We start from the raw sequence: 60,948 nt of genomic DNA on the forward strand, positions 1-60,948 counted from the left end.
TATGCATTTGGATTGTCCACTCAAGGGGCGCCTGGGTGGCGCAGTCGGTTAAGCGTCCGACTTCAGCCAGGTCACGATCTCGCGGTCCGTGAGTTCGAGCCCTGCGTCAGGCTCTGGGCTGATCGCTCAGAGCCTGGAGCCTGTTTCCGATTCTGTGTCTCCCTCTCTCTCTGCCCCTCCCCTCTGCCCCTCCCCCATTCATGCTCTGTCTCTCTCTGTCCCAAAAAAAAAAGTTGGATTGTCCACTCAATTCCTACCTATGCAAGGTCACTTCCCCATCCTTCCAAATCAACCGCCGCTTTCTCAGCTCTTACTATGGGCCAGCTTCCAGCTCAGACTGCTACTGTGAGCTCTGTTACCTGTGCTGTGAGCTCTGTTACCTGTGCTGTGTGCTCTGAGACACCACCACGGCAGGGACTGGGCCCTCAGGGGAACAATCACTGTAGTGAAAGGATCCACCCTCGAGGGAGTGAGTAGAAATTCCAGTGCCCTCAGCGACACTGGCATTCCCACGGTGTGGAAATCAAGTCCCGGGTTTAACAGTTGCTTTGCTGGGCTGTGGAAGGTTGTCGCTCGTCTACCTTTTTGTCTAGTTTGTCCTGTTTCATCCTTGTCCCTTTTCAACTTGTCCATTGCTCCTTTATGTAATTACAGAAGGATGCAAATCACACGTGCTGCTTGCAGCAGTATTTGTAGTGAAGCTCAACATTCCTGTAGTGACCCAGCAAGCCCACTCCCAAGTACATACCTGTCCTGCCGTCATTCAGCTGAAAGCAAGTGGTCTCCCCCACCCCCTGCATTTGGTTTAAATCACAAGACTGATAATGCTATATGTGCACCAGGAAGCTATGAAAATGTTTACTCACATTATGAGGCTTTCTGGGGAGAGCAGACAAGGCTCCCAGGCAGGTCCAAAAATGGCTTGAGAGAGCAGGAGGGGTGGAGCTGGGCAAAGGTTCCCGAGTGGCAGCCGGGGCTAGTGTGGTTTGACCTTCCCACTGGAGCCAAGAGAGGGAGCTTCTGCACTTTCTTATGAGCTGGTTTAGATGTGAGGGAGTGATGGGTCTTGAAAGCGATCAGCAAACTTCAGCAACAGTCAAACTCCTAGCTACAATACCCCAGAGGAATTTGTGTACAGGTCCACCCACAAAACACCTTTACAAGAGTGTCCTTAATAGCCCTGTTCATGATATCCCCAAACTGGAAACAACCCAAACGTCCATCATGAACAGAACGGACCAATAAATTGTGACATATTCATGCAATTCAACAAAAAAGAACATTGTTAACTGCAACAACAGGAGAAGCCAGGCGTAAAAGAGCGCATCCTGTATAATTCTACTTACATAAGTGATTAAAATGTGCAATACTGAAAAGTGATGTCAGAAGTTAAGAGAGTGGTGACCCTTATGAAGAGAGTGGTTATGAGGTGCATGAGGAGAGCTTTTGGTGAGGTTCTATTTCTTGACATAGCCCAAGGGACAAAATTGAGTTCTGGGTTTCATTTGATGGAAATAGTGGCAATAAATTGGAACAAAAGATCTGGGTGAAGATTCAGAGATATGTTCTCTTTGTAAACATTCAGTGATCTGTATACATGTATGTTGTTGTGGTTTTTTTGGATTAAGTAATTTATTTAGCTCACAATAATATTAAGAATCAGATAATCCGACTTCAGTGTCTATGCTCTTAATTGGTACACTACTCTGGTAACATGAATATAAAAAACATGTTACATGTAATTTACCATTTTTTAAATTTTTTTATCAATTTTTTAAATTTACATCCAAGTTTGTTAACATATAGTGCAACAATGATTTCAGGAGTAGGTTCCTTAGTGCCCCTTACCCATTTAGCCCATCCCCCTCCCACAACCCCTCCAGCAACCCTCAGTTTGTTCTCCATATTTATGAGTCTCTTCTGTTTTGTCTCCCTCCCTGTTTTTATATTATTTTTGTTTCTTTCCCTTATGTTCATCTGTTTTGTCTCTTAAAGTCCTCATATGAGTGAAGTCATATGATTTTTGTCTTTCTCTGGCTGACTAATTTTGCTTAGCATAATACCCTCCAGTTCCATCCACCTCGTTGCAAATGGCAAGATTTTATTCTTTTTGATTGCCAAGTAATACTCCATTTTATATATATACCACATCTTCTTTATCCATTCATCCATCGATGGACCTTTGGACTCTTTCCATACTTTGGCTATGTTGATAGTGCTGCTATAAACATGGGGGTGCATGTGTCCCTTTGAAACAGCACACCTGTATCCCTTGGATAAATACCTAGTAGTGCAATTGCTGGGTCATAGGGTAGTTCTATTTTTAGTTTTTTGAGGAACCTCCATACTGTTTTCCAGAGTGGCTGCCCCAGTTTGCGTTCTCACCAGCAGTGCAAGAGATCCTCTCTCTCCGCATCCTCGCCAACATCTGTTGTTGCCTGAGTTGTTAATGTTAGCCATTCTGACCAGTGTGAGGTGGTATCTCATTGTGGTTTTGATTTGTATTTCCCTGATGATGAGTGACGTTGAGCATTTTTTCATGTGTCGGTTGGCCATCTGGATGTCTTCTTTGGAGAAGTGTCTTTTCATGTCTTCTGCCCTTTTCTTCACTGGATTATTTGTTTTTTGGGTGTTGAGTTTGATAAGTTCTGTATAGATTTTGGATACTAACCCTTTCTCTGATATGTCATTGGCAAATATCTCCTCCCATTCTGTCGGTTGCCTTTTCGTTTTACTGATTGTTTCCTTCGCTGTGCAGAAGCTTTTATTTTGATGAGGTCCTAATAGTTCATTTTTGCTTTTGTTTCCCTTGCCTCTGGAGACATGTTGAGTAAGAAGTTGCTGCAGCCAGGATCAAAGAGGTTTTTACACGTATGTTTGAACACTTTCCCACATGCTTTTTATACTTCACTTAAAAAAGAAAAGCCACTAATTAAGAAAGAATATTTCCATTTTATCTCTCTCTCTCACTCTGAAATAACGAGTATAATAATACTTGTGATAATCATTCTCTTGCTTTTATATACTACTACACATGTATCCATAAAAAAATAGATTATTTAGTATGTTTAGTTTGTAGTTTCTATACATGAAACCATGCTATATTTGTTTTGGGGTATTTCCTTATTACTGAAATATTATCATGTGACTATCTTGTTTTGTGTGGTATCTAGATTTTTCTTTGTTGCATGCAATTGCTTTTGTAAATTTTTATAGCTATCAGGAAAATGTGTTAAAATTCTTTTGCTAGTTATAATAGTTTATTTTTGTTTGTTTAGTTGATCTTTTACACAAGCACACAATCTGTTAAAAAAAGGGGGGGGGAGAGACTTTGTTTCTTCCTTTCTAGTCATTACACCTTTTTAATTTACATGCTTTTTCTCTTTGTACTAAGGTGCACATAACTTTTTTCTTTTAATTTCTGGATGTGCTGAATCATAAAAACTTTTTTTTTTTAATTTTTTTTCAACGTTTATTTATTTTTGGGACAGAGAGAGACAGAGCATGAACGGGGGAGGGGCAGAGAGAGAGGGAGACACAGAATCGGAAACAGGCTCCAGGCTCGGAGCCCTCAGCCCAGAGCCTGACGCGGGGCTCGAACTCCCGGACCGCGAGATCGTGACCTGGCTGAAGTCGGACGCTTAACTGACTGCGCCACCCAGGCGCCCCCATAAAAACTTTTTTTAATGTTAGATTGACTTTCAATTTTTGGTATAAGCCCACGCTTGTCACAATTTTTAAGCACTGTTTGATCTAGTTTGCTTTTTTTTTTTTTTCTTTAAGGGATATTTGCCTTTACATTCATGAATGAGATTTGCCGATGATTTTCCTTTCTCACCTGTCTCAGCCTGGCTTTGACATCAGGATAAGGTCGGTCGTATAAAATGAGATGGAAAGCTTCCCTCTGTGACTATGTAAGTGTTTGTGTCCAGTTGAAATTATTCCCCTTAAAATATTTTGTAGAACCTGCAGATGAAAATATCTGGGTTTGGGGTTTTCTCTGTGGGGAAAAATGGACTATTTATTCAGTTTGTTGAATGATTTGGGGCTATTCCACTGTGTGGCTCCAAACAGGACGGACGTTTCTCGGTCGTGCACGGTGTCTGGGACCTTCTGGGGCCTCGTACAAAGGTCGGGGGAGGCTCTGGCGTCTCCATCCTGCACGGCTTCCAGGAGAGCAGGGCGAGGAGGCCCTGGATCCCGCCCTACCTGAGGCTGTCCCAGCGGGGTTGGGGCTGAGCTGAGCCGTGGCAGGAGGGGCTCTCTGTCCCACTCCTGGTGATTTTCCTTTACTCCCAGGGCGTCTCCGTTCTGACCTCTCAAGGTGACCTGGGAGCCTGTGGCCCTGACCACAGAGGGACTTTCAGTCCTTTTCTCCCGTCTTTACAGTTGGAAGCAGCTGGCTGAGCTGCACGAGGGAGGTGCGGGGTCCGGGTGAAGGCAGAGGCGAGGAGGGAGTCACAGCTTGTCAGCAGGTGGATTATGCAGCGTTTGTGAATGTCAACCGCGCTGCCTCCGAACCGGGGTTAACCGAGAGGGCGCCATCACTTTAGAGAGCAACGCACGGGCAAGCCAGAGTCTAGATTCGCAACACTTGTTGTAGCTTTTGCGACAAGGAGGCTGTGGGACCACGTGGCCTAATGGATAAGGCGTCTGACTTCGGATCAGAAGATTGAGGGTTCGAATCCCTTCGTGGTTGCTGTTCCCTTTTTCACTCTCACATCTCTGTCCGACCCTCCAGTGCGTCTCAGGTGCACAGACCCTCCAGTGCGTCTCAGGTGCACAGTTGTGCGGGGAAGCGCGTGAGCGGCCCCCACCCCCCACACCGTGCCGGGCAGGTGCACGGGGGCGTGGAAGCGCAGCGGGGCTCGGAGGCTGAGGAGCTCTGCTCTCTCGACCCTGTAGCACGGGTCCCTGTAGGTCACTTAGGTCCGTGACGACCGTCCTCCCCCTTTCCCTTCCCGGTGGCTGGCGGCCGCGCTCAGTGACTTAAGAGCAGACGCACAGAAAACCTGTTATCTTGCGCGATTTGTCTCTTAAGTCAGTTTAAATGTTGCCTCTTTCGAAAGGAGGACCCCTCACACCTTAGATCCCAGGTGGTGACTCCCGCTGAGTCAGACTGACGCCCCCCTCCCCCCATGGCCACTGGACCACCTGCAGATCTGCGCACCTGGGCTCGGCAGGTGCACCTGTCCCGGTGCCCTGGACCCAGTGCGGTGACCCCCGACCTGCAGGGGAGGGGAGCCCAGCGAACCGGGACCAACAGGGAGCAGCTACCGCGGAAGTGAAAAGAATCTGGGCAAATACACCTGAGTATTTAGATGAAGTGGACGAAATGTTAGAACAGCATGACGTGTCAAGGGAGGTTCGAGAAGGAATATCAAATGTGAATATTCTTAAACGATGAAATATTTTGAATTAGTTGTCAAAAGTCCTACCTAGAAAATCCCGTGTCCCGAGGCTTACCAAGGACTTCTTTAAACTATTCAAAGAAGAAATCAATCTGACCAGACATAGCTCTGCTGAGGCAGAGCAGGGCCTGGGCCTGGGTCCCCTCGACCCTCCCCACACGGTCCCCGTGGGGGAAGAGAACTGCCCGCCTCCAGCACACCCTGCAGGAACGCGGACGCGGGTGTGGCCACAGGCTGGGCGACCCCGGACCAAAGCCGTCTGCACCCGGAGGGGCCCCAGCGCTGACCTCCCTCCTCTCCCCTCATTGTAACAGTAAATGTCACACCCGGGGTGGAGATCACAGCCAGGGCCCCCTCCTCCACGCTCTCACTCTTCACCCCTCTCCCGCCCACCTGTCCTGGGGTGTCCACTTGAGCCCACCATCCGTCCCACCGCCCCCGGGATGCAGGGCAGCAGCCCCAACTCAGCCGAGCCCGACGCTCCTGGTGGGCCCCGCGGGTCAGCTCCTGCTGCGGGGCGAGCCCAGGGCCCGGGGAGGGGACACTTCCACAGTGTAGGGAAGGAGACCCACAATTACGTTTGCAGAAAGCCATAATGAGATTGTCTTCCAGGTAATGTACATTTTATTTTATTTAGTTAATGTACATCTTAAATGGCTTTATAAGGTATAGTTTGCTTAGAATCAACTGCATATATTTAAACATATGTATGAGTTTGACATAGGTATAGCTCAAGAAGCCATCACTACGATAAAGGTAGTGAACACAGGCCACACCCCCAAAAGTGTCCATCAGTGCCCTTTTGTAACCCCTGTCCCCTCCCACACCCACTGCTTCCTGTCAGTATGTTTGTAGTTTTATGAAACATTATAACTTGTAGTTTATACAAGTTATACATTATAACTTGTAGTTATCCGGAATTTATGTAAATGAAATCCTACAATATGGGCTGTCTTTACTCTTTCACTCACATCATTATTTTGAGACTCATCCATGATGCTTGTATCAATAATTCACTTCTTTTTATTGCTGGATAGTATTCTGTTCTATGGACATACCACATCTGCCTGTTGGTGAATATCTCCAGTTACGAATAAAGCTGCTATGAACAGTTGTATGTAAGCCTTGGTGTGGATATAGTCTTTCAGTTTTCCTGAATAAATACCTAGCAGTGGAGTGGCTGGGCCATATGGTAGGTCCATATTTAACGTTTTAAAAGGAAACTGCCCGACCAAGGCTGGTATTACCTTCATACCTAACCTGATGGGGACATTATGAGAAAGGAAGACCATCAGTCAGTCTCCCTCTTGAACATAGATACAAATTATAATGAAAGTTAAGGAACTGAACACAGTCATGTTTAAAATTGTAAGTGATTTTGGTCTTAAGTTTATACCAAGATTACAAGGTTAGTTTATCATTAAAAATTAAGTCATTCCTGGGAATGCAAACTGGTGCAGCCACTCTGGAAAACAGTATGGAGGTTCCTCAAAAAACTAAAAATAGAACTGCCCTATGACCCAGCAATTGCACTACTAGGGATTTATCCAAGGGATACAGGTGTGCTGTTTCAAAGGGACACATGCACCCCCATGTTTATAGCAGCTCTATCAACAATAGCCAAAGTATGGAAAGAGCCCAAATGTCCATCGATGGATAAATGGGTAAAGAAGATGTGGTATATATATACAATGGAGTATTACTCGGCAATCAAAAAGAATGAAATCTTGCCATTTGCAACTAGGTGGATGGAACTGGAGGGTATTATGCTAAGTGAAATTAGTCAGAGAAAGACAAATATCATATGACTTCACTCATTTGAGGACTTCAAGGGACAAAACAGATGAACATAAGGGAAGGGAAACAAAAATAATATAAAAACAGGGAGGGGGACAAAACAGAAGAGACTCATAAATATGGAGAACAAACTGAGGGCTGCTGGAGGGGTTGTGGGAGGGGGGATGGGCTAAATGCGTAAGGGGCACTAAGGAATCTACTCTTGAAATCATTGTTTCACTATATGCTAACTAATTTGGATGTAAATTTTAAAAATCAGTCAATCAATCATTCCAATTTGCACATTAAGCATGAAATAACCCCCCTCCCCCCAAAAAAGAATGAAATAAACCCTGTGATCACCTCAATAGAGACAAAAAAAAAGTACTTGATAAAATTCAGCATTCAGTCATGATCAAAACTCCAAGCAGCCTAGCAATAGAAGGTAACTTCTCTAACCTAGCATCTTTTTTTTTTTTAATTTTTTTCAACATTTTTATTTATTTTTGGGACAGAGAGAGACAGAGCATGAACGGGGGAGGGGCAGAGAGAGAGGGAGACACAGAATCGGAAGCAGGCTCCAGGCTCTGAGCCATCAGCCCAGAGCCCAACGCGGGGCTCGAACTCACGGACCGCGAGATCGTGACCTGGCTGAAGTCGGCCGCCCAACCGACTGCGCCACCCAGGCGCCCCTAACCTGGCATCTTTGAGAAAGTATAGTCAACATCACCTTAAATGTGAAATATCGAATGTATGTAGAGTAATGACAACATTCTGTTTGAGCTTGGTGACTAATCAAGGATACCAGCTATAGTCATTTCTATTGAAGATTATGGATTTCTGTGTGCCTCATTCGTCGCCTTGGGCAGTCATGCCCACACAAGGAATAAAAGGTTAAATGACCGGAAAGGAATAAAGAAAAGTGTCGTTATCCTCAGATGATGTGATGATATATGAAGGTAAGTTGTTAGATTATATAGATCTATTACAATATGCCAGCTCGTAAGATCTAATCGATGTTAATGTACCGGGCCTGAACACACAAAGAGATTGACTGTAAGCGTATGTTACACACGATGATAAAACAGGGGGTTGGAGAATACAACCTTGCTCCCCTCACTTACAATAAGCCCTTTCCTTTTTACTCCACAGCAGCCTGCGAATCCAATAGACAACTTTTATTGATTACAGTTTTCATTGTTTATTTTTTACCAGTTGGTGAAGGCTGCATTTAGGGGCTCTGAGAGAGTGATACAAGGCAAACCGGGGGCAGCTGACATGGCTGAAACCCTCCTGCTCTGTGTGCCTGCTGGACCCAGTCCCCTCTGTCCCCCTGTCTCCTCTGGGCGCTTTCTGGAGCTGAAGTCCAGGTACAGCTGATTCTGGGCCCAGCTGGGGCTGGTGGGTCGGGAGGCTTTGAAGGCTTTTTTTGAAGACAGAAACCATTTCTCTCCCTAGAATTCTGAGCTCTTCTTGGGGCTTCTAATCTGAGAATAATCAGGCAAGGACACCAAATTGGGCCTCAGAAACCCCAGAGCCCTTCAGAACAGTCATGCAGAGATCTCACTCTGCCATTGCCCACAGACACTCCGGCCTTCAGTCCCACACCACTGCATGATAATAACTCCTGCCTCGTGAGATGAAACATTAATATGTTGTTCCAAAGTACGCCCTGGGTTGTTTTAGACCAGTCTGGGAACACACAGGAGGGGACTTGACTGTCAGGAAAGGGGAAGTTCATGGACTCACAGATCTCCGGAAACAGAAGCCGTGGCCTGTCACAAAGGGGAGAGGGGAAGCACCAGGTCAGTCAAGAGGCAGAGAAGGGGGAGGGGGATGTGGGCTAGAGACTTTACTGTGGTCTCTGTGGGAAGGAGTGTGTGAGACAGGGAGACAGGCTTAAGCACCGGGCAGTTTGGATAAGTTTGGGGGCTGTCCCTGGCCATCTGGTGTCTGGCCCTGGGGTGATGAGGGCAGGATAGTGGGCCAGAGCATAAGGGCTTGATTAAGGCAAACATTTGGAGCCTGGATTCTGGACTGGTTGGTTTGCACAGAAAAGGCATGGGGTTGTTTCCTACCTCTGGGAATTGATTAGCCCGCAGGGACAAGGACAGTCTTTCTCTAGGGTTGCCGAGGTCCCAAGATGTCAAAGCATCAGGAAATACAGAGAATTAAAAATACGATTAACACACATATATAAAGCACTGAGCATGAGGCATGACATTTGGCCTGTCCACAATAAATTATATTTATCATTTACATTATGTATTTTAAGCTCAGAGGGGATCAAGTGATGTGTATGCCACATCATGTGGTTAATAGCAATGGAAGGAACCCAATTTCTGTATTCCTACTTTAGGGCTCTAACTATGTCATCCGGCCCCTCACCTGTTGTTACTAGTTCCTAACCATCTATGACATTAACCTTTGCTCCCCTTGTAGAAATTATCTCTTGAGTGGTAAGGAAACTCTTTATGGGCCCGATTTCACTGTTCAGATCAAGTAAAGACTCTGCTTTCCCAGATCTCTGAAGCTCTGGTAAGCTTGTGAGTACCTTCAGAGCATGCCTTCTGCATGAGAAGAGCAAATAGTCCAGATCCTACAGAAAACATGGTAGGCTTACTTCAGAACTCCCAGCTGAAAGTATGACCTATCCCTATTGCAACCAGGTTAAGAGTAAAAAAAAATTGAGGCTGAAAGAGCTTTGCCTACTCACAGGGCCTTAGCTGCCCTGGGCCAGTAGACTATCACTGGAACACTCAGATCCTAGAGTTCTCAGCCTCTCATGACCCAGGTGTCCATTCTGGCTCACATCCTGGTGAAGACAGAGTCCATGGGGCCAGAAGGTGTTGTGGGAGTCTAGGCTTGGAAGATAGGAAGGGGGGAAGGCAGAGAAGGGGGGAATAAGGAAAGATAGAAGAAGAAGGGGGGTAAGAAGATGAGAGAAAGAAGTATGCAGGAAGAGAAGAACATCGACATTCACAAGCTGCCTTCCATGTGCCAGCCATCTTCAAATACATCACATTTAATCCTCACTAATCATCAGGGGGTTATTAGTGTGCCCATTAGATCAATATGGGAGTCAACACAGAGAGAAAATAAACAATATGTCTCAGTTGGTTTTCCTAAAAATCCCAAGTGTTCCAAAACCACTACTACTACTACTACTACTAATAATAACATCTAATGATAAAGATTTTTGGAAGACGGGAAGAGTAATGCCTGAAGGCAGAACACAGAGCTGGAGTACAAGAGAAAGGGAGGGAAGAAAGGCGATGCGGGAGATTCAGGAGCACAGACCTCTGGGATCACGAGGCATTCCGAAGCCAGGGTCACATAATTTCCCTGAGTGGGGCTTCTGGGTGGCTCTGTCTGTTAAGTATCTAACTTTTGATTTCAGCTCAGGTCATGATCCCACAGTCATGGGATTGAGCCCCCAAGTCAGGCTCTGCACTGAGTGTGGAGCCTGCTTAAGATTCTCTGTCTCCCTCTCCCTCTCTGCCCCTCCCCCACTCGCATGTGCACACTCTCTCTCTAACATAAAATTTTTAATGCCCCTGAGGTAGGGGTGATCTCATATAGACCTCAGCCTCTTCAAGGAAGAAACCATTTATTAACTAAACCAAGATTGGTGTATTTTAAATTCCACACACCCCTCCTGTTATTTGGGATAAAAATGAACAATTCAATAGTCTCTGCCGTGAGAAGCTTGATGTCAAGGATGTCAACAAGCAGAAGTCCTGCCTTTGCAGCTCTGATCCTGCCGTGATGGCCCCACAGACTGGCTGTGGTGTGTGTGTGGACATGCTTTGTAAAAAGCTTACAGCAGAAAGGAACCGGGGAGAGATAAACCCACCGTAGCAGGTAAGTGGTACAATATTACCTTGGACTGAAGAAAACAATGCCATTTAACACCCATTTGCTTCGGTCTTCTCCAACAAGGAAAAAATCGTATTATTTTTTAAAATATTAACTCATTTTATCATCACACAATCTTTTTTTTAAATTTCTTTAGTAATCTTTATGCCCAATGTGGGGTTCAAACAACCCCCAGATCTGGAGTCACATGTTGTACAAAGTGAGCCAGCTGTGAGCCCCAGAAAAATTATATTTATAGTGGGAAAAGAAAAGGATTGAAGAGGAATATGAGGCTAAATTGTGAACGAATGCTAGGGAAACTTTTTTTTACCTACTTGTAGTTTTTAAGGCTATACACCCACTGAAATAGTATCTCAGGATATTAAAAACACCATTAATCCGCTGTAATTCTGTAAGTATTATCTACAAGAAGTCCTAGAGGTATTAAAATATCCTGAATTTATAAAGAGGCTAAATGAAACTTTGAAGTCTAAAAGGCAACCTTAATGTAGAAATTCTGTGGCTTTGTACACTTATTTTTTTTTTTTAGCAGGACACGCTGTGAAGGCCTGTGGAGTGTGGTAATCACTGAGGAAAGGCTTAGGTTTACAAAGGACGACCCATAAGACAAACGTAAGTCAAGCCCAAGTAGAATCCTAGCTCTGGGGTCTAGGCTCTCTGTGGACGTTTCTTGCTACATTTGAACTGATTTGGTGGAACATATAATAAGTGTCCTGATTACATTTGCTTGTGATTTCTAACTATCAGTTGATCAGTTATGATCACTGATCAACTTGACATCCCCAATTGCTATCGACCAGAGGGTGCATTAAACTTGGGAGAAATCAATTGCCCAGAACAATATTGGAGATTAACAGCACCTCATAAAAACAAGGTTCATGCGTTTTAGTTGACCATAAGCTACACTTTTTTAAAGCTACACTTATTTTTTAAGTAATGCTAAAAATAAAAGCAACTTTGACAAATAATGCATTTCCAGAGTACTTAAGGAATTCCCACAAATAATAAACAAACCAGAAAAACCCAGGAAAAAAATGGGGAAAACTATTGAGTAGTCACTTCCCCACAAAGAAAGATGTCTGAAAGATCAGGAAACATATGAAAAGGTGACAAACTTCAAGTCAGCAGAAAAGTGGAAATTAAAACTTCAATAAGATACTACTGAATGGAAGACATTTAAAAAGAGTGAAAATATTAAGTGTTTGCAAGTATACAGAACAACTATGACTCTCCTATAATCGTGGACTGTGTCCCCCCAAATTCTTATGCTGAAGCCCTAACCCCCAATATGATGGTATTAGAAGGTGGTGCCCTTGGGATGTTGTTGAGATTATATCATGAAGGTGGAGCTGTCCCATGATGGGATGGGAGCCTTTATAAAAAGAGGAAGAAACACCAGAGTTTCCTCGCCGCCGTGTGGGGACGTACCAAGAAGACAGACACCTGCCAGCTAAGAAGACAGCCCTGCCCACGCTGACATCCTGATCATGGACATCCCAGCCTCCAGAACTGTGAGGAATAAACATCTTAGTCAAGTTGATTAAGACACCTACCTTGTTAGGGTATGTTAACACATGTAATAGAGGCATAGTCCTATAATCAGAGGGCCGGTACTAGAGTTCTTTCTCTTGCACTGTTCTTCCTAAAATGTTATACTTAAAACCAGAGAATTCTAAGGTACTGGAGGCAAATAAATGTACGAAAATCAATTGTATCCGTATATACAAGTAATAGGCAATTGTAAAAAGAAATAAGATGCATTGATTGTCATAGGACAAATTGCATAAAATGTGTCATATTTAATAATAAATCCAATAAAATAAATAGTATTTAATCTAATGAACCTAAGGGAAATGATGTCTATGAGGTCCATTAGACCTCTATGGAAAAAGCTATGAAAATTTAGTGAGAGAGTTTAAGACCCAAATAAATAGAGATACATACCAAGTCTATGGAATGAAATAGCCAGTACTATAGAGATGTCACATCTCTCAAATTGATCCATAGATTCAAAGCAATTCCAAAATCCTAACTAATTTATATTTAGAAATTGATGAACTCAGTTCTAAAATGTATGTAGAAGTGTAAATGGGCAATCAACTAAGATACGAGGGAGATAAGGAACAAAATGAGAGGATTTATCCATCTGATATTAAGACTCATTCAAAGTTTCAACAGTAATTAAAAGAAGCATGGCATTGGCCGGGATCAGTAAATAGAGAAATCAAACATAACAACTTGTGCTCATGTGGACACCGGATAGAGAAAGTGGATACTCTACAGATGGGGGGTGGAATGAATTTTAGATAAATAATTCTAGAAAAAATGAACACACGTGGATTGACCTGTACTTCATCATATAGAAAAAACAAAAACCTGTTTAAGACTTACACGTAAAAAACAAATATATACAGATTTTATAAAATTATAAAAAAGAATATATTTGTAAACTTGGGGTAGAGAAGAATTTCATAAACATGCACATGACAACAATGAGGAAAAAGATTGGCAAATTTGTCAACATTAATTTTTTTCAAGTTTATTTATTTATTTTTAAAGAGAGAGAGAGTTGGGGCGCCTGGGTGGCTCAGTTAGTTAAGCGTTCCACTTCAGCTAAGGTCATGATCTCATGGTCTGTGGGTTCCGAGCCCCGCATCAGGCTCTGTGCTGACAGCTCAGAGCCTGGAGCCTGCTTCGGATTCTGTCTCCCTCTCTCTCTGCCCCTCACTCACACTCTGTCTCTCTCCTTCTCTCAAAAAATAAATAAACATTTAAAAAAGAGTGAGGGGCGTCTGGGTGGCTCAGTCAGTTGGGTGTCCAACTTCGGCTCGGGTCATGATCTCAAGGTTTGTGAGTTCAAGCCCTGCATTGGGCTCTGTGCTGACAGTGCAGAGCCTGCTTGGAATTCTCTCCCTCCATCCCTCTCCCACTCATTCTTGCTTTCCCTCTCTCTCAAAGATAAAATAAACATTTTTAAAAAGCTAGCATGAAGGTTAAAAGACACAAGTAGTAAAAAAAAATTTTTAACTACAATAATTATTTAAAAAAAAAGAAAGAGTGTGAAGAAAGGGGGGAGGGGCAGAGAGACAAGAGAGAATCCCAGGCAGGCTCTGCACTGTTAGCTCAGAGCCGGATGCGGGGCTCCATCCCACGAACTGAACCATGAGATTATGACCTGAGCTGATATCAAGAGTCAGGTGCTTAACCGACTGAGCCACCCGGTGCCCCAGATCTTTGTTCTTAATCCAGTATGACAATCTCTGCCATCTGATTGGGTTGTTTAATCCATTCACAATTAGTGTTATTTTTGATATGGTGGTATTTATATCTGCCCTTTTACTTTTGTTTTCTCTGTGTTGTTCTTGGCAAATACATTACATTTCTCTATGTGATAGAGGTCCAACAATACATTTTATATATATATATATATATATATATATATATATGAGTTCTCGGTATCTCTGAACTACTTCAATATGCAAATTTGTCTCAATGTGGACATCAGCCCCTTGTCTCCTTATCATGGCTGATAAAGCAAACCAGTACACTTATGAGATGGACAGGCAACACTGGCAAGAATACGGCTAGTCTGTTTGCAAAAGCAGGCAAGGAATGTGGACATTGCCTACTCATTCATGCATCTCCTCACTCTTGAGGTTCAGAAATTCTGACTTTCAACTCTGAGTTCGGTGCAAGGACCCAAGGAGACAGCTTACTCATGGAATAAACGTAAATAGCCCGGGGTCCCCAACGATTTTGGAGTCTCTCACCTGCGGCAAGAGCAGAGAGGACCCGATGCTTAGGACAATGAGAAGATCCCCCAAAGTAATAATCTAATTTATCTTAGGTTCTTATTCTGTGTTAAATGCTTTTATCAGTCATGTACATCTTTGTAACAAACCTCACCCAAATTTATTGGCTTAAAACAATAATTGTTTTTGTTTTTGTTTTTTTGCAACTCTGCAGGCCCACAATCTGGACTTTGCTTGTGGCCATTGCCGTGCCTTCAGTCATCGGACAGCGTGACTAGGACCAGATGGTCCAAAATGTTCCCACCCACATGTCTGGGGAGTCCACTGGACTGGCTGGGATCCAGCGCCCCTCTCTCCATGTGACCGTGTACCCTCTAGGAGGTGAGCTGGAATTTCTTCACAAGGTGGGCCTCAGGGTCCCAAGAGTGGCAAAACCTGTTGAGGCCTCATCTTGGGGCCCCTGCAGAATCATTTCCACGGCATTGTACTGGTCAGTGTCAATCACAAGATCAGCTCACAACCAGGAGGGAGGGAAACAGACCCCACCTCTTGATGGAAGTAGCTGCAAAATCACATTGTGAAGGGACATGCCTGGAGATGGGAGGAATTTGTGGCCGTTTTTAATGGATAATTTATTATGTCCTTTTAACACTGAAAACAACTCTGTGAACAACCTCTATGCTACGTCCGTTGTCCGTGTTGGTAAGTGAACTATCTGCTATCCCTTCGTTGCCCAGCGTCCGTCTAAGCTGCTGTGAGCCTGGTTGTGAACCTACACGTGCAGGGCGGGCCGCTCAGTGTGGGCCGCCGCTGTGGACACTCCAAACCGTCGCGGCGCCCGGAGAACTGACGCATGTGCACGGGGACCGTCACACGCACCCCGGGAAGCTGGGGACTCTGTGTCCAGGATGCCTCCGGTAACGTTTCAGACCCAGACGGTGAGGTGGGGCCGCACGCGGGTTTCCCGCGCAGCTTGGAGGCGGTGATGGGTCCGTTGGTTTTCTGGGGCTGAGCACCTGCGTCGTCGGCGCCAGCCGCAGGCCCCGCGGGCCCGCGTGGCGAGCGTCCCACCCAAGCCCAGAGCCGCGGAGAAACTAAGGTAAGGGAACGGGTGCAAAGACAGATTTTCCACGGAAATACTTATTAAAAAAACAACCTGATTTCCTGCAGTTAACAAATCAGACATAGGAGTACTTTTCAGTGGTTTTATAATTTCTGTGCGCACGTGGAGCCTGGGCCTGAGTCTCTGGCGACTGTGAGCAGGTGTCCTGGCGACCGCCGGGAGGAGGTGGCTGCAAAAACGCGGGCGGTGGACCTGCAAGAGGCTCCCGGGGGATGAGGTCACAGCGGCTCGACAGCACCCCCGCACCCAAAGGTCTCCCCACCGCTCCCCTGAATTCGCAGGGGCGGCCGCAGCGGGCGCGGTAAAAGTGCTCCAGGTGAGGCTCGAACTCACAACCTCGGCATCGCCCACCGGCCACTGTCTTATAAGTACCGCGCGCTAACCGATTGCGCCACTGGAGCCGTGCGGGAGTGCGGCCGCGGAGGTGGTGTTAATATATGCTTCCGGCCGAAGGCGGCGCCCGCTGCGGAAGCGGGTCGTGCGAGCGAGGCTTCCAGCCGCGGGCGGAAGCCGGGTCCCGGATCCCCGGGGCCGCCGTCGCCGCGGAAGCTGGAGGCTGAGGGTCGCGGTTCCCCGCTCTCGTCCCCGCGGCTTCCCTACACCCAAGCTGGGATTGGAAAGCACTTGAACGACAGGTCACATCGGTCCAAACGGCCACGTGCGACGCAGACTCCGTACCCTAGGAGGAGCCCCCCCCCCCCGCTCCGCCCCCAGGAGCGAATTCCACCTGCGTTTCCAGCTGGGGGTTCCCGCGGGCCTTCCTCCCGCGCCCGGACACCTGCCCTCCCGACCCCTCGCCCCTGTGCTCTAACCCCACGATGTTAAGACATTTTCCTACCCCGAAACCTTCGGAGAGCTAATATTTCCTTCAGGAAAAACACTGTTTTGCAAATACACAGCTGCAACCTGGGCTAAGGAGATGCAGGAAACAATGTGATAATTCCGCGAGAATTTTTCTAAGGTCTCACACGCAAACCCATTGTTTCCATGTGTTGTAGCTCATTTCAGACTTTGTTCTCTGAAGGTTTTCCTTGGAGTATTTTTGGAGTGGGCAAGGCTGTAACTACACACACACACACACACACACACACACACACTCATACGTACCCACATACGCATTTATGTATTTTTTAATTGGAAAAATTGTTTCTGCACTTCTAATACATAGTATTGTGCAGGAAACAGTCTCGCATACATATCTGCAGTAACTGTCACATACTCTGTTTAGAGGCAAAGCACCATGGGTAAAGCTGACCATCCGTCCAGAGCTCTCTACTTATGGGATCTCGCTTTCCAATTTACATTAATTTTTAAAAGTCAGAAGTGTTATCTCCAAAAAACGTGAAAAGAACTGTAAAAAAGTAATCACTTTATTCAATATTACAGTTGTAGAAATGAGTGTATTTTCTTTAAGAAATGAAAAACAGGAGAACCTCGCTGGCTCAGGTCACGATCTCAGGGTTTGTAAGTTCGAGCCCCAACATCAGCTCTGTGCTGACAGCTCAGAGTCTGGAGCCTGCTTCAGATTCTGTGTCTCCCTCTCTCTGCTCCTCCCCTGCTCCCACTCTGTCTCTCTCTCAAAAATAAATAAATGTTAAAAAAAATTAGAAGTGAAAAACTAAAAAGGGGATGCCACTTAACCCGGTTGGGACATCAGTATGGTCCAGCAGGAAGAAGTACTGTGATGAGTTTGGTCTCTCTGACACCAAGAGGACATTCCAACTCAGGCTTGAACATGCTCTGGTATTCTCAGTGGACAAAGGGTTCACTTCACTGCTGCTTTCCATTCTTTTCCACATTTCACACCAGAAGGTTGGAACAGCCTTTAAAAACTTTGTTAACAGGAGCCAATCCAATGTCCACTGATTTCTTCTCAAAAGGCATTTTAACTCATCAGATAGCCCAGCAGTTTCTTTCTCATGAACACTCTAGCCATGACAAAACTCAACAGGACACAGATGAATCCAATGAGTTAGAAGAAGACATCTACTGAGTGTGGGAATGTTTGGTGCATTTGATCCGTCCAGGATTGTGAAACCTGAGTCCGTCATTGTAAACAGGAATCTGGATGCGAGTCCTTCCACAACATATTGTCCATTAACACCGTAGGCCAGGAAAGCTACTGGTCTGTGACACCCATGTTCATCTGTCATACAGCCAACGCTTGGAGGTTCAGCAATAACACCATAAATTATTCTTCCAGTGATGAGGAAGTAAGAACCACCAGAGCGTACACAGTCATGGCCAACAGCATGTGCACCCAGGGTGCCGTCTTCAGCTTCAGCGGTGCAGCGGTGGGGGAGGGGGGGGGGATGCAGATTTGAGCTCTAAGAACAGGACTCAGTACAAAGTCTCCATGTTGGTGGTGGCAGGAGCGGCTCCTGACCTGCTGTATTATTTTGTTTTTATTTAGCACTATAACATAAACTATTTCCCGTGATGGGCAAGCTAAAGGAAGCACTTATATAGTCCTTGCTATTGGGTTGGACCTGTTACTCCACGTTATTACACATTTGCACAATGTTCAGTCCATCCACTGATATACCACAGTTTAATCAATGCTGCCGGATGTCTTTCCCTGTTTCCTGATGAAGAGAATATTTGGTGCTGAGGTACATTTTACAGTGTAAGGACCAGCGCTCCAGAACAGAGACTGTCTTTCCTTCTGATCCCTTGTCTTCTCTTCCTGGGAATAGCCCAGCCTGAGCTAAAGAGCTAGCTGGGGACTTGGTCCTGGGGAAGGGCCAAACGTCTGACCAACCCATTGACCCCCTCTTGTCTCTGACCCCAAAACCATAAACATTGTCTTCTGAGTAGGAATGTGGCCTTCCTAGCTGAAAAGTCAGTCTCTGCCCCTTCCCAAAGGATCGATGTCCTTAACTCTAAACAAATGTAGATGTTCTCTGAGCCAGGTTTGGGGATAAGATGATAGTGTTGGGATGTACAGAAAGTGTAATGACTCAAGGGTAAGATTTTATTATGGTGTTCAGATGATTTTTTTAAACTAATGATTCCAAAAAAGGTCATACTCAATCTCATTTTCCACATATTTCTTTAAAGAGTCACAGGGTGGGGGCGCCTGGGTGGCGCAGTCGGTTGGGCGTCCGACTTCAGCCAGGTCACGACCTCGCGGTCCGTGAGTTCGAGCCCCGCGTCGGGCTCTGGGCTGATGGCTCAGAGACTGGAGCCTGTTTCCGATTCTGTGTCTCCCTCTCTCTCTGCCCCTCCCCCGTTCATGCTCTGTCTCTCTCTGTCCCAAAAATAAATAAACATTGAAAAAAAAATTAAAAAAAAAAGAGTCACAGGGTGTAAATTAATGTTTTCTAACAAAGATACCACATCAGGTGCAATGGTTTCAATTAGGGCTATTCTTCGGCATAGATCGTGGTAGGTAGTCCACTGTCATTTTCCAGACTCTTTCTTTTACTCTTTGTAGGGAAGAAACTGGTGCATTAAGTGGAGACACTATAGGGATCCCAATTGTGCATCGATTTTGGCCCATCTGTCACGGTCCCTGGGAGGATGGTTTCCATTCACCTGAATGGCTTCATTTACTGGCCCAGCTGGGAACTGGGGAGTCAACCTCAGGCCTTCCTCTCGGCTTCTACTGTGATAGTTCCTCAGACCACATGCCAAGAAGTCAATGTAGTGGTTACGCCAACTCCCACAAATACCATTCTAACTGTACATTTGGGGACAGGAGAAATTTCCGCCCCATGGATCCATGGCCTTAGTGGATGAACCAGCCCTGGGCCAGGACTCCATTTGCTGCCTGGACCCTGTAGCCTCCATTCTAACCAGGGGCCATGATGACACAGTGGGCCTTCTGGTATCAATGTCAAGTTGGACCTTATTTAAAACAGTCCTTGAAATGTAAGGGTGTTTCTCTTTCTGAGTTTATGGCTGCTGAGTGAATGGTCACAAGTCCCTTTAGGGAAGGAATGGGGAAATTATATTCTCTATATTTGTGGTGCTGTTGCAGGGTCCCACTTCCTCAGGACTTGGCTTTTCCTCTGGTTCAAGATCAGAGCTGAGCAAGGTATGCTGATTTTGTTTTTAGTTGGGGCTGCTGCCCTCAGTCTACTGGTTATGTATTCCAGGTTCTTCTGATTATGCAGACAATGATACCTTGTTGGCTGTTCATCTCCCTTGCTTCTAGGGATGCCGTGTTCTATTAATCATCTCCGACACTCTACAGAGTTGCCTGCCCCCACTCCCACCACCCCCCACACAGATTCTGATGTATGAGTGCCGCCATCTCTGGCCCGAATCATTTCAGGATCCTATAATCCGCATCGTTAACAGCGAGGACACTTTTGTAGCAGAATCTCTCATCAACCACACTCACCACACACTTCTCCGTGATCCTGCACATTCTTTTTCATGTTTTCAAACTCCTGCAATACTTTGTCTTCAGTGACTTTCCAGCATTACTTTTCGGAGCTTTTGATCCCTCCTTTCTGTCATTAGACACAATAGTCCTGGTATTTCTACCATATTTGGTGAGGGCCATTTCTTTGTCTAAACAGGGGAATCCTAACGGTGTGTTGGTTCTTGCCAATGTGTAAAACCTCTGCACTCGGTGAAAATGCTCCAATATCCATGAACTCTCTTTCAGCTAACTTTGTGTTTCATGCCCCTTGATCAGGAACCCTTGGAATCTAATTCTTTTTGGGCGGATATTGAATGGGTGTTTGGCAGAGCACCAGCCTCTGCATTATCACCAAGCAAGAAGGACGTGCTTACCCTTAATAAGGAGGGCTGGGGGTCTTGGAAAGTCTGGGGATTTAGATGTTCTAATGCATCCAACCAGATGTATCCATCCAATGCCTCAAGGTTCTATTCTTTTCCAATCCAGGCCATGTGACTTGAGCATAGGAGATAATCTGGGTTTGAGGGTTTAACCTTCTTTGGAGTCCTACTATTCCTACGATTAAGTCTTGAACCTGAACCCTTGCCTTTTGTGCTCTTGAGTTGCAGGATATGAGAAGTTCTTTATCTCCTCTTGGGGAGGCACTCTGGTTTTCACAGTTAGCCCTTATCTGGTGAGAGGTCACCCTCAGTCTTTAAGCATCTCCCTCCAAAGCATCAATTTCTTCTCAGAACAACCTTAAAATTGCCTTAAAATTATATCACCTCAAAAGTACCACTCTCTCACATTTCTCAAGTGCCTGATCCGTCACATTCACCAGCACATGGAGCTACCAGCGTGACCGCCTTGTGCATGTTTGGTGAGAGTTGTAAAAACTGCACCTGCTGGTCTGTATTCTGGCTGTTTGTGCTCCCCCCACCCCCCACACTGCCAGCCAGATAACAGACAGTTCAGCTTCAAAACTCTTATCTATCATCTATCTATCTATCTATCTATACATATATACACCTATATATGTATATATATGGGGCACCTAGGTGACTCAGTCTGTTGAGCATCCAACTTCGGCTCGGGTCATGATCTCATGGTTTGCGAGTTTGAGCCCTGCATCGGGCTCAGAGCCTGGAGCCTGCTTCGGATTCTGTGTCTCCCTCTCTCTGCACCTCCGCTGCTCCCACTCTGTCTTGCTCTGTCTCAAAAGCAAGTAAAGATTAGAAAAAAATTTATTAACTCTCATTTTAGCATCTTATTTCTCAGATCCCCTTTGGTTACCTGTAGGGACTCAAAGATGGAGATCGGCATTCAGAGTTTAGTGGAACACTACTTCAGGGTCAACACAAAGGCATCAGACCCTCGGGGGTGTCCGCAGCTAGGACGGGCCCTTCAGAGCTGTCCCAAGTTGGGAAGTCAGGTCTTGCCTTTTATACCCTCCGCTGACTGTAATTGGATACAAGCTGCCCCTGGAGAGGGGACATGGCTTTGACCTGAGACAACTCCTAATCAGGGGTGACAGTTCAGAGCCACCAGGTGACAACCTTCCAAGGATCTGGGAGGACAGTTCCTTCTAGGCAAGGGGTTAAGGTAATTTGGGAAACACACCATCTCTGGTAGTTACAGTGAGAAAGAACAGAGAGATGAGACAAGTTTGAGCACAGGACAAGGTATAAAAACCACCACAGTGATGCCAGGTGCTGCAGAAAACATTTTATTGGGACAGGACAGGGCTAGCTGTGATGCTGAGGAACGTAGGATGGAGAGAGGAAAGCCCATCCTTCCAAGGGCGCCTGGCCCGGGTGTCGTAGCCTGAGTGCACTAGAGGTCAGACCCTAGGAAAGTTTCTGTAGGATCTAAGTGAGAGGGAGGCTCTGGAGATGCCCCTCCCTTCATGCGAGGCAGTCCCCTGCTCCCACTCCACCCCAGGGCTCCTAAACCAGAATGACAGGTCGGTGTGCATGTGGGACGGTGGGTGTCACGGGTGAACGATGATCTGAAAAGACTTGGGAACTGACAATGCGTGTTTGTCCTTAGGGGAGGGAAAATGTTATGAGGTGGAACCCAGACTGTGTGCTACCACCCCACTGTTCTTTCTACACCTGTCGGGTGGAGAGAGCAGGGGCAACGTGGTGTCTAGGAATGCACTTCTCCAGGATACTGTGGCAGACTGACCCATCCTCACGGAAGGCTGATGTTCCCTTGATGGATAGGAGTGATGCCATCTGCAACAGGCGTCTGAGGATGTAGGGTTTCCAGTGTTTTGTGCTTCTCCCACGTCCGTACTCTTACAAGGAGAAATAGCAGCAGCCTTCTGAGCATCAATCTACTTGGTAGGGAGGGGGAACTTCAGCAGGATAGAGTGATTTGGTCGAGTGGAGGCCATTTAGGAAGACAGCGTAGGGAAATACGGAATTTTTTAAAAACAGGTCTTCAGGTAAGAAGCAGGATGGCTCCCGCCCCACACGCGGGATTCCTATTTCGTTTTTAGCTGCTTCAGGTACTCCAGGATGTCCAATCTGACGGTGCTGATGGGAGCCTGGTGGAACCAGCGCATGACAGGGACCCCATTGGGCCCCACCAGGAACTTCTCAAAGTTCCAGCGGACGTCGTGGACCTTTACCGGCTCCCAGGATATGTGTCTGAAAGAGCCCAGCACCTCAGAGGGGTGAGGGCAGGAGAGCTGGAGCAGAGAAGGAACAGAGAAACATCATTCTTGCTACTTTCGCCCACGGGGAATCCGCCCCTCCCACGCCTAGATACTCTGATTTCCTGTGATTCTCAACAACTCTGATTGCCACCATGCCAACCATCAAGACAGCTGTCGGGGGGCACCTGGGTGGCTCAGTTGGTTAAGCGTCCGACTTCAGCTCAGGTCATGATCTTGCGGTCTGTGGGTTTGAGCCCCACATCTGGCTCTGGGCTGATGGCTCAGAACCTGGAGCTTGTTTCGGATTCTGTGTCTCCCTCTTTCTCTGATCCTCCCCTGTTCATGCTCTCTCTCTCTCTCTGTCTCAAAAATAAATAAATGTTTAAAAAAAATTTTTTTTTTAAGATGGCTGTCAGTATTACAGGAAGAGTCTGTTCCCCCCTCCTGCTCCCCGGTGACCCTGTGATCACACAGCCATGCTGCTGTGGGTAAGACACGTCACCTCTATGGCTGTCAGTTTCCTGTTCTGCAAAGTGAATGGCTTAGATTAGAATGTGCTTCTCCAGGTCTCAGGGTTCCTGGGCCAGAAGCATCTCACAAATATCTTTGGGACCAACATGGAGTTCCAACATTTTGTTTCATCAAATAACAAAACCTTTCGGAAACATCATCACTTCATCATTTAATTTTAAAAAGGTTACTGTAAGAATAAATTCTATATACATCCTAATCTGAGACTAACAGGAAACCCTATAAGTCAGTTGAGTTTCCGAAACCCTCCTTACACTGTCTTGTTTTCTCCCATTTGCTGAGACTGTATAAAAATCGCAATGTGAGCCAGTGCTGCCTAAAAGTGGCCTCCAGTTCTCTGTACCTAAAAGTCAGCGTTTTAGCAAAGGCACTTATTAACCTGTTGATTTCTACATCTCCCTCTCCAATACTAGCCCATCAAGGAGTAGAGACTGTGTCTTCTTTTTGTCCATATTGTTTAGGAAACTGCCTGAGACTCCGCAAATGTACCTCGAATGAATGAATTCACCACGCAGGCTGGTCCTTGGAAACAGTGTCATTCTACACAGCGCTCTCCGTCACCAAAGCCAGAGCCTCGTAAATGGACAAATGAAACCCCGATCCCTCTGCTGAGCCGGAGATCTCTTGCAAAGATCTCATCCCGTTTGCGGGCATGAGACCCTTTTCCACCACATCGGTTGTAAGGAAGGGAAGAGGGAAGAAGAGGTTTGGGTCAGTAACTCACTCACCTTCAAGAAGCTGAAGACTTTCTGTTCTGTTTTGCCATTCACATCCCCTTTCTCAAAAAGCTGGAAATTCGGTACATATCCTCTCCCTGGACGCACATACCTGCAATGACTCACAGTTGCCAGAGAGCTCCAGAGTGTAGGAGAGAAGGCTGTGGGGGGCCCCGGGGCTGGGGGTCATGGGAAGGGCAGGAAGAAGGGCAGATACAGAAAACAGGGCCCGGGGAAATAAGGCCATTCTTTTTTTTAATTATTATTATTTTTCAATATATGAAGTTTATTGTCAAATTGGTTTCCATACAACACCCAGTGCTCATCCCAAAAGGTGCCCTCCTCAATACCCATCACCCACCCTCCCCTCCCTCCCACCCCCCATCAACCCTCAGTTTGTTCTCAGTTTTTAGGAGTCTCTTATGCTTTGGCTCTCTCCCACTCTAACCTCTTTTTTTCCCTTCCCCTCCCCCATGGGTTTCTGTTAAGTTTCTCAGGATCCACATAAGAGTGAAACCATATGGTATCTGTCTTTCTCTGTATGGCTTATTTCACTTAGCATAACACTCTCCAGTTCCCTCCATGTTGCTAAAAAGGGCCATATATCATTCTTTTTCATTGCCACGTAGTACTCTATTGTGTATGTAAACCACAATTTCTTTTTTTTTCTTCAATATATGAAATTTATTGTCAAATTGGTTTCCATACAACACCCAGTGCTCCTCCCAACAGGTGCCCTCCTCAATGCCCATCACCCACCCTCCCCCATCAGCCCTCAGTTTGTTCTCAGTTTCTAAGAGTCTCTTATGCTTTGGCTCTCTCCCACTCTAACCTCTTTTTTTTTTTAAATAAGGCCATTCTTCACGTCAGGCTCCCTGATTCACGTAACTTGTCTCTGTTCCACAACCTGAGCCTGTGCCCCTGCACTGCTTCTGTTCCGGCTCCTTCTATGGTCCTGCTCCTCTGCGGTCCGTCCAGACCTCACTCCCAGGGAGAAGGAGAGTGTCCAGACACCGCCAGACCCACGTCAGGGGAGGACAAAGTTGATGTCGGTGTAACCCACCCCCGACCCAGGAAGCCTCGTGTGAGCATGCCCCGCAGGCTGAAGAAAGGTGGGCAGAGGCCTCCTGTGGGCCCAAGCACCAAGCAGGCACTCACTTCAGCCCCGGAAGGATCTCCGAGTTCTCTCCTGGTTCCTGGTTCCCAAACTGGTTGCAGGGAAAGCCCAGCACGACCAGGCCCCAGGGCTTCAGCTCGTCCTGAAGTGCGTTCAGTTCTGTGGGAAGAGAAGAGACTGCCTGGTGGCCTGGCCGGAGACTCTGCCTCGTGTAGAGAAAGATCTATGGAGCCACCCATTTTACAGAGGAGGAGACAAAGGCTCAGGGAAGGAAAAGCCTCTAGCTGGAAAGACCTTTAGTGACAGGGCTGGAGTTACGTGCCGGAGCTCCAGACACGCATTCAAAAGCCCTTTATTACAGGGTAATATTTCCCCAATCTGTGGCACATCAGGATCAGCGGAGGGCCCTTCCTGAAAAGCAGGGATGCCCAGGTCGCATCCCAGAGAATTCTCTGGCTCTTCTTCTGAGCTGGCCCCCAGTCATCTTTACTCTTCAAAACCTCACCAGGTTACTATGGATTGTGACAGGTGTGACTGCTTATGGACAGTGCATGCAGGGGTTACTTAATGGGTTCGGTTTCAGTCTGGCAGGATGAAAAAGTTCTGGAGGTTTGTCTCCAGATCTGTGAGTGTGAACACACTTAACACTTCTGGTCAGTACAATTTGGAAATGGTTACAAGTGTAAATTTTATGTTATATCTTTTGTTAACCACAACTGAAAAGAAAATGTTTGCCTTCCCTGGTTGGTTCATTGCAGGACTGAATCTTTCTTTCTTTCTTCTTTCTTTCTTTCTTTCTTTCTTTTTTAATTTTAATGTTTATTTTTGAGAGACAGAGAGACATAGAGTGTGAGCAGGGGAGGGGCAGAGAGAGAGGGAGACACAGAATCGGAAGCAGGCTCCAGGCTCTGAGCTGTCAGCACAGAGCCCGATGCAGAGCTTGAGCCCATGAGCCAAGAGATCATGACCTGAGCCAAAGTCAAGAGGCTCAACCGACTGAGCCACCCAGGTGCCCCAATCTCTTTCTTTCTTTCTTTCTTTCTTTCTTTCTTTCTTTCTTAAGAAAAAGACACAGATGACGATAATGGGCTTCTCTCCTCTGTACAGACTGGGTCCCCTGGGTGGAGCAGGAAATAGACCTGATGGGCAGAGAGAGCCAGAGAAACTCCAAGCCCAGCTTCCCGGTGTTCTTCAACATCCTCAGGATGTTCTACGTCAGTCCTCACCGACATGCCGGAACACACGAGCCCGCACCTGCCTCCTTCCACTGTCTTCCCATCCTTTGCTCAGATTTTTGTCATCAGCTTCTTTGTTAACCCTTTCTGGGCTAGATGGCTTCAGTGCCCTGACAGATACTAGCCGGTCCCACGAAGATTCTCCACAACCAACTGGTCAACAGGAGCCTCCTCTTAGTCCTTTTCTTTCCTCCCTCCCTCCTTCCTTCCTTTCTTCTTTCCTTCCTTTCTTCTTTCCTTCCCTTTTCTTTTCTTTCTTCTTTCCTTTTTCTTTACGAACTAGACATTGGCTTCCTGATTCCATACGGTTCCCCAGTACCTCTCCCCACATCCTTCTTACCTGTCTTCAGTCATCGTACGTGATCACTTGCTCTGGGAAAGAGACAATAAATTAGGAATCCCATCTTCCAGTCCTTGGGAAACTATTCCTTAGTTGCCTTGTCTGTTCTGTACAGAGTGGGAACTGAATACATGAATTTTTAAAGTCACCGTAAACTGGTAAAATGAATTATGGTCCAATAGAGTGTCATTCAGTCTTTAAAAAGAATGAAGAGGTGGTCTGAACTCTAAAGTACTTTAGTGGGATGCCTGCTTGGCTCAGTCAGTAGAGTGGGTGACTCTCAATCTCAGGCTTGTGATTTCAAGCCCCACATTGGACATGGGGCCTACTTAAAATAAATAAATAAATAAATAAATAAATAAATAAATAAATAAATAGTTTATTAAAATAAAAAGCAAAGTGACAAGCAGTATTTACATTATGTTACAATGGGGGGGGGCAGAAAAAAGAATTTGCGGATTCTGTAAACATAATACCAGTCATCTAGAGAGAGGGGGACAAGGAGCTGGAAAGACTTCTTCTCACTCTAGACTTGATTCCTATAATTTGTGAGCCTTGTGAACATGTTACCTATTCAAAACACAACATAATCAAAAACAACAAAAAAATGAAACCCTTATTACTTCAAACATAAGAAGTGCCTCTATTTCTGGTTAAAATCCATCCTGTTCATTATTCACCGGCTTCGAAACCACACGGCCGAAGATACGAGAAAGATGAAATCGCTCCCTGAGTAACGTACAGAGACGGGGAAACCACGTCCAGGAGACCGTGAGGTGCAGCCGGACGACTCGCCTCTACCCCCACCTGCTGGGCCAGCTCTCCGGACAGACACAGCTGCAGCCCATCCCCACCGCCTCTGCCTTAGCAAGTTACCCTGGAAAAGTCTCAAAAACATCAATGCTGTCTCGTATTTACCAAGACTTCTGGAATCTGCGCCGAGGCCCCGAGTCCTCAGATATATGTTATTCTCCCGGAAATCTCAGGAGCAAAGCAGAGGCAGGATGTAGGGAAGGGCTCAGCAAACTTTGTATGAAGACAGTGGACACCTTAGACTCTGCAAGCCGGATGGTCTCCATCCCTATAATCATCAACTACTCAACCCGGCCTTGAGGCGTAAATCAGCCACGGGCAGTATGGAAGCACATGGGCATGGCTGTGTCCCAATAAAACTTTGTTCACAGAAGCAGGCTGACCAGATTTGACCCGTGGGCCATTGCTTGCTGGCTCCTGACATGAGGGAATGAAGTCCCTGGGTCGTGAGGATCTACTTCAAGGCGTAATTAGAATGTAATCCTACTTATGATTTAGAACATGCTGAGCAGGAAACTGTAATCCCAAGGACAGTGGCTCTGAATTCTTACCAGGATACTGAGCTGTCAGACCGCAGTAGGTGGCCACGTTGACGAAAAGGACGTGCTTGCCCGCGTACTGCTTGAACTGAATGTGTTCCTTTCCATTAAGAGTGAGGGCGTCATATTCGTAGATGGTGCCTTTCACATCTTTGTCGCAATCCATCTGGAAGATTTTTAAAAGGCTAATATTAGTAACGGTTCCTAACACCTGTGAAATCTGTCAGCGCACTCAAACGGTAACGGCTGCATTAACCGAAAACGAACCAGCAAACAAACAGGGCTTTTCTGAGGCGTCCACGACACGATGGAAACTTATGTCTTGTGACTGGACAGCCAATGGTGTTTGAGCGGCAGGCAGTCAAATGTCCCCTCCCGTCATCCTGGCAGAGGCAGGGCGCCGGGAAACGTGCCAGGATGACATGAAAAGAGCAGAGATTCACGAAGTAAGGGAGGCCGAAGAGGAAAGCTCGCTGCCCTTTGTGCTTCTGTGGAAATGAGGCTTCTTGCTGGTTCTGGACGGAAGGTGTCCCGCCTAGACTCTCCCACAAAGGGCAGGTGTGGGATGGCTTATGTATCTGAGGACGGCCTGGTCACTTCTGTAACTTTCCCGAGGCCTCCCGACTGCTTGCTCCACGCATCAGCGTGGTGTGGAAGGAACTCCGGCCTGGGGATCCAAAGCCAGCTCTGCTCCCCAGTTCCCTGTGAACCTGGGCCGTTCTCATCCTTGACCCTCAGTTCCCCCGCGGGTAAGACGAAGACATTCATCTAGAGTCCCATCAGCTCTTCAAGCGGCCTTCCAGGTTTTACCTTCTAGAACCTAACGTCAGCCCTGCTTGGGATACTTCTGTCCCTCACGTCTCTCTTGCTCGTGTGATGGTTTTACAAGCCACCACCGTGACGCTCCTTCTGTAGCTCCCAGCAGAGGACAGCGAGAGCCCAAGACCATCTGCTGGTGCCGCGAACATCTGTCCAGCAGCACCTGCTCTCACATAATCAGCCCCCCACCGCATCGTGCTCTAGGAATCGAATTCTCGCCTTCATCACTGGCTCCGTCTGTCCTGTTCCTCCCCGGATCTTCTGAGCATACTTGAGCAGGATTCTGTGTGACACAAATAAGTTCCATATAACAGAAATACTCTGTACATGACATTCTCGCTGCCTGATTTTAGGTTAAATTCCTCTACAAGGCAGATCTCGCCTTGTTCTTCCCCCACTCTATTCTTGTAGAGTCCACGAGGGACCCAAAGGGTCTGGACTCCACAGTGCTCATCAGCACAGCCTCACAGAATCCAGGGAGTGTGAAAAGGAAGCTACCAAGCCTCATGGCGAGACAAAGGCAGAGAGGAACTGGTCAGAGAAAGGGGAGAAGGACGAAATGCGATAAGGAAGGTCCAGATTTAAAGTAGGATTAACCCAGACTCCTTGGAAATCCAAGGGACTAGAGAGGATTTGAGTCAGCCAGCCAGCCAGCACCGGTCCTGATGCCACACAAACAAAACCGGACTTTCTCCAACCTTCTTGGCCAGCTGCTGCTCTCGCTAGCACACCGGGCTGCGGGCCTCAGTCCCTGCCCCTGGTCAGAAGGCTGCCTCCTCTAAGCAGGCCTCTGCGCTTTCCTCTAAGTGCACAGAGACACACATGCCAGCAAAACTGAGAATGTTGTGTGAAAGCATCGATCTCCATGTCCATGGTGCCGGTGCCAAGCTGAACGTTTTTCATGATTTGTCTTTTCCCCCCTTTGCTACCGCAGTGAAAATTAATGACAATCACGTTGGGTACCAGGGTGTGGGGATTTAGAGACTCTGGACCTGGAGAGCCCTTTGCGGTACTTACTGCTGACACTCAGTGCTGTTTCCAACGTATCTAAGTCCACATGACGGGTCTCCTATACCTCCAGACTCAGCTTTTCATTAAGCAAATTCTACAGCCCAGGGTCCGGGGCCTTCATACCCAACCAGGCAGCACGCAGTGACAGAAAAGCACATCAAGTCTCAAAAGTAGAGCGTTCTCTGGTCAATTTCAGAGCAGTAGGAAGATCTTCCCAGAGCTGCCTTTTACTGAGCACATCGCACGTGTTATAATTACTGTTATGCCACCCACAAGGTAGACACTGTCACCCATGACTTCATAGTGAGATGGCAGAGGCTGACAGAGGTGAAGGGTGCCCCGCTACGGACGAGAGTTTGCTCGCCTCTCACTTCATGATCCCATTCTGCCTCCAAGTCACCTAGATCCCATCTATCCATCCCTGAGCTGTCCTCCCACTGCCACACACACACACACACACACACACACACACACGTTGCCTCAATAAGGCAACGGAGCCATGAAATGGGACTAGACTGAGGCCAGAATCCAAGACTTGATTCCAAATTCAGTTGCTTCAGTCCTCCAGTTATTTCTGCACGTGCTTTATGCTTCTCTGGTAGCTCTGTGACTTTATCCATCTGTAAAACTTCCACATTGATTCTTTCCTCCTCTTCGTGGGCATCCCACTGAGATGACTTAGCCCACGGTCTCCCCCAAACCCTGCCGCCCACTGTGATGCCCGAGCCAGCCTTGCCTGGGGCCCAGCTGAGGCCGATACTGACGTGGCTGGAAGGGTATCCAGGCGACCCTAAATGGGGATGGAGAGGAGCAAGGACCACAGTAAGGAGCCTCTTCCCTAGATTCGGCTCAAGGAACACCGTTTATAGGACTGAAGAAGAGGCAAGAAGAAAAGAAAGGTTAATGGAAAGCACAAGAAGAAAGCAAGCGGAGGCGGGAGTCTTGCAAGAATGACTGACGCAGGACAGAAGGACAGAAGGGTGACTCTACCTTGGAGCCCCGCCCCGCCCCCTCTGGAGTTCACTCACCTTCACCTTCTCTGGGGGCTTGGGATTCGTGCACGTGACGCCGACTAGCAGAAGAGGGAAGAGGGAGGAGGCCGGTAACTGTGCCATCATCCTAGTGTGTGAGGTTCTGGTCTTGGAGGCTGGGATCTCCCGCACTCTGGCAGCGTTTTGACACACTAGCCAAGCCTGTGCAGGCCAGTCGCAAGCCGGCAAGGGTTTCTGGGGCATTAAGCGGGGATGTAGAATTTAAACCACATCCTCACCCACACACGCCCCCACGTGCACTCAGTGCTCACCAGTGCGATGAGGGCCTGGGACTCATATAAATTCTGGCAGAATTATGAAAAGGTGAGGGCAAGGGCCCATGGTCCTTGAAGATTACTGTCTGCTTTAGCTGGGTGGAGGGTAGTGTCCAGATGCAGAGAGAGCCTCCCCAGCCTTGCAGTAAAGTCACTGGAATCAGGACCACACAGACCCCAAATACCATTCGGGGTATCATGATTTGTGGACCACCGAGGGCCTCTCTAAGAGAGGTGGAAGGAAACTGGCCCTGAGGGAGTAAAATATTTGCAATAAATGTGAAGGAAGCACATTAATATCTCATGCTACACCTGCCTTCAAGCGCTCCCAAATCAGTAAGAAAAAACAAGCAGCCCAACAGACACATGGGCGCCAGGCAGGAAACCAAATGGCATCTGTGCTGGGATACAACGTTCTCCTTCACCAATAATCAAAGACGTATAAATAAGAAAAGATGCATTCTGTGTTTATCAGATTGGCCACAGTTAAAAGGCGCGGAGGCACCTGCCTGGCTGTCATCGGTCTGGTATGGGGGGGTGGTTTGCACACCAGACGGGGAAGGGAGCCGCCAGTGGCTGCCAGTTTTCTGGAGGAGAATCTACCATTCTGAATGTGCTTCTTTTGAAAGTGCTCTTAAGGGGCGCCTGGGTGGTGCAGTCGGTTAAGCGTCCGACTTCAGCCAGGTCACGATCTCGCGGTCTGTGGGTTCGAGCCCCGCGTCAGGCTCTGGGCTGATGGCTTGGAGCCTGTTTCCGATTCTGTGTCTCCCTCTCTCTCTGCCCCTCCCCCGTTCATGCTCTGTCTCTCTCTGTCCCAAAAATAAATTTTAAAAAAAAAGTTGAAAAAAAAATTTTAAAAAAATAAAAAATAAAAGTGCTCTTAATCTCCTGGAAGCCCCAGGGCCTGAGAAGGAAAATGGTAATGAGGCACGAATAAAAACGCTTTGCCTCTCAGCCAGCAGCTCTTGGTTTATCGAGTTCCCAACTGCTCGTCTCTGCTAAAATTGGGACTGGGTGAGGGATACAGGCCTGGATATTGCTGGATACCCCGCTTCAGTAACACATTTAACCCCACCCCGCCTCCCCGGAGGCCTCCCAGCCTCCTTGTGCACTTCTGGATCCCAGGTGCTGAGGCCTGAGTGAGTCACACTCCTCAATTCACAACCGCTTGTCCTTGCAAAGCCCCCTCTTGTTCTGTAGATTATTTACAGCCTCGATTTCCAAACCACATTCTCCAACCCCCCATCCCCATGGCTAAAATATGTTTCCTATTCCTGTGGTTTGTAATCCTGGAAGAAACTTGCACATTCCTCGTCAGATTACTAGCCCCTTAAAGCTTAAAAAAAACCACTCACTTCCCCCCCGCCCGCCCCCCACCTTTGGACATCAGAATCAAGTGGTTGAGTTCATCAAACTCTTACATTCATGGCACTTTATCATCAGGCTGTGCACTGATTGCCTTATTATATTAATTTAAAATGTTTTTTTCTTGTCTCCAATCCACCCCTATTTTCCGGCTCTCGGGAGGATGGGCAAGGAAACAGAGTGGCAGGTCGGGGCCCCAGACGACAGGAAGCCAAATGACTGAGACAAGGTGAAGGTTCGTGCAGGTTGGCTTTGAATCCCAAGTCGAGGGCGGGTGTCTGGGCTGGCCCTCGAGGACTAACAGGGAGACGTCGGGCTCTGGATTCCCCCCCCCACCTCTCTTCCCACAGCCTTCCCCACACAGGGTCTGTGGGCAGCTCTCTCTTCTACCCACCCCTCCCCACCCCCAGGGGGAAGTCCCTCTCAGCCAGCTTGTCGCCACCCCTCCTCCAGGTCCACACAAAGGGCAGCCTCGGCCTCCAAGTCTGATGGGGCTCAGTTCTTTGAGTCTGGGCATTCCTGAGCTCTCTTGGAAAACAGACGCTTTTGTTATCCCAGATTCCTCATCTCTCCTCCGAGGCCTCTAATCTGCTGGGGGATGGGGTGGGGGGAGCCCAAAACAATGACCTCTGACCCAGCCCCAAAGCTCCCACAGCCCGGTTTCCTGCCGTGTGAACCTCCGGACAGCAGACCTGACACCTGCCCCCCCCCCCCCCCCCCCGCAGCCTCTGTCTCAGCTCAAGAACGATGGACATTAAAATATACAGCCTCAAAAATAATGTTTTTGTTACTTACCAATGTTTTCCATTCCTTTATCCTTCCCAAGCTGTGTGACTTTGGGCAAGTTACCCTGTGTGCCTCTGGTCTTTGTTTATGAAGCTGGGAGAATAATACAAAGTTTACAGGGCTAATTTAAAAAAAAAAAAAAAGAGAGATGATTCATTCAAAGTCTAAACATGACCTGGCCAAGGTAAACATCCAGTGTTGACTCAACTAAGAAACGATGCACAAGTAGAAAACCCAGTTTACGCAAAGTCGTGGGAAATTGCTAACTGCTCCTCCATTGCTGTTATCAATTCCTTGCTCTCTTCACTATTTTCTCCTTGCTCAATGACTCGAGAGCAGAAGAGATTTCATCATAAACTCTGACTCAGTGGTGGGACTAAGTGGCCTAAAATCTCCACTGTTTGAGAATTCTGTCCGGGAGAAGAGAAATTTCCAGGGCTTGGGCTCCACGGTGGGAGGGCACTTCCTGTCACCATGGCGTCCCGGTCCACCTGCCCGTTCCAGCACCCCTGCCTCCTCCTCTTCCATCCACTGGAGCCGCTTATCCAGTCGCTGTTGTTGCCTTTCCGGAAGGTGCAAATAATCCCCCTCTTGTCTTCTCTCTTCCAGGTTCTTCACTTCCTGCGGACCCCCGGCTGTCGACCCCTCTCCACCGATAAAGAGACAGTAGGGTCAACCAGTTGAGCACAGCATCAAACCCAGCCTCTCCAGCGTGTACCATGCCTATCTGGACAGGCTCCCAGCCTCCTTCCCAGCACCCCCTCCTGCGATTCCCTGACTTCACACCAGCCGAATCCATCCAGTCTCTAAAACACACCTCTTTGCACTTATATTCTGGAACTTGGAGGTCAATTATTCTGAGTACTTTGGGATTCCACCACCCCCCCCCCCAAATTATCTCTATGTTTCTTCCCACCTAGAAGACAAGGATGCAATTTTATCAGATTTTACCAAACAAGATTTTAGGTGGAAACGTTTGTAACCTGAGCCATAGAGTTAAGGCTGGAAACCTGTCCAGACCTAAACTAAACCATAAACTCTTCTCACTTTCTGACTTTAAAAATCCTACACTTGCCCGTAATCCATGATATTTAATACACAATGATGAAGTTTTAAGGCGATGGTGGGGTGGTCCAGAGCCAACGGCCAAGAAAGAATTCTTGAAGACATCTTTGATGCAAAAGGTGATTTTATTAAAGCACAGGAACAGGACCCGTGGGCAGGAAGAGCTGTCCTGACAGATAACTGATTATGTACCCTCAGGTTGGGAGGGGGTGAGGGGTAGAGTAAGTCCGTAAGGAATTTTGGAAGCAGGGTTTCCAGGACCTTGAGGGGCTGGTGTTGCTAGGGAAATGCCACTTACCACCGTTTAGTAAAACCTCAGTCATGAGACCCTTCAGATGTAGGGTGGGGTTGCATATGCTTGGAGTATGTTTGCCAGCATGTATCTCAGGGCGGTTAAGACAAAGGAAGTAGACTTGCAGGATCCTGGGGGGATCAGGGTAATGTTAGGCCAAGGTTCCCTTTGCCCCAGCGAAGTGTCATCATTGAGGCAGCTGACCCCGTAGAGGGAGGTCATTCTATCAGTTTTGAGGACTTGTCGATGGGCTGTAGTCAGTAAGGGAATTTAGTTTTTCATTTGCCTTCGTTTCCCACAGCACCGTGGCCAGCACTGACACCCTTTCCTTCGTTCTTGGGCAGCCAGGAGTGTTCAAGGAAACACACGTCCCACCTGGGGGGTGGGGGGCGGGGGGAGGCTATAACCTGTACTTTGCCCTCAGCTCACCCCACATAGGGTGGCAGAAATCACTATGTCTCAACCACTGCCTACTTTTCCCATTCAGACTCCAACTTTTCCTTGAGCCAGGACTCCTTGGAGGAGAACTTTCTTGCCCAAGGTGACACAGCTAATGAGTGGCAGTTAAATAAAACCTCCAGACTCCCCATCCTCACTTCTGTTACTGACTTGATCCTGCCTGAAAATCAACAGCAAGTTTCTTGTGTTTTAATTAAAAGTAACAGGAGTTTGGTTCCTTTGGTTATAAAGGAAACAGGTTCAGCTTTTGCTCAGATGCTGTCCACCTCTTCATCCCAGATTCAAACCCAGCCTCTGCAACCCAGACCTGACATAGAGATTTTGGTCCCCATTTAGTTTTACTTGAATATTTTCCCTGAATTAGATCATCTCCGTTGGCATCTGGGATCCCCGTTCAGACCTCCAGGATTTTCTTTACTCTGGGTGTAAGTGTGAGGCATACGACTTATCCCTAAATCTGCAACTTTAAAATAATATTGCATATGTTTATGTAATATTTGTAGTTCACCAATGTCCTTCACATCAGTGATTCCATTTAGCCCTCCCAGTAAGCCGGTTAGGCAGATAGGACACGCATTCCTTGCTCGAATTTGCAATGGAAAAGTGAGGTTCAGACAGGGGACATGACTTGGGCAGTGTCAGAATAGTGTAGACGTAGACCAAAAGTTTGAGTTTTTATTTCAAATCCATTCGTCTCTCCACTCTTAGCTCAATTCCCCATAAAACATGTTTGGGAATGGAGGAAAGTCCCAGAGAGACCACAGTCCTTTTGCATTTAATTTTCATCCACACGTGTTCTTAACCTGCTGACTTCCTTTCCCAAACTTGCTGAGGTCTGGGACTCTCCCCTGGTCTGGGCTGACTGTGGCCCCGAGACTTCCCCAGAGCCAGGAGGCCTGGCACGCGGCCGTGTCACTGACCCCAGCTTTCTGCTCCAGGGAGAGCTCTGCTGCTTGGAGGTGAGGGTGGGAGGCAGTGAGAGGAAGGGTGTGTGCTCCCCAAGGTGTTCTTGTCTCTTACTCCAGCTCTAATGGGCTGGGGGAGGGCGTGGGAGAGAGCTCCGTGTCCTGGCACAACTACCGGAACCTGAGGAAAACCCACACGGTTGGAAACCAGAGCCCTCCCACCTGCAGATTCTGCAGTCTGTGCCTCAGGCCCTTGCTCCCAGGGAAAGAATAAGTACGCTAAATAAAAGATGCCCTTTGTCAACAAACATGCCCTGCGGCCATCGCCAATGACGTCCCAGATCTGTGAGGCTTTGAGAAAATACCTCCCTAGACCTCAGTTTACCCATTTATAAATCAGAAAATCACCAAAGTCCTTTCTAAGGCCGACATTCTCAGGTTTTTTTTGTCTCAGCTTTTGAGAGAGATTCTGAGCTCCTCTGAAGCTGAGTTGATCAGTTGTTACCCCGAGGCGATTGGGAAGCAAAAGTAAGAATCAAGAAATTCTGTGGATCTTGAGTTCTCCTGTGGCATATAGGTTTTCCAGGCCACAGCTGTATATGGTAGAGCCAGATGCTCAGTAAAGTAGAAAGACTGGCCGGTCCAAGCCACCAGGCCAGGGCCAGACACAGCTACAACCGAACCCCCACAACTGTCTATCCACGTTGCAATCAGATCGGATGCAGAACAGATTCGCAGTTGAGACCACTTGGCTTCTCTATCACCCCTTTGCCTCTAGCACCCTATGAAGGGTCTGAGGGCACCAGGATAACACCAGGACTTGACCTAGAAAACCCCTGCAGTCACCCCAGGGACACCCAGGGACAAGGTTGGCTCTCTTTCTGCCAAGATCAAGAGAGGCAGGACGTATTTACAGATGCAGTGATATGATGTTTGGAGTTTGCATCAAAATCATTCCATGTGTCTGTGGAAGGGGGGAGGGCTGGGGGCACATGTGGATGTCGATGAAATTGGCCGGGAAATGTGCTGATCACGGCTGAAGCAAGTAGGAGGTATATGAGGTCAATGATACTCTTCGCCCTGCTGCCCGCATGTGTTTGAGAGTTTCCATAGAAAATACTTAATCAAAGGTAACAAGCTGGGAAGCGGGCTTCTTAAAATTAATGGATAGAAAAGGAATAGCACAGTTAGAGGGTAAATAAAAGAGATTAATGGAGAGGGAAGGGGAAGGAATAAAGAAGACAAATAGTGGGATTTTTGTGAGTAGTCACTAAGTCCTGACTCTGTGCCAGGCATTTCTAGGTATAAATTCTCACTAATGTTTATTTTAAAAGTCATCATTATTATGTTCTTTTACAAAGAAGAAACTAATACGCATACAAATTAAAATTGCTCAAAATTGCATAGCTAGAAAGAACTCAAAGCCAGGTCTGTTTAAGCCCTAAATCCCAACTTTTGTCCCTGGACACAACAGGCAGGGAGAGAAAGAGACAGCAGCTGTAGACAGCGAAGGGTATAGAGTGTAGAAATGGAAACAAATGGGAGACAGAACGAGGCTCAGTGAGTTAGGCATCAGGGACCAGGTTGACAAGAAGCCCTTTCGAAGCCATTCCGGATCGGTGGGCGGTGAGGGCTGGTCCCTCTCCCCCACCCCGGACTCTGAGGAGGAGGGTTAATCTTGCATCAGGATAAGTTAATAGAAATCTGTGATGCCATCTGGAACTTGCTGTGAAGGAAACATGAATTCCATAGTTCCATCTCCGACTGGTGCAGGCACCCAGGAGAATCCATGACTTCCCAGACATTTGTGACTAGCCTTGCCATGAACTTCCTCTGTGTGTGTGTGTGTGTGTGTGTGTGTGTGTGTGTTCAAGCTAAATTATAGCAGAAAGGGAACAGGTGGGGAGGGACGCCTGATTGGCTGTCAGGTTAAGCGTCGGACTTTGGCTCACGTGGTGATCTCCTGGTCTGTGAGTTCGAGCCCCGTGTTGGGCTCTGTGCTGACAACTCAGAGCCTGGAGCCTGCTTTGCATCCTGTGTCTCCCTGTCTCTGCCCCTCCACCACTCACACTCTATCAAAAATAAATAAGCATTAAAAAATATTTTTTAAAGTTCAATTGCCTGGGTGGGTAAACTAAAATGGGCACCAATCTCAAAATGGCAATTCATATAAACTTAGACTGACTTTTGGTTGACATTAAGGCCAAAGTGAATAATAAAAAATAAAAATGAGTGAACTGATAGTGTTCCAAGGATATTAGAGAAAAGAATGCGATCTTGGACTATATTGATTAGTGCACAGTATTCCAAAAAATGTGCTTTATATTGATCGAATCAGACCTGAAATAGCGTTTCTACCTGCGGACAGAACAAATAAAAATGTAAATTAATAAATCAGGGCATGTTCTAAGGAAGAGCGTCAGGATGTAAGCTGGCTTCCAGTAGGTATTTGTCGAATTACGAGACAGGTAGTTAGACGTGCGTGAGGAGGGATAAAGCAGGTGCAGACCACAACCTCCGAGCCACCTCCAAGGAATAACAGGACAGGAAAGGCCTAACCGCAGAGCCGGCTCAGAAGCCACAGCGGGGACGGGGCGTGGGGGGGGGGGGGGGGGCGAGCTCCAAGAGCTGAGCATGCGCACAAACGGTAGAACGTGCCCTTCCGGTCACAGCACAAGCTCGTTAGAAACCCTTAAATACGCAATGCGTGAATAAATACAGTTAGAACAAGGCATCAGGGGCAGGCGCATGCTCCAAGCCAAAGTGTGATGGACCCACCAGCTGCCGGTCAAACAAGTCAATCCAAGCCCAATCTGCTAGTACACAAAGCAAATTTAAGAGGATGCGGCTAGAGCTTCCGGGGCCGGTCCCACTCTCGCTCCGCAGTGGCCCGCTTTCTCTGTTGCGTGAACCGTACGTAGCAGCCCTATGAGCTATGCCCCACTCTGGTGTCGCGTCTCCATCCTTCCATGCGTCTGGGTCAAGAACCGAGCGAGCCGGTAACGCAGAGAAACTAGATGAACTCATGAAGGGAGGAAGAAATGATCGGTCATCTGTCTGCCTCGATTTGCCCCCCACCCCCACCCCCAGGCCCTTTACGATGCAGCAGGCAGAGTGAACGTTGTAAAAATATTCGGTTAAATCTGACACGGTGTTTTCCCGCTTGCAGGTCCCAAGGCTGCTGAGCGAACGTACGGAATCCAAACGACCACGAGGCGCCCCGGCGTCGGAGCCCTCGCATCCTCCAGCCGCTCCGGTCTGTTCTGGGTCTTGCCAGCCACCTCCACCCGGCGCTGCCTCTCCCTAGGTCTTGCCGTGTCCCAGGTCTCACCTCCCGGGTCCCCTGGATGGAGGGACCCCCTCTGACTCCTCCTGGTTACGCTGTGTGATCTCATCTGTGGTCTTCTTTCCAGGGCTTCTCAAATTCTGCAACTTTCTTGTTTATTCAATGAAACAAGCATACATCGGTTTATGGTCTACCTACCCATTGTAAACCTCACTCTGTCCAGTGCAGAGCACTCTGTCCAGCTTGTCTAAAAGTCACCTGCTTTTATTCATCCGGAGCTTAATGAACACTCGTCGGATGAATAGGTAGACCTCTAGATGTCTTACGGTAATAGCTCGTAGACCTGGTTGGACGCACATAAGCCATTTTACAGATCTTTTGAAAACTATGGACTCCTCACCCTCTAGAAAAATGACGCTGCGCACTACGGTTATAACACCAAGGGGTTCCCCATCCCTCAATACTCTTGCTGTCTATAGCGATGTTAGGTTTGCTTAAAATAGCAGGAACAGAAAATCTTTTCCTCTAAGGACATGGGTTTCATCCAGAAACTGAGGGTGGATGTTCTGGCCAAATATTTGTCCAGTTCCCAATGTATTCAGAGCCTTTGAAACAAATACAGCTATCCCTAGAAGCTCAGAGTGTTTCTCTGGTCCTGAGCTATTGGTTCAGGCTACAGTCTGAAAAACTAAGTCCGCGGCTGTGCCTGTCGGAGCCCCTACCTGCCCCCACTGAAGGAGACACTCACACACAGGCCTTCTGAGCTCTGAGAGCTAGTGCACAGAAGTAGCATTCCATGCTTGTACGCGTGCTGTGGCATCGAAGTGTGGTGCCCAGGACAGTTCCGTAACTGGTGACCTCGTACAAGCAAAGCTTGTGTAAAAAGCCTCTGTACGCTCATCTATGCATATGCTAGGGCTTTCTGGGGACCTAGACCAATCAAGGCTCAGCATGCTAAGAACAAGGAGACAATAGTTCGAAAGCATGTCTTTGCTAGAAATCTAAGAAGTAGAATCACACACACAGCAGATGCGTGGAAATATGTTGTAGGCCAGCAGGAATGCACAAGCAGGCTTTTCTGCTCTACGAGATCTGTATACTTTCAAATTTCAAATTTCATTTCATTTCAAATTTATAGTTGGTTTATAGCCCAGCATATGGTCAATTTTTGTAAATATTCCATGTGTGCTTTAAAATAATATGTATTCTGCAGTTGTTAGGTGTTCTATGTATGTCTGCTAGGTCTAATTTGATAACTGTGCTGATTAAATCTCATATGCCATTATTCATGTTTTTCCTGCTTTTTCTGTTACTAAAAGAAGTATGTTAGAGTTTTCCACGACATGCAGATTTGTATATTTCTCTGTAGAGTTCTGTCAATTTTTAATAACTTTTTTTTTTTCTAGTAGGCTTCACACCCAGCACAGAGCCCAGATCAGGGCTTGAATTCACAACACTGAGATCAAGACCAGGGCTGAGATTGAGAGTTAGATGCTTAACCAAGTGAGCCACCCAGGTGACCCAGTTTCTGTCAATTTTTAATTTATATATTGTTAGTTATGCTATTAGGTGCTTACAAACTTATAGTAATTATATATTCCTGGTGAATTGTATGCTTAATCAGTACGAAATTTTTTTCTAAATCCTTAGTTATCCATTTTGCCTTAAAGTCTACCTTGTCTATAAACAACATAGCAAATTTTATTTCGGTTTATTTATGCTTAGTAACTCCCACCCTTTACTTTCAAGCATTATTTATCTTTCTGTGTTAGGTGTCTATTTTGTCTCTTCTGTTCTATATCCCATATTCTCTCATTCTAGTTTTCTTTTGAACTATTTGGTATATGTTTATCCCCCCTCCCCCACTCTCATAAGGTTGATGATTATATACACTTTGAACATTCTTTGAGATTACAAAATGCATCTGGGATGTATCAGATTCTATTCATAAATAGTTAATCTGCCTCATTTTACCCTCTTTCTCCACAATGTAAAGACGTTAGAATTTTATAACACTATATCCAATCTCTTGAATTATATAATTATATGGTATATTACTGTTGTGATTAAACATAGGTAGACATTACCTATCTAAATATATAAAGAAAAAGATGTCGTCCACATTGTCAATCTTCATAATACATTCACCATGATGGTTAATTTAATGTGTCAACTTGATTGGGCCATGGGGTGCCCATATATTTTGGGTGAACATTATTTCTGAGTGTGTCTATGAGGGTGTTTCCAGATGAGAGTGACATATATACATATTTTTTAATTTTTTAAATTTTACTTAAATCCAGGTTAGTTGACATATAGTGTAATAATGGTTTCATGAGTAAAATTTAGTGATTTATCACTCAGATGAACGTAACATTTATTTATTTATTTTGAGAGACAGAGATAGCATGAGTGGGGGAGGGGCAGAGAGACAGAGGGAGAGAGAGAATCCCAAGCAGGCTCTACACTGTCAGCACAGAGCCCAATGCGGGGCTTGAACCCACAAAACCGTGAGATCATGACCTGAGCCAAAACCAACAGCTCAACCAACTGAGCCACCCAGGTGCCCCGGGAGTAACACTTAAATTGGCAGCATGAGGAAAACAGATTGCTCTCCACAACGTGGGTGGGCCTCATCCTATCTGTTGAAAGTCTAAACATAAAAAAAAAAAAAAAAAAGGCTGAGTAAGAAAGAATTCTTTCTCTCTGCCTGTCTTCGAGCTGGAGCACCAGTCTTCTGCCTTCAGACTCAGACTAGAACTGCATCAGCTGTCCTGGTTCTCAGCCAGCTGATAGCCGATCTTGGGACTTCCCAGCCTCCACAGGTACATGAGCTGATTCCTTATAATAAATCGCCCTCCCTCCCTCTCTGTCTCTCTACCTATACATATATACACAAACATAAATACACCTACATTGATACAGATATCTATATATTTATTTTTTAGATATCTACATATTTAATAGGAGATAAATGTAGATATAAATAGGGATATATCTATATATTTATCTGTTTTATACATATCTCAAAGTGGCTTTGGAATTGGATAATGTGTGGAGACTCGAAGAATCTTGAGGTTCATGATAGAAAAAGCCCAAAATGCCTTACCTCACTGTTGCAGAAACAGAGATATGAAAGGCTGCTTGTGGTAAGGGCTCAGAAGGAGGAACACATCAAGAGCAACTGGAAGAAGGTTCGTGACCCCTTCCTGGCGATGCTCCAACCTCTGCTCCCATTGTCGTACCTGTCCTGTTTTCTTAGCAAAATCTCCCTGCTTCCCTCCCCTAAGAATGCGTGTGATTGTATTTAGCGCCCACTCAGATCATCCGGGGTAATCCCTTTATCCCAAGATCCTTAACTTGATCACATCTGCAAAATCTGCCAGATAAGATAACGTCTGGGTTCCGGGGATTAACACGTGAAATCTTTGGGGGCCATTACTTCGGTTACCACAGGGTCCGGATTTGGGATCAGAACATACTTGAGTGTGAGTCCCAGCTCGACATATTACTCGGCCTGGAACTTGGGGAGCTATTTGTTTTTACTCTGTATTTATATCCTTACTTATAACACGGAGAAAGTATTAACCTTATGGTTATTCTGGTGATGCTTTCATAAGAAAATCTACCTAAATATTCCTGATACTCAGTAAACAGGGAGTTGATGCAGACTGATTCTCCTCCCTTTCTGTTCCTCGTACTCTGTTCGCTCCTTCCCCTACCCCCCTGATGTCCCCTCTCCCCTCACCACTGCTCTATTTCTCCTATCTTCTCCCATTCTGGTTCTGGCGCCCCTTCTGAAGCCTGCGTTTCTACTTTGCTCCTGCAGGTCGTGTCCAGAGAGAGGACGAGTTGCCCCAACATAGGCTGGGAGCTGCAGGGACGTCCCAGGCCAGAACTTGGCGTGAACCATTGGTGGAGAGTCCCCTGGAAGAGGTGACACTTCCCAGCTTCCCTTTGTGGCCCCTGACTTGACCTGATGGCACAGGGACAGAGACCAGTGCTTGCTTTTCAGGTAAGGCCACCTGAGGCCAGAGGGGCAATCGCTCCACTTTCTGGGCCTCTGAAAGCCCATATATGAATTCAAGAAGCTAAAATATTCAAGCATTAAAATTTTAGAGGTTTCCGAGTCAATACTTTCTCTTTCCAGTCTTCCCAAGGTGAAATCTGGTCAAATTAAATCACCAAGAGGTCTGGTGGCCTCCTCTTAAAAGATGTGGAAATATGGGGGCACCTGAGTGGCTCAGTCGGCTGAGCATCCTACTCTTGATTTAGGCTCAGGTCATTATCTCACGGTTTGTGGGTTCGAACCACGCAATGGGCTCTGTGCTGACAGCTCAGAGCCTGCTTGGGATTCTCTCTCTCTCCCTCCCTCCCTCCCTCTTCCCCTCCCCTGCTTTCTCTCTTCCTCAAAATAAACAAACAAGGAAACAACCCAAAAGATGTGGAGAAATGAAAAGATACAAAGTGTCAAAGGCAGTGAAGATGTTCATCTCATAGTCCCAGATCCCTGCCCAGGTGACAGGCTTTGGCTTGAAGTGTCCCTTCCTTCCCAGGGAGGAGGAAGGCCAGACTCACAGAGGCTCTGGGACATCGCCTTGCTGGGGGCGGCTGGGTCTATGGAGGACAAGTTGGTTAACTCTCGTGGCTGCCACGGGGTCTCCAGCGCCCACAGTTGTGCGTGGACACGGGGGCACTCCCTGAAACATGTGGGTGGGAATAGTGGACATTGGCTTCACCTGGGAAAGGGCACGTTCCTTTGTCTCACTGAACACAAGAATGATCTCTCGGAGCAGATGAGGGTGGGATCTCTGGCAATGGTGGCAGGGCCCCCGAGGACACGGTTTCAGGACCAGCGGCCCTCCTGAAGGCCACAGCCAGCCTGGATCTGAGGCATGCTCAAGGGTAAGGCTGTAGTAGTCATGAACTTGGACAGAAATGTAACAGCAAAATCATCACTCTTCTCAAAATCCAAATACGTGTTGTTAGTGCATTTAAAGAAGTCAAAGAAGTTTTAAAATCAAACAAAAAGTTAGATTTGAAGCCAAGTAACATTTCTTTTTTTTTGAGAGAGAGCAGGAGTGAGTGGGGGAGGGGCAGAGAGAGAGGAAGAGAGAGAGAATCCCAAGCAGGCTCCATGATATCAGCGAGCAGCCCAATGTGGGACTTGATCCCACGAACCGTGCAATCATCACCTGAACTGAAATCAAGAGTCTGACACTTAACCGACTGAGCCACCCAGACGCCCCATGGCCATCCTTTTATAAAAAACGCCAGTCACATTGGATTAGGGGCCCACCTTACTCTAGTATGACCTCAACTTGTCACACTGGCAGCAATCCTATCTTCAAATAAGGCCACATTCCGAGGTCCAGGGGGTTAGGGCTTCAATATATCTTTTGGGGGAACATGATTCAGCCCATAACACCCTATGATCTGGGGCAGATCACTGATCCCCTTAGGACCCCTCCCTATGATCTGGAGCAGATCATTGCCCCCCACCCCCACCCCAGGACCCCTCCCCATGTCCTATAAACTGCTCAGTCCTGACTGGGTCACAGAAACAGTGACTGAGACAAACTGATCTGAGTCTCACCCTTTTCTGCCCTAGGCTTTAGCAGACCTGATCTTGGGTCCAGTTCAAGGCCTGGTCAAGCTCTTTAGGACCTGAATAGTATCTCAGGCCTCAGAGAGTTACCTCTGAAGTCTTATTTGATAGAATTGTGTCCCATTATTTTTGATAAAAATATGTAACTAATCTATCAAGAAACCTTTCAGGAACGATCCCGAAGTACTGGCCCAGGTTTTACCTAAGAGGTCAAGACTCAACACCCTGGTAGGTGGACTTGGGGTGATGAAGCAAGTTCAATCTGCCAGAAACGTAGTATTTACAGAGTGAAGGATAGGCCCGGAAATTGGGCCGATGTCAAATCTGGAGTGCTCCATAGAATTTCAAATTAAAGGTGTAGGAATTAGGGAGGAACCAAAGCATTTTCAACATAAGAGTGGTGTCAACAAAGTTGATCTCCAGCAGATCATACAACAGAGGCGGAGCGTGGAGGAAGATGGACACAGAAGACTCTGGAAGGAAGGAGACAAGGGACGGACCAAAGCAAAATTCCTGGAAGCAGGTCAGGATGCAGGCTCCAAAGGAGGAGAGAAGGGAAACGGAGCCCTGACATTCATTCCGGTGGACCGGAGACAGGTGCATCCTGGTGTGTGCCCCACACCTTCACTTCTGGTTGCTGGAAGCCCCAACCCAAGGCGCTCGAAAGTTCACGAGGAATGTTGGAACGAGACCCGGGGAGCTGGGGTTTGGGGCCATCGGCCCTACTGATGATCTGTGATGAAGGGTCCTCACCACTCAAGGGCGGGTTACTGTATGATGAGCAAATGTCCACATGAGAGATGGTGGGGATTTAGTCACAACTGATGATCTATATGGGAGAAGACCAAGGGGCCTACAACAGGAACCCCGGGTTTGCTCTCATCTCACCATGACCCGCTGGTGACCTCCCTCCAGCCTCAGTTCCTCAAGCACGAACAGGAGTGTGTGAATGGCTGCTTGCCGGTGTCAGGCGCTGGGCTCAGTCCTGTATGGTTATCAGCACTGCTGAAGCCTAGCAGGTAGACACTATTAATTATGCCCATGTTACAGATGAGAAAACTAAGGTTCAGAGACCTGAGCCTTTTCTGCGTCAAGGAGCTGGTCAGTGGTGCACAGGGGTCTTGAACTCAATGGTCTCCGGCACCTCATAGTCACCTCATAGTCTGCGGTTGGGCCATTATTTGGGGGGCTGAGAGCGGGGAGAGGCCGGAGAGCCTGGGAGTGCGTGTAGGTCTGCGCACTCCCGGAGGGAGCCTTCTGCTCAGCTGCTGCAAATGCCCTGGGGACCTGCAGGCTGGAACAGGGATCAGCGACCAGGCCAGTTTACAGGCCCCTGAGAAAAGCCGGGAGATCTGAGCCGACAGGAAGCCTGTCTTTTCAGAGAGTTCGCCAGCCTCGGGGTCAGGCGCAGAGGCGCGCGCGGGTGATCCTGGCAGAGGCGGAGCGGAAAGGGCTTATAGCCGAGAAGGAAGGACTTAGCACCTCCGTTCACAGGGGTCTTTAGCCGAGCCGAGCCGGCGGGCAAGCCGGCGGAAGCAGGTGGGAGAGCGGGTGGGGGCGCCTCTCCACCCAGTCACACGCCTTGCAGCGCCCCCGCCCGGTGTCCGTTAGGGCCTCGCAATGACAGGTGTTTCGGAGGAAGCGGGCAGGTGCTTTACAGGAGAGACCCCAGCCCAGGGCCGCTCCGGACTCACAGTGTAGGTCGTTCTCTCCTGCGACCGCCCTGCAGGTGTGACCCCCCCGCCTGCGCCACCTACGCGAACGAGGTCCTCTCCGGGGGACACTCGGGCCCCACGGCCGGACTGCGTCATTAGGAAACACAGTGCGCCGTGGCTACTGATGGAGGTTTGGGACACAGGACAGAGAGGTACCGTCCTCCAGGACTGCGCTTCTCAAACTTTTCTCCGCACACGAACCACGTGACGCTCGTTTTTGAAAAAGCAGATTCTGATTCAGTGGCGGCAGCTTCACTTCCAGAATGCGGGGAGCACCTAGGGGCGGCCGGTCACTTGGAGAGGGTGGGGACGGCACTTCCCGGTCCCAGAGAGTGGCCTCCGCCGCCGCCCGCCCGGACACGTGCGCCGGAACAGGTGCAAGACGTCTCCCGGATGCACCCGGGCTAGCGGAGGGCGGTAGGCGCGAGGGAGGGGCGAGCGGGCAGGGGGAGTGGGGAAGGGGAGGGGAGCAGGAGCTTGCAGGGGCAGCGGGGAGGGGACAGGGAGAGTGAGGAGGGGAGAGGGGAGGGGGCAGGTGCGTGCGCGTGCGTGTGTGTGTGTGTGTGTGTGTGTGTGTGTGCGCGCGCGCGCACGCCGCCCTGCGATTGGAGGGCGCGCCTTCGCCCCGCTCCCGCCAGGCGCTCAAAAGGGGCCGACGCTCCGGGGCAGCGCAGAGCCTCCTGGGCGAGCGCGCACCGGCCATGTCCCCGCCGCTCTGGGCTTCGTGCCTCTTCCCCCTGTTCCTGGGAGGCCTCGGTCAGCCGGCCCCGAAACCGCAGACCATGAGGGTGAGTGTCCCGTTGGGGACCCAGCGGACCGCAGCGCCCGACGACTCACCTGGCCTGCGGGGCCTCGTCCGAGGCCGAGGTGTCCGGAGCCCTGCTGAGCGGCCCCCGGCCGGGCGGTGGTGCCACCGCAGGTGGGACCCAGGCTGCCTGGGCGCCGCGCCCCTGGTCTGGAGCTCGTGGGAAAAGAGCTAGCTGATGCCGGGATGCACTCTGGGGCGTCAGGGTCAGGGAACAGGGGCTTTTTTCCCCCGGGGAATAATAAAACACACAAGGCCAGTATTTGTTGGCCCAATGTAATTTTAGGGGACGTGGGCTGGTGAGCAGCGGTTGGGGGTGGGCTGGGGGGACAAAGCTTGTACCAGAGGAGGAGGATTTGCTCTCAGGTCGCAAAGCGCCTGATGCCCCGAAGTCCCCACACTGGAGGTCACCAGCCACCCTGTAAAAGATGTGTGCAAGCCTTAGGATGCAGGGTGGGGACTCCTTAGGTGTCTTGAGGTACCGACAGGTTTAAACTTTAAAACCAGACAAATTCATTCAAAAACAGCCTCACTTGTGGCCTTAAACCAGTTACGTCCCTTTTTCTTGGCCTCCCCCTCCTCTGTAGAAGGTGGAGAATACCGTGGTAAAGTGCAGGGACCCCCAGACAACAACCAGGTGGGAGGCCCCCCGTGAACAGTCAAGAAAGAAGTCTTGAGACGTTTTCAGTGCAGAAAGGTGGTTTCATTATAGCACAGGGACAGGACCCGGGGACAGGAAGAGCTGCACTGGGGTTGTGAGGAGTGACTGGTTACAGGAGGTTGGGGGACAGCATAAGTGTCAGGAATTTGGAAGCAAGGCTTCCAAGACCTTGAGGGGCGAGCAGCTGTTACAATAAGGTTAGTTATTACTGTTTAGTAAGACCTCAGTCCTGAGACCCTCCAGATGTGTATTGATCTGTATGTTTGGTGACGATTGCTAACGTATACGTAGGGGGGTGTTTGTGGTTAGTGAAGTCACACTGACCAGAGCAAAGCTGCAGTGGTAAAACGTGAGAGGAAGTCTCGCAGGAGCTGTAGGAGTGTTACGGTCTACATGCCTTGGGAGCCCTGCCTGGAGACTGCGAGCCACAGCAAAACTCGGCCTTTATTCATTCTTCTCCCATCACCCGCAAAGCTTCCCATTCCGCAGGTCTCGGGAGAACCCAGGAACTTCCATTGCTAATATGTCCCCAGGTGATACTTGTCTAGGTCCACAACCCACTTTGAGCGCTCTGCCATTGGGTCCCTGTGATGTGTAAGATGATGCATATAAAATGCCCAAAGACTGGTAGCTGTTGTAAGACCATTTCCCCTCTCGGAGAGGACAAGACGCAACCTGTGGGAGGCATCCGGTCTGTGCCAGCCACTACCGCCTGGTTGGCGTGGACTTGCAGCGGTAGAAAGCCATCCTCTGAATAAACGGCTGCATTTTAGAGTATCCTGATCCCTTCAGACTGGAGCAGAACTCACCTTGGAGTTGGGAAGGTCCACCCTTCAAGTGTACGGCTTTCTTGGGGTTCTGTGTCCCACTTACGGGGTGATATCCACATGAGAGACAAAAGCCAGGAGTTGTTGTTGAGCCCAGAGGTAAGGTCCCATGAAGGCAAGAGGTGCACGCATCACAGCTCTTGGAACGATTTCAGTGTGTGTGTGTGTGTGTGTGTGTGTGTGTGTGTGTGTGTTTTACTGTTTATTTTTGAGAGACACAGAGCATGAGCAGGGGAAGAGCAGAGAGAGAGGGAGACAGATTCCGAAGCAGGCTCCAGGCTCTGAGCTGTCAGCCCAGAGCCCGACGTGGGGCTGGAACCCACAAATTGTGAGATCATGACCTGAGCTGAAGTCGGTCGCTTAACCCACTGAGCCACCCAGGCGCCCCTCCATGTGATGTTTTAAGTTAAGTAGCGAAAAAGGCAACTAGTAGGAAGGGTTTGCGTGGAGCCAAGGCAGAGGCACAGGAACACAGGCGCACGGATGACAGCATCTTAGGGGCGTTCGGAGGCCAGCGTTCCCAGACGTTTGGATCAACGTGTGTGCTCCGGTGTGGACGAACGGGCGGACACCTAGAGAAGGCACCTGCCCAGGGTCACCTCCTCCTCCAGGACAGTGAGGAAGCAGCTACAGACTCAAGAAGTGGACAGCATGTGGCCTTTCCTTGCGGAAGCTCGTCCATAGGCGGTCCCCTTACTGCTCCAGGCCGTCCTTTATGGACCAGATCCCTGGAGGCTCCCGCTCCATCGTTCTAGAATTCTCTGACTTCTGTGCGGTCTCCAGGGGTCTGCCATCTCCTCAGACAAGAGCAGTCCAGCCTGTCACCCGGCCCGGTCTGCCTGGAACACGGCTGCTTGTGGGTGGGCAGCTCCTTCCCCTGTGTCCCATTTCATCCAGGGGCAGTCACGGCTGTCCACAACAGGGGACAAGAAAGATGAGTTCTGTACCAGTGAGCACCGCACTGGCAAAGCTCTGGGCACGGCCTCCATGGGACCCAGATGGAGAACACGTTATGGGCCCAGCTCTGGGGGAAGGAAATCACAGTTTAAGAACGTATAGATGAAAAATGGATGTAAAACTGCAGAGATCTCTTAAGAAAACTCTAGAAGGGCTGGGATGACTCGAGCATGGTGTTAGCGTGCAGTGTCAGAGCACGGGGGACACTCATGCTGATCTTCCAGGGACGGCTAGAGCGTCACACGTGCACACACACACATACACACGTTTGTGTGCACATACATGTGTGCATGCATGCAGACATACACACGTGCATTCGCATGCATGCACGCACACATGTGTACATAAATGCACACGTGTGTGCCTACACATGTGCATGCGCATATATACACATGCACACACATACAAACACACACATGCACATACAGGCACTTTTTTTTTAAAGATTTTATTTTTAAATAATCTCTACACCTGAGGCACCTGGGTGACTCAGTCGGTTAAGCCTCTAACTTCAGCTCAGGTCCTGATCTCATGGCTCATGAGTTCAAGCCCCACATCGGGTTCTGTGCTGACAGCTCAGAGCCTGGAGCCTGCTTCAGATTCTGTTTCTCCCTCTCTCTCTGCCCCTCCCCCACTCATGCTCTGTCTCTCTTTCTCTCTCTCTCCTTCAAAAGTAAGTAAACATTTTTTAAAAATTAAATAATCTCTACACCAAATGTGGGGCTCAAACTCACACCCCCAAGATCAAGAGTCATGTGCTCTACCGACGAAGCCAGACAGCCCCCCTCCCCACAAAAAGGAATGTCACTTACAAGACACACATTCTAGTGGTGGCCTCGCCATAACTAAAAATATTGCTGGAAAAAGTGTCCTCAGTTCTTAGACTTCCACGGTACTACATGAAAGACCGTCAAGCACTTGCAAAAGTCCACGGGTGTTGGGGATCATTGTTTATGTCAATATCATCTCATTATGGTTGTTTTTGTTACATTCCAGATGGATTGCTATACGGGGGTGACAGGCACCATCTACGAGTACGGTGCCCTCACACTCAGTGACGGGGACTACATCCAGTTCAAGCAGTATGCGGGCAAGGTCGTCCTCTTCGTCAACGTGGCCTCCTACTGTGGCTTGACAGCTCAGTATCCTGGTAAGAACGCGTGTTTCAATTCTTTTGGAACCAGCTTTGTCAGATGGCCACATCCTAATTCCAGAGGTTTCCCAATTTGCCACTGGGGGAGGGGGTGGTGATCCCATGCGTCCATCCCCCTCAGTCCTGCCACCACTCTACTCCTTGGGGGCCAACAGAATTATCTCCAGATCTGAGAAATAAGATTCTCCCGAAGATGCAGTCAGAGGCCAGGAACGGGCCTGTCACCAAACGAGGTGGTTTGTTCCTCGACGCCCTGAGGTAGAACATTTACTGTGGGGAACCATGGGGCTCCTCAGTAAGAAGGTGCTGGAAAGAACTTATTTGAGAATCTGGGCTTGTGTTAGGTGCTCTGGGGCAGAATTCAAGGGGTGGAAGCTTTGCCCTGAACTGGATGCTGTCAGGAAGTGAAGAAGTGGGGACAGTTCTGTGACAATGATTAAGATACACCTTCATAGGGGCGCCTGAGGGGCTCAGGTCATGATCTCGCGGTCCGTGAGTTCGAGCCCCGCATTGGGCTCTGTGCTGACAACTTGGAGCCTGGAGCCTCTTTCGGATTCTGTGTCTCCCTCTCTCTCTGCCCCTCCCCTGCTCATGCTCTGTCTCTCTCTGTCTCAAAAATAAAATAAAACATTTAAAAAAATTAAAAAAATAAGATACACCTTCATAGGGGCGCCTGGGGGGGCTCAGTCGGTTAAGTGTCCGACTTCAACTCAGGTCATGATCTCACTGTTCACGAGTTCGAGCCCTGTGTCGGGCTCTGTACTGACAGCTCAGGGCCTGGAGCCTGCTTCAGATTGTGTGTGTGTGTGTGTGTGTGTGTGTGTGTGTGTGTGTGTGTGCCCCTCCCCCACTCATGCTCTGTCCTTCTCTCTCAAAAATATACAAACATTAAAAAAAAGTTTTGTCTCAGTAGATCCTATCTACGAGGTAGGAGGATAAAATAAGGCTAAAACTGTAGCCAGTGAAGAAGCAGAAGTCCCTTACATTGACAAGAATAGGGAAATTTGGGGCATTTTTGCGATTTGGACAGGGGTCATGTTTTGTCTGTGTGCCAATGTGATTATGGAGTGGTCTTGTTTTGTGTTAATTCCCCGTGGTCCCGTGTTGTGCGACACTGATGTCCTGTGTAACTGTACCAGGGAAACGCCAAGCCGTGGCTGGACTCCCAGGCCAGAGCCTGGCTTTCAGGGGCCGCCTCTGTCTTTCTTGCCCGCTGGTGACAACAGCAGAGAGGACTGATCTCTGATCTTTTGGAAAACACTCAGGTTCCACGGCACTGCCGCAGGACAGAAGAGGGAGATGTGGTTTTCTAAGCGATGATCTTTGGTATGGTGGCCGTTTGGGAAGATGCTGTATCTCTCCAAACCTGGCCCGACCTTCTGCCACGCCTGAGGTGGATTCTTTCTTTCCGTGAGCTCCTGGGGAAGACTCTGGGTTCCCTGTTGGTCCAGACGTGGTTATTTAAAGTTTTAGATGGATTGCAGTAGAGATAAATGCAGTTTCTGACACACCAAGAATTTTTCTGCCTTTTTAAAATGCTTGTTTTCAAGGTTAATTCAAAAGGTTAAGTGCACCAAACGCCACAAAGAACGGAATCAAAATAATACATGAACAGCTTTTAAGAAGAATGTCCCACATGTTGACATGTCCACATTGGTATCTACTCAACTGATCAAAAACAAATTTCCTGGGCGCCCAGCCTGGGCGGCTTAGTCGGTTGGTTAAACATCCGACTCTTGATTTCGGCTCAGGTCGCAATCCCGTGGTGTGTGAGATCGAGCCCCATGCTGTCAGTGTGGAGCCTGCTTGGGATTCTCTCTCTTTCCCTCTCTCTGCCCCTTCCCTGCTCTCTCTCGCTCTCTCTCTCTCTCTCTCTCTCTCTCTCAAAATAAATAAATTAAAAAAAATTTTTAAATAGAAAGTCCCATCAATTTGTCCTTTTTTCTTTTTATTCCCATCAATTTGTCTTAATGGAACTTCAATAATAAGAAATCCAAGAACTTTCTCCTTTTCTTTTTAAGTTTTAATTTAAGTAATCTCTATACACCATGTGGGGCTTGAACTCACAACCCCAAGATCAAGAGTCTCACACACTTCTGACTGAGCCAGCCAGGCGCCCCCAGGAATTTTCTCTTTTAACACCACTTAAATTTAAGTACATTGCAGCCTCATCTCTAAGATACATGGTTCACTATATTTTGATATTTTATTTTATTTTATTTTTTAATGTTTATTTTGAGAAAGAGAGAGAGAGAGAGAGGGTGCAAGTGGGGAGGGGCAGAGAGAGGGAGACACAGAATCCAAAGCAGGCTCCAGGCTCTGAGCTGTCGGCACAGAGCCCGACTCAGGGCTTGAACTCACAAAGCATGAGATCATGACCTGAGCTGAAGGCAGATCCTTAACTGACTGAGCCACCAGGTGCCCCTAAATTTTGATATTTTAAAATTAATACTTAGCAGGTGCTATGGTCTGAATGTTTGTGTCCCCCCAAAATCATATGTTGAAATCCTAATGCCCAATATGATGGTGATAGGAGATAGGGCCTTCATGACTGAGGTCATGAGAGTGGAGCCCCCATGGAGGGATTAGACGCCACGGAACGCCCAGCCCTTGCACCGTGGGGGGACACAGGGAGAAGGTCATGAGGGTGGGGCCCCCATGGAGGGATTAGACGCCACGGAACGCCCAGCCCTTGCACCGTGGGGGGGACACAGGGAGAAGCTGGGCAGTGTGCAGTCTGGTAGAGTAGAGAGTCTTCGCCAGAACCTACCACAACGGCACCATGACTTCCGGCTTCTAGTTTTCAGTACTGTGAGCAATACACTGTTATTGTTCCTCAGCCTCTAGGTCTATGGTATTTTGTTACAGCAGCCTACAAGGGCTAACACGGAGGGGGCTGCTTGATTTAGGCAAAATTATATGAATTTCATAATTATATATAATATATATTATAATTATATGTATATAATTATATAATGTACATAATAAAATATAATATTTAAAATAAATTATTTAGTTATATGTAACATAAAAGTATATTATATATATTATAATTAGTTAATTTTCAAAGAACCACAAAAAAAATGGTTCACATTCACCAAGGGACTCTAAAGACAAATTTAATGGTGAAATTGTGTATAAAAAGATACTCTCAAAAGCACAGATTATGGAAAGATCTTACATTTAAAATAGTTTGGGGGGGGGGGGGGCGCCTGGGTGGCGCAGTCGGTTAAGCGTCCGACTTCAGCCAGGTCACGATCTACAGTCCGTGAGTTCGAGCCCCGCGTCAGGCTCTGGGCTGATGGCTCAGAGCCTGGAGCCTGTTTCAGATTCTGTGTCTCCCTCTCTTTCTGCCCCTCCCCTGTTCATGCTCTGTCTCTCTCTGTCCCAAAAATAAATAAACGTTGAAAAAAAAAATTTAAAAAAAAAAAATAAAAAAAAAATAAAATAAAATAGTTTGGGGGGGTCACTTTATATTTATTTTTTTTTTAATTTTTTTTTTCAACGTTTATTTATTTTTGGGACAGAGAGAGACAGAGCATGAACGGGGGAGGGGCAGAGAGAGAGGGAGACACAGAATCAGAAACAAGCTCCAGGCTCTGAGCCATCAGCCCAGAGCCCGACGCGGGGCTCGAACTCATGGACCGCGAGATCGTGACCTGGCTGAAGTCGGACGCTTAACCGACTGCGCCACCCAGGCGCCCCTATATTTATTATTTTTTAGGTACAATTGGCCCTAGGAAAAACCCTGAAATTTTTACTTAATTTTTACAACACCTCAGGATCTAATTATAAGAGCCTAAATAACAGTTTAATATCACTTAGTAAGTAGCAGTTTTCTCTCTTCAAACAGTTAAATTGGAAACAATATAGTAAGTTTAAAAGTTTTGACGTTTAGGGGTGCCTGGCTGGCTCAGTTGGTAGAGCCTGTGACCTTGATCTCAGGGTCATGAGTTCAAGCCCCACACTGGGCATGAAGCCTACTTAAATTAAAAAAGCAAAAACAAAGTTGTGATGTATAAACAGCAATTCCGTGGAATGAGAATCTGCTTTTAAATGTTCAGTTTTAATTTAAATTTGTTCTGAAAAGGGACTGTATTCACAACATTCAAAATGTAAAAGATACAAAAGGCTTTAACAGTGCAAACGTCCACATTTCTTTCTTTTTGGGAAACCACTGTCGTCCGTTTAGGGTGTAGACTTTCATAAACCTCTAATGTCTATGCAGGCAGATACCCCTCTCCTGTAGAAATACACGAATACACACGTGCAGTCCCACACCTTGCTTTTTCACATAATCAAGCATCTTGGATGTTATTGTGTATCAGTGCGTGATGAGTGTCCTCATTTATGCGAAGGCATAGTTTCCACTCTGTTGCTGCGATATAATTTATTAAACTAGCGCATGAGAATCGTAAAGAGCGTCTCATTCAAACTTTACTCCAGATGGGGAAATTGAGAGAGTTAAAGGAATCCGCCGAAGCGTTAGAGCCAGGATCGGCTAGGTGTTTCTGCCACAGGAAGGGACTGTTCTTGAGGATTAAAGACAAAGGTGAGTACGGACGGTCGCTGAAGAAACATACACAAACAGGAAGGCACTGTCACTTAAGAAGAGGTTTTTGGGGGAGGCAGCCGCGGCAGAGCCCAGAGCGGAGTCTGCGTGGACTGACTGGCACTGGTAATGCGGACCGAATACGTGGGGACTGAGAGTGGCTGAAGATGAGATGCCGGCAGGGTCTGGACACAAGTCAGCAGCTTCTGGCAGCAGGAGAGCACAGGAGTTTGTGGTCTGGAATCCCCGTGAGCGTTCCAAGGAAGCAGAGTAAACAAGAGGGGAGAGAATGCTCTGGAACCAGGCTCTGAATTTCTGCGCCCAGGTGACAGTACCCGAGAGTGCTCCTGGGAGGAGGCCTGGGCATCAGGTGTGTGGTCATGGGGCATCGTGGGGGGGTGGGTAGCTTGTCCATTTTGTTTGCCTTTGCCTTGAAAATTTTTGGCCAGTCAGTCAGTCTACCACTAAGGAAGGTGGCCGTGGCATTTAAATCTTACTTCCACTCAGAATCACACAGGCCCCCGCCCCTGCCCCTTTCCTCACCCCTGCCCCACAGGGCTAACCGACCTGTGCTTTCTAAGAAGCACCCCCACTGGATGACGCAGCAGAGCCACTTACGGGAACCACCACACAAGAACAATGGCCGCTGTTTGGGTCTGTTTCTGGAAACTTCTGTTCCGGCTTCGTGCTCTGCCTCCTCAGTCTCTGTAACCTTGAACTTCTCGCTCATAGTCCTCAGTTTATTCATATGATCAATGGATCCATCCAGTGGTCTTTCCCTGTGCAGGGTGGCCTGCAGGCCAGTCTGCCCATGCTGCTGTCTTCCCACAGAACTGAACGCACTTCAGGACGAGCTGAAGCACTATGGCGTGGTCGTGCTGGGCTTTCCCTGCAACCAGTTTGGAAAACAAGAACCAGGAAAGAACTCAGAGATCCTTTCCGGGCTCAAGTGAGTGCCTGCTGGGACCCTGCAGAGACCCTGCCAGGATTTCCCTTCCTCCTTCTGCCTGGAGGCCGGCTTCCTCTGGAAACTTCCAGGGTGGGTGGTGGATCGTTGGGTCCAAGAACATCATTGTGAGGCTTTGGTGCAAACTTGCCTGCTGGCCGTGCTCAAGCATTCGCTCTGCCTTGAGCTCCTTGATAATGACATGAGGGGAATGTCCAATGGAAAAGAAGTTCGGGACGACGGCAGGAATGTGGGCAATAAAAATGAATCGGGATCCTGACCTTAAAATATGCCCTCCAGTTTTCTTGGAAGTCTCTACTGGCTCCATAAAGCATGATGTCCTGACTCCCAGAGACCTCTCTTTCCTCACTTTCCCTGTCTTCCATGTCTCCCTCTTTATCCTAACTTCCTTTTGTGGTAGAGTTATGGTGGCCTTCACCATCCCTCCTTGTCCTAACTTGCGCCCTCTTGGGAACACGCTGGTTCATTGCAGGTATGTGCGTCCAGGTGGCGGCTTCGTCCCCAGCTTTCAGCTCTTTGAGAAAGGGGATGTGAATGGAGAAAACGAACAGAAGGTCTTTACCTTCCTGAAGGTGAGTGCCCACACACCTGGCAGGCGTTGGTCATAGGCAGAGTTGCCCCGAAAGCACGGGGCTCATTTTGGATCGAGGTTGGACTCCTTGGAAAGAAATGCCTAGATAAGTTCAAGAATCATGGCAATGTCCACGGTGAGGCTCGAGCTTCAACTACAGGAAATGTAACCTGTGACAGTCCTGATGTGGACCAGCGCCCCTTACTGAAGGGTAGCGATTCACTCTTCGGCGGTCGTTTATGGAATCCCCATAGGTGTGAGGATCTCTGCCCACTGGGAGCCCAAAAGTACTAATAGGGCCCAGCCCTTCCCTGGAGGCTCCTCTCCAGTCAGGGAGACGGACATGGAATTCATAACGTAGAGTGCGTATGGCAACTTGTCTTAGCGTCACCGAGTCTTAGAACCACCCAGGTTCTCTTAGGCCACAGGTTCCCACATGCTGGTCTGCCAAACAAGTCTGGTCCCCATTGAAATTTTCACTCATCCATTGCAAACTGAAGAAAAAAAAAAAAGGCAATGTGGGGAGTTTTTCACAAAGCTCAGCTCCTTGAATCTAAAAGACCATCATTTATTCCGATATTAAATTATTTGTTAAATCCTATAAATTGCCATTTCTGTTGCTCAAAAATGGTGATGCTATTGATTTTTCTTCGACCTAATCCTTTAAAAGTCTGCTAATTTTAAATTTTACAGTTAGGTAGACTTTTGATTTTTCTTATCGTCAAAATAAATGTTGGTTATTCTACATTCATCTCCGGAAAATAGTTATTAAACCTTTACCACCCTATGAAGCCCCAAACTCTGGGAACCACAACTCTAAACCGAACCATTTCTTTTTTCGGGTGAGAAAACCAAAGCTATAGAAATGGTAGGACTTAGCAAAGAAAACAGAAGCTATTATTTTACTGAAGCACCATGATATAATCATGGGAGAGGCAGACTGGGAAGGGAGGAGTATTTTCTGTCATACTCTCTAGCTCTTGGTTGTTGTATTGGTGATGCTGCATTAAAATGTGTGGTTCACTGGGGGCATGTCGGGGGTTCACATGTTGACACGTGGATGGTGAGTACTCTAGAGTTCCAGATAAAACTGGACCTTACAGAAGCACGGGGGGAAAAAAAAACTGTTTTCTATTTTTCATATCTCTGCTCCAGAACTCCTGCCCTCCGACCTCTGATCTTTTGGGCTCACCAGACCAGCTGTTCTGGGAGCCCATGAAGGTCCACGACGTCCGCTGGAACTTTGAGAAGTTCCTGGTGGGGCCCAACGGGGTCCCTGTCATGCGCTGGTTCCACAAGGCTCCCATCAGCACCGTCAGATCGGACATCCTGGAGTACCTGAAGCAGCTAAAAACCAAGTAGAAAGGCCCAGAGGCCGTCAGAAATAGCCACCTGCCTCCCACCTGAAGGACATGGTTGAACACTGGGCCCATCTTCGCTCCACATGCCTTCCTACCCAGCGTCCCTGTGACCCCGCCATCCTGGATATGCGTGCGTGTTCGTGTGCGTGTGCTCGTGCGTGTGCTTGAGAACAACGAAAACCGATCTCCCCAACTCTCTGCTCCCCGAATATCAGGTTTTTTCCACTGCATTGCAAAGGAAAAGCAGGTTTCCGGGTAGATGGCTCAGACTACCAAATATCCCTGAAAAAGGTGACCCCCAGGAGTTCTGGCGTCTGTCCTTCCCCATCGTGGAGGTTTGAAGAAAGCAGGAACTGGCAGCAAGACCCTCAAGACCCCCTTCATAACCTCTCCTGTCCTTGAAGACAGCTCTGGGGTGGAAGCTCTTCCTCTCCCAAGTGAGGCCTTCTGTCCCCCACACCCTGCACACTCCTGCAGGGCCTCTGAAGTCCGGGCGAGGGTGGAAACCTGGGGTCCCTGAAGGAAGGCAACTCCCTGATGGGGGCCCCCGGCCCCTCTGGGTTGGACCTACCCAAGCTTCCTTGGCCCCTGTCCCTTAGCGGCTCCAGGGCAGGGATGTCCCTTCATTCTGAAGTTGGGGCTTTGTCCTCACCCTGAGCCTCCCCCCGCCACACACATACCTCTTCTCATCACTGACTCAAATAAAGGAAATTCTGCAGCAGAGTTGGTTTCCCGAGGTGTCTCCCCGCTCCCGGATTACATCCCTGCACCCTCAGTATTTTGTGTTTCCCACATGCACTCTGGATGCTTCTCTGGCCCATCCAGACACCAGGTGGGGCTGGCGGCTCTAACCGTGGACACTGACCTTGCAGAGGCAGCCGCCCCCTCCCACTGGGGTTCCCTGGGGGCCCCCATGTGAGGTAGCCCTGCTTCTCTCCAAAGACACAAACATTCTGTCTGTAAAATTCCTGCTCACAGTTAAAAATCTAAAAACACAGAAAAACGGAAGAAAACGGAAACAAAGTGCCCCCCTACTCAGGGGCAAAGAACGTGCTGGGATGCCCCGTCCAGCGGCTGTCTTATCACCGGGGTTCAGTCCTTTCTGTGAGCCCAGACTGCAGAACACCAGAAACTAGGAGAGGCTTGTACGAGGAAGTGAAACAAAATAGCTGTTTTTCTTTTCCCTTTCAGAAATTACTTTCAACAAATTTCAATTTTTTTTTGCACGTTAAATATTTTTTTGCCCTTAAAATGTAGAGGGAATTTAAGTGTCAGTGGTGAGACATGATTGTCGGCTGTGCGCCGGGACGGAAGCAATCCCTGACTTAACCTCTGCGTAGAACGTGCAAACTGGCAAAGCCAGCGATGGCAGGGGAAGAGATTCAGACCTGGGGACTCCAGCTTCCAGAAGGAACAGGTGCTCTGGGAGCCCAGGAACGCAGGCGTTCACGCGGGCCTCGGGGAAGACCCGGCCTCCTGGAGGAACTGCCGCGGAGACTCTTGGGGTCTGGCCTCCAGGACTGGGCTGCGTCCGACCTCAGAGGAAAATGTTTTCCCCACATTTGGATGTTTTGTCTTCTTGCACTCAAAACCCAGTCAGGAAAACAAAGCCTGGCCGTCTGTGGCGTCCCCTCGGGATGTGAGACCCCCAGAGGCCTCGCCAAGCAGGGAGGGAGTGAGGAGGGGCTGCAGGGCCTCTCCGGTCACGGTGGGAGATGTGTTCCTTGTGGAGTTTCTCCTGAGAACCCCCAGCGACCATAGCAAAGCCTCAGAAGCTTCCACACCTGTTACTGCTTTCGATGAGGATCATCAGGGGCCAGGAAGTGGGTGCAGGAGGCGGGGGCCACTCGAGGTTCCAGTTCAGCGTAAAGCAGAGAACTGCTGTGTGAGAGTGAGTGGTCCGGGCAGCAAGTCCCCAGTCCGTGGGAGAGTCCCGAAGCCAAGAAGGAAGAGGGCTCGGCTTCCCCGAGTGGTTATGCTGAGCGTCTGCGACAGGCTCCATCCTGTAGCTGCTGTGAAAAATGCAGGTTCCCTCCGTGATGCCTCCCCCCAGGGCTGACCCTGCAGAGAATCCTTGATGCCCCCCCAAGGCTGACCCTGCAGGGAACAGAAAGGCTGATCTGAGGCCAGAGAAGCGGGGGAACTTCCTGGCGCTGGGAGGTGGGGGAACTGGGGCAGGTGTGGGGGCAGGTGTTGCAGAGGATGGTGGCAATGATGAGGAGAATGTAGAAG

General features: G+C 48.1%; 2 protein-coding genes, 2 long non-coding RNA genes and 2 other non-coding genes across 8 annotated transcripts; 4 read left to right on the forward strand and 2 right to left on the reverse strand.

The window, feature by feature from the left end:
* The first annotated feature begins 4,626 nt into the window (after positions 1 to 4,626).
* On the forward strand, positions 4,627 to 4,699 carry TRNAR-UCG (transfer RNA arginine (anticodon UCG)). The gene has a single exon. It is a non-coding gene; the product is annotated as a tRNA-Arg (tRNA).
* An 11,122-nt stretch (positions 4,700 to 15,821) lies between these two features.
* LOC125165515 (uncharacterized) lies at positions 15,822 to 25,554 on the forward strand. Its single transcript, XR_007152146.1, has 3 exons — positions 15,822 to 15,917; positions 23,947 to 24,196; positions 25,055 to 25,554. It is a non-coding gene; the product is annotated as an uncharacterized LOC125165515 (long non-coding RNA).
* Positions 16,250 to 16,342, reverse strand: TRNAI-UAU (transfer RNA isoleucine (anticodon UAU)). The gene is given in 2 exon segments: positions 16,250 to 16,285; positions 16,305 to 16,342. It is a non-coding gene; the product is annotated as a tRNA-Ile (tRNA).
* Positions 22,003 to 31,353, reverse strand: GPX5 (glutathione peroxidase 5). The gene is made up of 5 exons (XM_047858544.1): positions 31,104 to 31,353; positions 28,258 to 28,411; positions 25,360 to 25,477; positions 24,214 to 24,313; positions 22,003 to 22,987 (listed from the first exon to the last, which is right to left on the reverse strand). Exons 1-5 carry the CDS (start codon positions 31,308 to 31,310, stop codon positions 22,781 to 22,783), a joined length of 786 nt encoding a protein of 261 aa, XP_047714500.1. The 5' UTR covers positions 31,311 to 31,353; the 3' UTR covers positions 22,003 to 22,780.
* Positions 31,354 to 38,931: 7,578 nt separating this feature from the next.
* LOC125165511 (uncharacterized) lies at positions 38,932 to 40,982 on the forward strand. The gene is made up of 4 exons (XR_007152142.1): positions 38,932 to 39,166; positions 39,423 to 39,577; positions 39,667 to 39,844; positions 40,946 to 40,982. It is a non-coding gene; the product is annotated as an uncharacterized LOC125165511 (long non-coding RNA).
* A 35-nt stretch (positions 40,983 to 41,017) lies between these two features.
* GPX6 (glutathione peroxidase 6) lies at positions 41,018 to 59,437 on the forward strand. 3 transcript variants are annotated; one of them, XM_047858546.1, is made up of 7 exons: positions 41,018 to 41,055; positions 42,572 to 42,733; positions 43,369 to 43,554; positions 51,109 to 51,262; positions 56,649 to 56,766; positions 57,257 to 57,356; positions 58,511 to 59,437. In XM_047858546.1, exons 3-7 carry the CDS (start codon positions 43,519 to 43,521, stop codon positions 58,715 to 58,717), a joined length of 615 nt encoding a protein of 204 aa, XP_047714502.1. In that variant the 5' UTR covers positions 41,018 to 41,055; positions 42,572 to 42,733; positions 43,369 to 43,518; the 3' UTR covers positions 58,718 to 59,437. The 3 variants fall into 3 exon arrangements, with proteins under 3 accessions (XP_047714502.1, XP_047714503.1, XP_047714501.1); XM_047858547.1 differs by having other exon boundaries at positions 41,025 to 41,055; positions 42,662 to 42,733; XM_047858545.1 differs by lacking the exons at positions 41,018 to 41,055; positions 42,572 to 42,733; positions 43,369 to 43,554 and adding an exon at positions 47,523 to 47,650.
* Positions 59,438 to 60,948: the final 1,511 nt, after the last annotated feature.

The sequence above is a fragment of the Prionailurus viverrinus genome, chromosome B2 (assembly GCF_022837055.1).
Source record: "Prionailurus viverrinus isolate Anna chromosome B2, UM_Priviv_1.0, whole genome shotgun sequence".
Taxonomy (NCBI): Eukaryota; Metazoa; Chordata; class Mammalia; order Carnivora; family Felidae; genus Prionailurus; species Prionailurus viverrinus.

Excerpts from the sequence above, each read along its gene's own strand:
- GPX5 (XM_047858544.1), bottom strand. The coding sequence starts at position 31,310 with ATGCCCCAGAAACCCTTGCCGGCTTGCGACTGGCCTGCACAGGCTTGG. Across the intron at positions 28,412-31,103 it reads AGCCCCCAGAGAAGGTGAAG|ATGGATTGCGACAAAGATGT; the intron begins GTGAGTGAACTC and ends AAAATCTTCCAG. Across the intron at positions 22,988-24,213 it reads AAGTCTTCAGCTTCTTGAAG|CTCTCCTGCCCTCACCCCTC; the intron begins GTGAGTGAGTTA and ends TCTCTGCTCCAG.
- GPX6 (XM_047858545.1), top strand. The coding sequence starts at position 47,564 with ATGTCCCCGCCGCTCTGGGCTTCGTGCCTCTTCCCCCTGTTCCTGGGA. Across the intron at positions 51,263-56,648 it reads CTTGACAGCTCAGTATCCTG|AACTGAACGCACTTCAGGAC; the intron begins GTAAGAACGCGT and ends GTCTTCCCACAG. Across the intron at positions 57,357-58,510 it reads AGGTCTTTACCTTCCTGAAG|AACTCCTGCCCTCCGACCTC; the intron begins GTGAGTGCCCAC and ends TCTCTGCTCCAG.